Below are 72,089 nucleotides of genomic sequence, written 5' to 3'. Positions count from 1 at the left end.
ATGTGGGCCGTCTCGGCCCCCCTCAGCCATTTGTGTTTTTGCGCTTTTTTCCTTTATTTCGGCGCCGCTCATCGCTCTCATACCTGTTTTCTTTTTCTCTGCAGGTATTCTCTTCACTCATCCTCCGCAGCCCTGTGGGTACCACTCCCCAGGGTCGCAGGGGCTTGAGATTTCGGGCCCGCTCCCCCGTTCATCCCCGTGGTACCACTCCCGGGGTTGCGCGTGTGGGCAGGTTGTTGTGGGCACCCCTGATTCGCCCTGCGGTATCACCCCAAAGGGTGTACAGGGGCATACAGCAGGGATGGAACCTCTGCAGCGTTTGTATTCCGATGGGGCCCTTTCACGCTGCCTTCTCCTGCAGGGGGGCTGCTTCCCCCATCATGATGTCCACTTCCCTGCCTCAGCACGCTCTCCCCCGGAGTCCTCAGTCTTCCTGGACGAGAGCACTGTATACAGGCAGGGTCAGGGCGCCCTGCCTGCACCGCATCTGTCGCTGGGCCGGTGCCGCCGAGTACAGGTAGGACCGACCTCTCCTGCACCTTTCCCCGGCCCTCTCCAAAAATGTAGGCCCCCGTCTCGGCCTAGTCGCTCCTGCGTCCTAGCCACGCCCCCGCTGCAGCGCTATTGGCCGCCGGTCGTCTGCCCCAGTCTCCTCCCACCGCTTAGCCTCCTGGCTTGTGATGGGGGCTGTGGATCCTCCGTTTTTCGCGCCTGAACGCTGCTCCTCCCCCAGCTCCTCCAGCATCCCCATCGCCATTTTAGCCTGTGTCCGGTCCCCTGAGGCTGCAGCGCGCCGGCGTTCTCACTCTTCTGGCCAGCTCACTCCTGGACTCCCTCTTCTGGACTGGTGGGCAGCACACAGGACCTGGATAAGCCCTGCTCCTAAGGAGTAGCCCTCACTAGGTAGCGTTCTCTGAGTTTAGGGACGAGTTAACCCTCTCCTGTCTTCTTCCTAGCAGCCACCAGGGAGAGTACTTTTTTTCACCATGCCTAATGCTAAGTCCACCCGACCCAAGCAGGCCCCCTTTGCCTTATTTTTTGCATGCTCCTCCTGCAAGACTAAATTTACCCAAGGCCAGGACGCCCCACTATGCTCCGTCTGTTCTTCAGACTCGCAGCCTCCGCAGGACCCCTCGGCCGACGCTTCTGATACCGCAGACGCCACAGCGCCAGATGCTACAGGGCCCTGCGTCCCGCCCCCCCCGACTGGCTAGCATCCCTGTCCCAGTCCGTAGATTCCCTCTCTGAGGCTTCTCGGACCATCACGCAAGCACTGCGCCTGCTGCCGTCGCTCGCCCAGACTCCCGCAGACCTGACGCAATCGCCTCCGGAGCAGGTGATCCCCGTCGCAGGGACCTCCTCGGCTGCTCAGAAGCGGACCCGCCAGGTCTCGCCTTCAGCCTCTTCCCAGGTTTCACCTTCATCCCCAGGTCCAGACCATCATTCCTCCGGGGAGACTTCTGACCACTCCGATGATGATTCCGATGCAGCACCCCTGCTGGACTCAGAGCAGGAGGCTGATATTCGGCGTATGGTGAATAGCCTGATAGAAGCAGTAAACCAGACCCTAAAGGTACAGGTGGACCCCGTCTCCTCCCAGAGCACCCAGGTCTCGTTTAAGCGGATGAAGCGGGCCCAAAGCGCATTCAGCGGACATCCAGAATTCGCTGAGTTACTGCGCAGCCACAGGCAAAAGCCGGACAAGGTATTTACCAGCGGTAAGTTCATTGATTTGCATTACCCCTTTCCTGAGGGTCTTCGAAAAGGATTGGGCAGGCTCCCCTGTGGTCGACCCCCCAATCTCCCGCCTGTCTTCTCACACAGGCCTTCCACTCACTAACGGTACGTCTCTCAAGGACCCCACGGACCGTACGATTGACAGGTTGGCCCGTTCCGCCTTCGAGACAGCGGGCACATCCCTCTCACCGGCCTTTGCCTCGGTTTGGGTTGCCAAGGCACTGATGTCCTGGGCGGACACGCTACGCTGCGGACTCCGCGCCATTCCTGCCAATCCGGACCTGGTCCTCATCACCTCGCAGATTTCCCTCGCGGGTGAGTACCTGCTCAATGCAGCCCTGGCATCTGCTAATTGCGCGGCCCAGGCCGCCAGCAACAATGTGGCCATCCGTCGAGCCCTCCGGCTCCAGTCCTGGAACGCAGATGCGGCCTCTAAGAAGTCACTGACTTCCCTGCCCTTCCTAGGGGAACGTCTTTTCGGAGATAAGCTGGACCAGTTGATCTCCGATGCGATGGGAAGAAAGAGTACATCTCTCCCCCAATTGCGCCCCAAGCGCTTCCAGAATTGGCGCCCCACCGCTCGTTTCCGTCCCTTTCGCAGCTTCAACTCCCCTCCCCAGCCGCGAAAAAGCCGCTCTCCTCCGAGAGACAGGAGGACCCCATCATTCAAGACCAATCCCGCCTGGCGTTCACGTCCCCGCCAGTCCACGAAATCCTCTTCCGGTTACCGCCGACGCTCCTCCAAGTGACTCGCGGTCGGCACGCAACAGCGCCAGACTCGTGGGAGGGCGTCTGTCTCATTTCCAGCATGTGTGGATCCCCCTGACCGCCGATGCCTGGGTCAGAGATATCATCACCTCAGGCTACAAAATAGAATTCAAGTCAAAGCCACCGAGACATTTTTTCCTATCTCGCCCTCCCGAGTCTCCCGCGCGGGCTCGCGCGTTCTTTCACTCCATAGACTCCCTCCTCCAAGCCGGAGTCGTGGTACCAGTCCCTCCCGCAGAACGTTTCAAGGGGTTCTATTCCAACCTTTTCGTGGTCCCCAAGAAGGACGGCTCTGTCCGCCCCGTCCTCGACCTAAAGCTTCTAAACAGGTCGGTGAGGCCTCGGCCGTTTCGAATGGAGTCACTCCGGTCTGTGATCACGTCCATGGAGGTCGGCGAATTCCTGGCATCGCTGGATATTCAAGACGCCTATCTTCACGTCCCTATAGCCACCTCTCACCAACAGTTCCTCCGCTTTGCGATAGCGGAAGATCACTTCCAGTTCACGGCTCTTCCTTTCGGCCTCGCATCCGTCCCCAGAGTCTTTACGAAGATCATATATAACTGAATAGGATAACTGAAGTGAGCACTAATATATATATTATGAGTGCAAGCCAAAAATTACATACTATATACGAATAAGGCTGCACATCAAACTTAGATAATAGTATAATGCCTCAAGCATATGGACAAATATTGAAAAATACAATGAAAAATGCTACTTGCTAACTTGAACATGTGAATAATGAATTGCATACCTGCCATGAATATTAGGAAAAGGAGATATTTAGCAATCGCATTGATCAATGTAACTGAGCCCCAAAACCTCGTCAAGGTATATCTCTATATTGGGGTCCCTAGCTCTGTGACCCTAACTGTGTGTCATCTCATTGCAATTAAAAACTGCTGTGGGTGGAGAGGGGTAACTAAGGACTTTCTTATATAGGAGATGAAAAAAACATGGCCAAAAGGGGCGGAGCTGTGTTCACATTCAGAAAAAAAAACCCTATATATAACTGAATAGGATAACTGAAGTGAGCACTAATATATATATATTATGAGTGCAAGCCAAAAATTACATACTATATACGAATAAGGCTGCACATCAAACTTAGATAATAGTATAATGCCTCAAGCATATGGACAAATATTGAAAAATACAATGAAAAATGCTACTTGCTAACTTGAACATGTGAATAATGAATTGCATACCTGCCATGAATATTAGGAAAAGGAGATATTTAGCAATCGCATTGATCAATATAACTGAGCCCCAAAACCTCGTCAAGGTATATCTCTATATTGGGGTCCCTAGCTCTGTGACCCTAACTGTGTGTCATCTCATTGCAATTAAAAACTGCTGTGGGTGGAGAGGGGTAACTAAGGACTTTCTTATATAGGAGATGGAAAAAACATGGCCGAAAGGGGCGGAGCTGTGTTCACATTCAGAAAAAAAACTATATATAACTGAATAGGAAAACTGAAGTGAGCACTAATATATTTATTATGAGTGCAAGCCAAAAATTACATACTATATACGAATAAGGCTGCACATCAAACTTAGATAATAGTATAATGCCTCAAGCATATGGACAAATATTGAAAAATACAATGAAAAATGCTACTTGCTAACTTGAACATGTGAATAATGAATTGCATACCTGCCATGAATATTAGGAAAAGGAGATATTTAGCAATCGCATTGATCAATGTAACTGAGCCCCAAAACCTCGTCAAGGTATATCTCTATATTGGGGTCCCTAGCTCTTTACGAAGATATATCTTAGATATTTACGAAGATCATGGCGGCTGCCATGTCCGTCCTACATTCCAGGGGTGTTATGGTCATCCCGTACTTGGACGATATGTTGATCAAGGGTTCTTCTTTCGAAGACTGTCGTCTTGGGGTTCAGGTCACAATCGACACCCTTTCACGGTTAGGGTGGCTGATCAATCGGAAGAAGTCCTCTCTGACCCCGGCCCGACGGATCACCTTTTTAGGCATGGTATTCGATACCACCCAAGGGCGAGTTTTCCTCACACAGGAGATGTCCTCCCTGCAACGAGGCCTCCGTGCTCTCCGGCGTCAGCCCCAAGTTTCCATCAGGTTCGGCATGCGAGTCCTCGGTCGTATGGTGGCGGCGATGGAAGCGGTACCCTTTGCACAGTTCCACCTCCGGCCCCTCCAGCTGGCCTTGCTGAAGAAGTGGGACAGATCTCCCTTTTCTCTGGACCGCAGGTTTCATCTTTCGCCGGAGACCCGCCACTCCCTCCGTTGGTGGCTCAATCAACGCAACCTCGCGTCAGGAAGGTCATTCCTCCCGCTCCACTGGAAGATAGTGACCACCGACGCCAGTCTCCAGGGCTGGGGGGCAGTGTTTCGGCATCACACAGCGCAAGGCGATGGACACCGCGGGAGAGTTGTCTCCCGATCAACATTCTGGAGATAAGAGCCATCCGGCCAGCCTTGCAGCAGTTTCGGCACCTAGTACAGGGTTGCCCGGTCAGGATCCAGTCGGACAATGCGACGGCGGTGGCGTACATCAACCACCAAGGCGGCACAAGAAGTGTCGGGGTGATGCGAGAAGTCAGGAAGATTTTGCACTGATCTCAGCGGTACACATCCCAGGCGTGGACAATTGGGCGGCAGACTTCCTCAGCAGGGAAGGCCTCGCCTCCGGAGAATGGTCCCTCAACCGGGAAGTCTTCAACCAGATCTGCGACAGATGGGGAGTTCCGGATGTGGACCTAATGGCCTCCCGGTTCAACTGTCAGGTTCTGCAATTTGTAGCGCGGTGCCGCGACCGCTTGGCTTTAGGAGTCGACGCCCTCACCCTGTCATGGAGCCAGTTCAGTCTCCCGTACATCTTCCCTCCGCTCCCTCTGATCCTGAGGGTCCTCAAGAAGATCAAGGCAGAAGGAATACCAGTCATCCTAGTGGCTCTGGACTGGCCCAGGCGAGCATGGTTCGCGGAACTCACTCAGCTCCTCGCAGACGCTCCGTGGCGTCTTCCAGACCGTCCAGATCTCCTGCAGCAGGGACCTCTTTTCCATCAGAACTCAAAGGTCCTAAATTTGACGGCCTGGCCATTGAATCCTGGGTTCTAGCTCAAGCTGGTTTTTCTTCAAGAGTGATACAGACAATGATTAGGGCCAGGAAGCCATCTTCATCAAGAATATACTACCACACGTGGAAGGTCTTCTTCAGGTGGTGTGAAGAGCACAGTATTTCTTCTCCTCTCGCCTTCTCCCTTCCTTCCCTATTGGCATTCTTGCAGTCAGGCCTAGATGCGGGTCTCTCGCTCGCAACACTAAAGGGCCAGGTATCGGCGTTGTCAATCCTGTTTCAGAAGCCACTGGCCTCTCGTCCACAGGTTAAGACCTTCATCCAGGGAGTGGCCCACCTGGCCCCGCCGTATCGTCGGCCTCTAGAACCGTGGGACCTTAATCTAGTCCTAGGGTCGCTTCAGGGTCCCCCCTTCGAGCCCTTGCGGGATTCTTCCCTTTCTCACCAGTCTTGGAAGGTGGTGTTCCTCGTTGCCATCACTTCTATTCGCAGGACGTCAGAGCTGGCAGCTCTCTCTTGTCGTGCCCCCTTTTTGATTTTTCACCAGGACAAAGCGGTTCTCCGGCCAGATCCCTCCTTTCTCCCAAAGGTGGTCTCCCCGTTCCATCTAAACGAAGAAATTGTCCTTCCGTCCGTCTGTCCCGGCTCCTCTCACAGCTTGGGAAGGTCCTTGCACACCCTGGACCTGGTGCGCACCCTTAGAATTTATGTCTCCAGAACCGCGCCGTTCCGTAAGTCGAATGGTCTGTTTGTCCTTCCTTCTGGTCCCAAGAGGGGTGAATCGGCATCCAAAGCCACAATTGCCAGATGGATCCGTTCTGCCATATCTGAGGTCTATCGGATTCGGGACAAGTCTCCGCCGCGGGGGGTAAGGGCGCACTCTACCCGAGCAGTGGGAGCCTCTTGGGCGATTAGGCATCAGGCGTCGGCCGACCAGGTCTGCAAGGCCGCCACCTGGTCCAGCCTGCATACCTTTACTAGGTTCTACCATGTTCACACCCAAGCATCGGCAGATGCTAGTTTTGGGAGAAAGGTCTTGCAGGCAGCAGTTGCACACCTGTAATAGGGTGACAGCATTCAATTATAGTACAAGCCCGCCGAGGGAGGTCGTTGTTTTCTTCCTATCTGCGGTGCTTCTGTATTCCCGCCCAGGGACTGCTTTTGGACGTCCCATGGTCCTGTGTCCCCCAATGAAACGATAGAGAAAGTAGGATTTTTGTGTACTCACCGTAAAATCTCTTTCTCTGAGTCTTCATTGGGGGACACAGCTCCCACCCTGCTTGGTTTTTTGGTTGTTAAATTGCATTTGCCTGCCATTTTCAGCGGTCTTATGTTCATAGACCTCTTGTTCGCGCGGCTGCATTATTTTAGTTATAACTTTGTTTTATGTATGGTGATTCTGGTACTCCTCCTACTGCTTGTGCACCAAATTGATCTGAGTCCGCCTCCGGCTCGGAGTGTATACTGCTAGGGAGGAGCTAACTTTTTATGTTTACTTAGTGTCAGCCTCCTAGTGACAGCAGCATAACCCATGGTCCTATGTCCCCCAATGAAGACTCAGAGAAAGAGATTTTACGGTGAGTACACAAAAATCCTAGTATTAGGGATGTGTCTTCATTGTCCTGGCCTCCGTGCTGCAGCTCAGTTTCAGGGTACTGACAATCTTCTTATAGCCTAGGTCATGGGTCCCCAATTCCAGTCCTCAAGGGCCGCCAACAGTGCATGTTTTCAGGATTTCCTTAGTATTGCACATGTGATAATTTAATCACCTGCACAGTTGATGATTCCAACACCCATGCAATGCTAAGGAAATCCTGAAAACATGCACTGTTGGCGGCCCTCGAGGACTGGAGTTGGGGAACCCTGGCCTAGGTCATCATTATGTGGAGCAACAATTCTTCTTTTCAGATCCTCAGAGAATTATTTGCCATGAGGAGCCATGTTGAACTAGTGATCAGTATGAGAGAGAGTGTGTGTGTGTGTGTGTGTGTGTGTGTGTGTGTGTGTGTGTGTGAGCGATAACACCAAATTTACCACACCTGCTCCCCATTCACACCTGAGACCTTGTAACACTAATGAATCACATGACACCGAGGAGGGAAAATGGCTAATTGGGCACAATTTGCCCATTTTCAGTGAGGGGTGTACTCACTTTTGTTGCCAGTGGTTTAGACATGAATGGCTGTGTTGAGTTATTTAGAGGGCATGAAAATTACACTGTTATACAAGCTGTACACTGACTACTTTACATTGTATACAAGTGTCATATCTTCAGTTTTTTTCCATGAAAAGATATAATACATTTTTTATAAAACTGTCAGGGTGTACTCACTATGATGATATATTGTACACATGGACATGCATACACTTGTTCAATAGTCAGTGTCCTGATGAGAAGAAAAAACAAAACCTGTCACCTTCCTGAACTCATAACACTGCTACATTATACAAAATATAAATGTATGAATTACTGAAGAAATAAAAACCTGTAGAAACAAAAAACTGTCCTAATTTCGCTGCAGTATCCAGCTTGACCAGCAGATGGTGCATGTGTCCTACTGAATGACATTGTTATATAGTTTCAGCTCCTGTTGAGAATATGCTCACTTTTTAACACATAACAAATAGTTACTTTCCTCCTACAAAATATTTAAAAATAACAGTGCATGTTCGATGCATTTAAGGCTACTTTCACACATCCAGCTGTAGCAGTGCGGCACAATCCGGCGCTCTGCTGAAAAAACAAAACAGTTCTTTTTTGCCGCCGGTTTTGTTTTTTCCAGCATTGACTTGCATTAGCGCCGCATTGGCTTGCGTTCCGTCCATTTTTTGCCGCATGCGGCAGATTTAGCTGATGCGGCGGCCGGATGGAACGTTCCCTGGCACGTTTTTTGCTCCGGTAAGAAAACCACATCGCGCCGCTGCGGCACATTTTGCAATGCATGCCTATGGACGCCGGATGCGGCGTGATGCGGCAAAACCCGCATCCGGCCACCGCATGCGGTTTCTTCCACTGCGCATGCTCAGTAGCGTGCCGCAACCGGAAAGAAATGAATGGGCTGCATGTAAAATCTTATGCAAAGGATGCAGTGTTTTCGCCGCATCCGTTGCATAGGTGTCACAGCCGGATTGAGCCGCAGTGCTCAAACCGGATGTGTGAAAGTAGCCTAACAGAAAATGTTTTTAAAGATTTTGCTCGATATGTCCATGGACTCACAAGTAGAGATGAGTAAACCTGCAGATATTCAGGTTTGGCGGGTCCAGCGAGTTTGGCGGGTGCACCCTTCCCCCCACCAGCCACAGGTGACTTTATTCTTTATAGCAACTGCCTACTCGCCCATACACATGGCGGTTCCTAACCCAGAGAGAGGCTTCAGTTTAGTGCAGGTTCCCAGTAATATGAGATTGCCTTCACATGGCTACTGGGCAGATATAAAAGTGGCCATTTTTGCATGCTAAATATCTAATTTTTTTTGTTAGATTTCCTTAGCAGTAATGCATGTTTATATTCTCACATTCATTGTTTTGCATGCTTTAGTATTTCTGAGTGCAGTTGTATTTTTTTGTCATTATTTCTGATTGCTACAGCCCCTATTCGTGTGCTTATCTTGGCTGTGTTTCAAAATAAGAGGAACCCTATGCAGCTTTTTTTCAATTTAAAGAAAGTATTTGAGAAAACGGCGTATGGTTCCCCCCACTTTTCATACCTAGCCATGTTAAGGGAGACAGCTGGGGGCTAGTATTCTCAGGCTGGGGAGGCCAATGGTTATTGAGCCCCAGCCTAAAAATAGCAGCCTGCAGCCGCCCAGAATTGTCACATCCATTAGCTGCAACAATCCCAGCACTTTACCCGGCTCATCCCAATTGCCCTGGTGGTAGTCAGGGCAGTATAAGGGGGTTAATTACAGCTCACAGCTGCTACTAAGCCCTAAATTAGTAATGGAAGGGGTCTAGGCGACTCCTCCCCATTACTAATTCTGTAAGTGAAAAATAAATACCAAAAAAATGCTTTATTTGAAATAAAATGCAAAAAAACCCCACCATCTTTCTCCAATTTATTAACCCCAAACACCTAGGTCCAACGAAATCCATACGAGGTCCCACAACAATCCCAGCTCTGCTACATACTGACGTCGCAGCATACGAGTGCATTAGAAAACAAGACCAAACACTGGATTCAGGCAGAGACTTACTGAGCTGCAGCTGTGACGTCACTCAGTTTATCTGCAGTCACAGCTGGAGGTTCCCATGTTACCTCACTTGTGATCGCATTGAACTCAGTGCCCTCACCTCAGCTGAACTCATTCAGTTCAATGAGACCTGCATCTCCTGGCAGAAAATCACGTATTTTTTGGCAAGAGATGCAGGTATGGCGCTGAAATTTATACATCAAATTCGTGCACAGATACTGAATCTGTTGACAAAAAAAAAAAAATGCATCAAAACACGATGCAGTTTTTTATTTCGATATTTTGCCAGGGGATGCTGATTTGGTGCTGAAATTTATACACCAAATCTGTATCTTCTGGCACAAAAATGATGCAGTTTTGATGCAATATTGATGCATTTTTTGCCAGAAGATGCAGATTTGGTGTATAAATTTCAGTAGCAAATCTACATCTCTTGGTTTAAATAAAAAAAAAAAACGCACAAAACCAGTGTTGATGCGGTTTCACTGCGGTTTTCTGCCAGGAGATGCTAATTTGGTGCAGACATCTCATGGTGACTGACAGTGGGCGGGGGAAGCAGTGACTATGTATGAGAGGTAATGATCAGACGGAAGCAGTGTTACAGCCACGCAGAAGACTGGGTAAGTACAGTATAACTGTCCTGCTTTTTTCCCTTTTTCCTGTAAGTTTTATCCGGGTGGCCAGATCCAACCAGTTACACAGAGTTCCCTGAGAATTCTGTGTTCGCGGTCTGAGCACGGACACTAGATATCCAGTATGGACCCCGAACTTTACAGTTCAGGTTGGCCAATCACTACTCACAAGCAAAGACTCCTAGGATAAAGGATGCCAAAACCGTGGTGTTTTTGGCATCAGTTAGGCTAGAATAAATCAGTGTACATTTTATTTGGAAATTAAAACCGCAAAAGAGGTAACAGTTAATTGACCTCTCTGTTAAAGGGGTTGTTGACTTGCAACTATTTTAGCACATAGTTCCTTAGGCTGCTTTCACACATCCGATTTTTCCTGTGCGGCACAATCCGGCGCTTTGCAGAAAAAACGCAACAGGTTTTTTTTGCCGCCGGTTGCGTTTTTTTTGCATAGACTTACATTAGTGCCGTATTGTGCCACATGGGCTTGCGTTCCGTCCATTTTTTGCCGCATGCGGCAGATTCAGTCCATGCGGCGGCGGATGAAACGTTGCCTGGCACGGTTTTTTGTCTGGCAAAAAAAAAAAACCACATTGCGCTGCATCCGGCCAATGCGGCGCAATTTGCAATGCATGCTTATGGACGCCCCATACGGCGTCCTGCATCAAAAACCGCATCCGGCCGCCGCATGCGTTTTTTTCCACTGCCCACGCTCAGTAGCCTGCCGCAAGCGGCAAAAACCGGACGGGCCGCATATAAAAAAAACTTATGCAAAAGGATGCGGTATTGTCGCCGCATCCATTGCATAGGTTTTAGAGCCGGACTGGCCGGCTCTGCTAAAACCGGATGTGTGAAAGCAGCCTTATTGCATACATCACTGAGTCTGAATTTTCCTTACCTCTGAGTGCAGCACAGCTTCTTCACCGCTGCTCCAGTCTTTGTTGATTAGCTGCAGCAGTGATGGCAATTGAACAGTGTTGCAGCCAGTGGCTCAGCTGATGTAGATGGATAGTACAAACTAGGCGGCCATTATCAATTAAATATAATACACATAGCCTGGATTTTTTATTTACTTTTTATTACACTAAAAGTGTGCCATGATTCTCTTTGGCTCCAAGTGATACCACAGACAAGGGCCTAACTACAACAGCGTCAGGAGGATGTCTATATGATTATAAAGTCACTGCCTGGATCTGAAGCAAGAGAGTGACTTTTGTCAACCGTTATTGATTAAGCCAACAGGTAATGGCAAACAATGGGAAGTTTGGGCAGCAGCTTTTTGGATTCTTCAATAGAAATGTAAAAGTTTTTCATTATGCGCCATTGAATGGATTTGAGTATTTGTACCGGTTTTCCTCCAATAACTGCTATTGGTTAGTACATGCAGTACTATCAGCAGAGCTGTACATGGCATTAAAATTATCAAATCAACAGATATTTTGTTCATAAAGTTTTGTATTTCGGAACAAAAATAAGGAAAGTGACTTTTTTTTTTTTTTTTTTTAAAGCCTTGAGTTAGCTGCTATTAAAAGGGAATCTGTCAGCAGGTTTTTGCTACCTCATCTGACAGCAACATAATGTAGGCAAAAAGATCATGAAGCCAACACTGTATAACAGGGTACTGGCTGAAGCTGTTCTGAAATATCGAAGAATTTAGTTTCAAGGATACAGCAGGGCTGCCCTCACCCACACCAGGCTCTGTATAGAAATTGTGCATTAGCTGTGAGGTGTCAATCACAGCAGGGGGAGTGTCTGACTGCTTTCCATATGAGTTTCTAGTCCTGTAATTCTGTACACAGGGTAATAAAGTCTTTAGTTTACATAAAGCATAGGTCACATACAGCATGCTGTTCTCAGCTTACTTTGCAAAAATCTGCTGACAGATTCCCTTTAAGTCTGTTTATTAACCCCTTCACGACCTTTGACGGATCTAGCCGTCATGGTGCCCTGGTACTTAAAGACCCATGACAGCTAGATCCGTCATGGCGGAATCGCGGCACCAGAGCACCGGGCACCGCGATCGGTTTTAAAAAACTGTAGATTCGGGAAGGAGAGGACTTGTACCTGACCTCAGGAGGGGTGGTGTCTCCTTCCCGGACCTACGGAGGCTGTGATTGGCTGAACGGCGTTCGTCAGCCAATCACAGCCAGTGTTATGTTTCAGCCATTGAAAATGGCTGAAGCATTGAAATCCAGCTATGTCAGTGCAGCTGCAGCACTGGCCATTGGCTGGAGCTCAGTGAGCTTTACTGCACCCGCCCCCAGCTCTGATTGGAGAGATCGGCCTTGTGACCGATTTCTCCAAGCAGCACCGTGCCTCTGGAACCGGGTGAGCTCGCTGTAGGAGATCGCTCTCCTTAGCTTCTCCCTCCGTGGAATCTGAGGAGAGCGATCCCTGCAGGCGCCCATCTGTGAGTCACAGCCCCCGATCCACCGCTGCCCTGCTCCATGTGCTTCGCCCCTGCTCTCCCACTGCGCCCCTGCATGTGACGCCGCTACTCAGCAGTAAGAGCAAGCGACGTCAGATGCAGGGGGTGGCGCAGCGGGAGGAGAGCGTCACGGCGGCCGCTGCACTCTCCCCATCAGCCGCTCCACCGCCCCAGCATCTGCCGTCCCCTCTCCCCATCAGTCACTGCTGTCGCCCCATCTGCTGCTCACCGCCCAGCATCTGCCGTCCCCTCTCCCCATCAGTCACTGCTGTCGCCCCATCTGCTGCTCCATCGCCCAGCATCTGCCGCTCCCCTCTCCCCATCAGTCACTGCTGTCGCCCCATCTGCTGCTCACCGCCCAGCATCTGCCGTCCCCTCTCCCCATCAGTCACTGCTGTCGCCCCATCTGCTGCTCACCGCCCAGCATCTGCCGTCCCCTCTCCCCATCAGTCACTGCTGTCGCCCCATCTGCTGCTCACCGCCCAGCATCTGCCGTCCCCTCTCCCCATCAGTCACTGCTGTCGCCCCATCTGCTGCTCCACCGCCCAGCATCTGCCGCTCCCCTCTCCCCATCAGTCACTGCTGTCGCCCCATCTGCTGCTCCACCGCCCAGCATCTGCCGTCCCCTCTCCCCATCAGTCACTGCTGTCGCCCCATCTGCTGCTCACCGCCCAGCATCTGCCGTCCCCTCTCCCCATCAGTCACTGCTGTCGCCCCATCTGCTGCTCCACCGCCCAGCATCTGCCGTCCCCTCTCCCCATCAGTCACTGCTGTCGCCCCATCTGCTGCTCACCGCCCAGCATCTGCCGTCCCCTCTCCCCATCAGTCACTGCTGTCGCCCCATCTGCTGCTCACCGCCCAGCATCTGCTGTCCCCTCTCCCCATCAGTCACTGCTGTCGCCCCATCTGCTGCTCCACCGCCCCAGCATCTGCCGCTCCCCTCTCCCCATCAGTCACTGCTCTCGCCCCATCTGCTGCTCCACCGCCCAGCATCTGCCGCTCCCCTCTCCCCATCAGTCACTGCTCTCTCCCCATCTGCCGCTCCACCGCCCCAGCATCTGCCGCTCCCCTCTCCCCATCAGTCACTGCTCTCTCCCCATCTGCCGCTCCACCGCCCCAGCATCTGCCGCTCCACCGCCCCAGCATCTGCCGCTCCCCTCTACCCATCAGCCACTGCTCTCTCCCCATCTGCCGCTCCACCGCCCCTGCATCTGCCGCTCCACCGCCCCTGCATCTGCCGCTCCACCGCCCCTGCATCTGCCGCTCCACTCTCCCCTGCATCTGCCGCTCCACTCTCCCCTGCATCTGCCGCTCCACTCTCCCCTGCATCTGCCGCTGCACTCCCCAGCATCTGCCGCTGCACTCCCCAGCATCTGCCGCTGCACTCCCCAGCATCTGCCGCTGCGCACTCCCCAGCATCTGCCGCTCCACTCTCCCCAACATCTGCCGCTCCACTCTCCCCTGCATCTGCCGCTCCACTCTCCCCTGCATCTGCCGCTCCACTCTCCCCTGCATCTGCCGCTCCACTCTCCCCTGCATCTGCCGCTCCACTCTCCCCTGCATCTGCCGCTCCACTCCCCCCTGCATCTGCCGCTCCACTCTCCCCTGCATCTGCCGCTCCACTCTCCCCAACATCTGCCGCTCCACTCTCCCCATCAGCCGCTCCACCGCCCCTGCATCAGCCGCCACACTCTCCCCATCAGCCGCTCCACCGCCCCTGCATCTGCCGCCGCACTCTCCCAATCAGCCACAGTTCTCTCCCCATCTGCCGCTGCGCCCCTGCATCAGCCACCTCACTCCCCCATCAGCCTCTGCGCCCCTGCATCTGCCACCTCACTCCCCCATCAGCCTCTGCGCCCCTGCATCTGCCACCTCACTCCCCCATCAGCCTCTGCGCCCCTGCATCTGCCACCTCACTCCCCCATCAGCCTCTGCGCCCCTGCATCTGCCACCTCACTCCCCAATCAGCCTCTGCGCCCTTGCATCTGCCACCTCACTCCCCCATCAGCCTCTGCCCCCTCCCTTATCTGCTGCCTGCTCTCTCTCATCCCCTTAATCCTCTGCCCCCTCCCCCCCTCCCGGATCTGCTGCAATCCTGCTGCCTAGATGCATTCTGTAAGGTAGCTATCCCCAATCTCACCTCCCACTCCCCTTCCACCCTTCCCCTCGCCCCCCCTTCCTCCGCCGCTCCTGCATCCGTTGTGCCCTCACCCATCCTCAACCGCTCCTCCATCCGCCACGCCCTCCCATCCTCCGACGTGCCCCCTCACCAATCCTCCGCCGTGGCCCCTCACCCATCCTCCGCCGCTCCTGCATCCGTTGCGCCCTCTTCTATCCTCCATCCATCTTTTTTCCATCCCACCTAGTCCCCCCCCTTTTTGCAGTACATCTGTGCGTTCGTCCTAATTTTTTTTTCTGTAAACTAAGAAAGAAATACAAATAAACTTAGTTTAGGGCCAGTAAAATTATACTGTAGTAATCATCAACTACAGTATTTTTTACTGAATATTGTAAGGGTCAGCCCAGTGCCACACATGAGAGCGATGCTCGAGTCTCACACCGCATCATCCGGCACGGTTGCTCTCTTCCAGACAGGAGTGTGCGGCTGTGTCGGGTGATGCGATGCGAGATTTGTGCATTGCTCTTACGTGTGGCACTTGCCTTAGTGTCAGTTGCAGGTGCATATATTTTTTTTTTTTTTACTGACGTCTGTATTTTTTATTATGCCAAACTAATATTTCTTTGTATTGGGGGGGGGAGGTCTAGTTTCCAACATGGGGTCACATGTGGGGGAGCTCCACTGTTTGGGCACATCAGGGGGATCTCCAAACGCGACATGGTGCGGCTAACGATTCCAGCTAATTTTCCATTTAAAAAGTCAAATGATGCTCCTTCCCTCTGGAGCTCTGCCGTGCGCCCAAACAGTGTTTTTCTGCCACATATGAGGTATCAGCGTACTCAGAACAAATTGCCCAACAAATTTTGCGGTCCACTTTATCCTGTTACCCCTGTACAAATTAAAAAATGGAGCCTAAAATAACATTTTGTGGAAAAAAAAAGTACTTTTTTGTTTTTATGCCTCAATGTATGAAGCACGTGAGGGTTCAAAGTGCTCATTACCCATGTAGATTTATGCCATGGGGTTTAGTTTCCAAAATGAGGTCACTTGTGGGGGAGCTCCATTGTTTAGGCACCTCAGGGGGTCTCCAAACGCAACATGGCGTACGCTAATAATTCCAACCAATTTTGCTGTGAAATGGCGCTCCTTCTCTTCTGAGCCCCGCTGTGTGCCCAGACAATTACTTTCCACCACATATGAGGTATCTGTGTACTCAGGAGAAATTGCACAATACATTGTATGGTGCATTTTTTCCTGATACCCTTGTGGAAAAAAAAGCTACCTGGTTGAAATAACAATTTCATGGTAAAAAAAAAATATATATATTTTCACGGCTGAACGTTCTTAACTTTTGTGAAGCCTCCAGGGGTTCAAAGTGTTCAGTAAACATCTAGATAAATTCAATGAGGGGTCTAGTTTCCAAAATGGGGTCACTTGTGGGGGAGCTCCATTGTTTAGGCACCTCAGGGGGTCTCCAAACACAACATGGCATCCACTAACGATTCCAGACAATTTTGCGTTTGAAAAGTCAATTGTCGCACCTTGCCTTCCGAGCCCTGCTGTGCGCCCAAACATTTGATTTCCACCACATATGAGGTATCTGTGTACTCAGGAGAAAATGCACAATACATTTTATGTTGCAATTTTTCCTGATACCCTTGTGAAAAAAAAAGCTACCTGGTTGAAGTAACAATTTCGTGGTAATTTTTTTTTTTTTTTATTTTCATTGCTCAAAGTTATTAACTTTTGTGAAGCCCCCAGAGGTTCAAAGTGCTCAATAAACATCTAGATAAATTCCATGAGGGGTCTAGTTTCCAAAATGGGGTCACTTGTGGGGGAGCTCCATTGTTTAGGAACCTCAGGGGGTCTCCAAACGCAACATCACATCTGCTAATTATTCCAGACAATTTTGCTTTCAAAAATTCAAATGATGCTCCTTCTCTTCCGAGCCTTGCCGTGCGCCAAAACAATTGATTTCCCCCACATATGAGATATCGGTGTACTCAGGAGAAATTGCACAATTAATTTTATGGTGCATTTTTCCTGATACCCTTGTGAAAATGCTAAATTTTATGGCTAAAGTAACATTTTTGTGTAAAAAAGTAAAATTTTCATTTTTTCCTTCCACATTGCTTTGGTTGCTGTAAAGCTCCTAAAGGGTTAATAAACTTCTTAGATGTGGTTTTGAGCAGTGTGAGGAGTGCAGATTTTAGAATGGGGTCACTTTTGGGTATTTTCTGTCACCTCGGCCTCTCAAAGTCACTCCAAATGTGATGTGGTACCTAAAAAATGTTTTTTGTAAATTTTGTTGGAAAAATGAAAAATTGCTGATGAATTTTGACCCCTTCTAACTTCCTAACGGAAAAAAATTTTGTTTTGAAAATTGCGCTGGTGTAAAGTAGACAAGTGGGAAATGTTACATAGTAACTATTTTGTGTGACATATCTCACAGATTTATGGGCATAAAATTTCAAATTTTGAAAATTGCGAAATTTTCAAAATGTTTGCCAAATTTCCAAACTTTTCACACATAAACGCAAAAAATATCGGCCTAAATTTACCATTCACATGAAGTACAATATGTCACGAAAAAACAATCTCAGAATCGCCAGGATCCGTTGAAGCGTTCCAGAGTTATAAGCTGTCAAAGTGACACTGGTCAGAAATGTAAAAAATGGCCGGGTCTTTAAGGTGAAAACAGGCTGGGGGCTGAAGGGGTTAAAGGGAACCAATCAGCAGGATTTTCGTATATAAGCTAAAGCCAGTGCTATACTGGCACCATCAGGCTGATTCTATACATACCTGTAGTGGTCAGCTCGGATGTTTAGGTTTTGAAACCCAAGAAAGTAAAGTTTATAAAATTAGCTACTTGTTGAGTGACAACAGCTGAGGATCAGATAATATCTGGGGGGTGTTCAGAGTTATCCCTTCCCTCTGTTAGAGTTAGCATAAGTATTATACAAACAATTCAAATTGTCTCTTACAGGACCTGTGTAAGGTCATACCCTTTTGAGCAGAAGGGGCGAGGCCTCAGCCAATAAAGCTGGATACCAGGTCACATGGGTATGACCTCACACAGGTCTTGCAAGCGACAAAGTTAATTGTTTGTATAATGCTTGTGCTAATTCTAACGGGGAGGGGATAACTATGAATACTCCCCAGATATTATCTGATCCTCAGCTGCTGTCACTCAAAAAGCAGCTAAATTTTATAAACTTTACTTTCTTGGATTTCAAAACATAAACATCTGAGCTGACCACTACAGGTATGTATAGAATCAGCCTGATAGTGCCAGTATAGCACTGGCTTTAGCTTATATACAAAAATATTGGTGATTGGTTCCCTTTAAGTATTGGTTTATTACTAAAGGGGTCATCTACTACTGGACAACCCCAGCTTAATCAATTCAGGATCCTAATGAAATGTATTTATTCTCCCCTGCAGCAGCTCCATTGCACTGATCATTAGTCTTCAGGTCACTCTTTGCTTAGTAGAATATAAGGACACGACACTTCTGTGGGTATGGGTGCACTAGTAGGGTCCAACTCCGTAACAAGATAATGAGACTAGGCACACCAAGAGTAGATATAATTATTTGATTTATTCTTTACAGCCAACAGTTCACAACTAGATCAAAAAACGTTTCGGTCAAAACATCAACCTTCGTCAGTAGGAACCAGCTGTATACAGCTGCAATATCAGTCCCGGCACAAGAATGCTGTAGTTTTTCAAGAGGACCCCGTTAGCAACATACCCAATAAAATTGTTAATTCCAAGTGCATTTCCAGAAAAATATAAAGTCAAATACAGTATAGTAACCTTAACTTTCACACCACATCTGTTGCATCTTCACCATCTCCTCTTTAGAAGTGGAGTTTCGGTACAACAGATGCCCAGGCCTGGGTTACTGCAGATCCAAGATCTAATTTGTGCGCCATTTCCTCATTTGCGTGGAGAGGCCTTTTAGACTTATTACATTTGGAAAGGTCATGACATTCTACACATTGTTACAAAGCTGAGATGTTCATTCACAGCGACATTTCTCTATTATGGAAATGTGCATTAGTCTGTGACTGATGGAGGGGGGAGAAAATGAGGCTGTAGTCTAGCAAAGATGTAAAAATCCTTTTATAGAGTATGAAATCAAAGATACCAAAAATGTTCACAGCTATGAGATCAAAAAGTGACAACTTAGAATCATTTCCTTTTCCTTTGGTTTCTGCTTGGATAGAGAGGTCTCAAGAGAAGGAATCTTAGTGATCTTGCCCACACATTTATACTGCTCCGGTAGCATTAATGTGGGGTTCAGAAAGGTGAGCCCACTGGATGTATATCCCCACTCCACTTGACTAGCATGTCAATATACGAATTTACACGTATTTCATGAGTTAATGGAATATGTGCATCTGTTGCTTAAAAAAAAAAAAGAGAATTTTGTTTACTTACCGTAAATTCTTTTTCTTATAGTTCCGTATTGGGAGACCCAGACCTTGGGTGTTTAGCTTCTGCCTCCGGAGGACACACAAAGTACTACACTTAAAAGTGTAGCTCCTCCTTCTGAGCTTATACGTCCCCTGGTAGCCAGTCCTAGCCAGTTTAGTGCAAAAGCTGAAGGAGAATAGCCACCCACAAGTAGAACCGAGTAAGAACCGGAACAACCGGAGACTCTGTCCACGACAACAGCCGGTGATAACACACGGAACAAGAAAATTGCCAACAGGCAACAGGGAGGGTGCTGGGTCTCCCAATACGGAACTATAAGAAAAAGCATTTACGGTAAGTAACAAAATTCTCTTTTTCGTTCCTTTGGGAGACCCAGACCATGGGACGTTCCAAAGCTGTCCCTGGGTGGGAATAAACAGAAAAAACTAAGATGTAGGCGGAGCCTAACTTCACAAGTGGGCGACAGCCGCCTGAAAGATGCGTCTGCCCAAGCTCGCATCTGCCGAAGCATGAGCATGCACTTGGTAGTGCTTTGAAAAGGTATGCAGGCTAGTCCAAGTGGCAGCCTGACAGACTTGTTGAGCCGTAGCCTGGTGCCTAAAAGCCCAAGAGGCACCGACAGCTCTTTTTGAGTGTGCTTTGATCCCCGGCGGGGGAGGCACCTGAGTACTCTGGTAGGCATCCGAAATGGTCGATCTAATCCAGCGGGCCAAGGTCTGCTTAGAAGCAGAGAGACCCTTGCGCCACCCTGTGGTTAGCACAAAAAGAGAGGTGCACCGCCTAAGCGCAGCGGTGCGAGCCACATAAATCCGGAGAGCACGCACCAGATCTAGAGTATGCAGCACTTTCTCAAAGCGATGAACAGGGGCCGGACAGAAGGAAGGCAAGGAAATATCCTGGTTAAGGTGGAAGGGAGAGACCACCTTAGGAAGAAAGTCCGGGGTCGGACGGAGAACCACCTTGTCTTGATGAAAGACTAAAAAAGGTGATTACGAGGAGAGCGCAGCCAAATCAGAGACTCTCCTGAGAGAAGTTATGGCAACTAGAAAGGCCACCTTTTGAGAAAGACGATACAAAGAAACCTCCCTAAGAGGCTCAAAGGGGGGGTTTCTGCAATACCGTGAGGACCAAGTTAAGGTCTCAGGGATCCAAGGGCCGCCGATAAGGCGGAATGATGTGAGACGCACCTTGCATGAAGGTGCGAATTTGAGCCAGCCGGGCGATACGCCGCTGGAACAGCACTGATAGAGCTGAGACTTGTTCCTTGAGAGAGTTAAGGGACAGTCCTAGCTGCAGACCGGACTGTAAAAAAGACAGAAGGGTCGGCAACGAGAATGGCCAAGGAGAATGGCCGTAAGAGCGACACCAGGACAGGAAAATTTTCCAAGTCCTGTGATAGATCTTGACAGAGGAAGACTTACGGGCCCGGGTCATAGTGGAGATGACTTCAGGAGGGATACCAGAAGCCGTCAAAATCCAGGACTCAAGAGCCACGACGTCAATTTGAGTGCCGCAGAATTCGGGCGGAAAAACGGACCTTGCGAGAGCAGGTCTGGACGGTCCGGAAGATGCCACGGCATCTCCACGGACAGTTGGAGCAGGTCCGGATACCAAGCTCGCCTAAGCCAGTCCAGTGCAATGAGGATGACTCGACGGCCAACCATTCTGATCTTGTGCAGGACTCTGGGCAAGAGAGCTAGAGGGGGAAACACGTAGGACAGACGAAACTGGGACCAGTCTTGAACCAGAGCGTCCGCGGCGAAGGCCTGAGGATCGTGGGAGCGAGCCACGTAAACCGGAACCTTGTTGTGACGGGATGCGATTAGGTCCACGTCCGGAGTGCACCATTTGCGGCAGATTGACTGAAACACTGCCGGGTGCAGGGACCACTCGCCGCCGTCCACGGATTGACGGCTGAGATAATCTGCCTCCCAGTTTTCTACGCCAGGGATGTGGACTGCGGATATGGTGGACTTTGAGTCCTCTGCCCATTGAAGAATGCGCTGGACCTCTAACATTGCCAGGCGGCTGCGTGTCCTGCCTTAGTGATTGATGTAGGCAACCGCTGTCGCGTTGTCTGACTGGACTCAAATGTGCCTGCCCGCCAACAGGTGGTGAAAGGCTAGGTGAGCTAGAAGCACAGCTCTGGTTTCCAGCACATTGATTGAAAGGGCTGACTCGGACGGAGTCCAAGTGCCCTGCGCTCTGTGGTGGAGATGTACCGCTCCCCAGCCGGATAGGCTGGCATCCGTGGTGAGAATCACCCAGGACGGAGCCAGGAAGGAGCGCCCTTGGGACAGGGAGAGGGGTCGAAGCCACCACTGAAGAGAGCTCCTGGTCCGTGGCGACAGAGCCACTAACCTCTGTAAGGAGGAAGGCCGCTTGTCCCAACAGCGGAGGATGTCCAGCTGCAGAGGACGCAGATGGAACTGGGCAAAGGGAACCGCCTCCATGGAAGCCACCATTTGACCCAGCACCTGCATCAGGCGCCTGAGGGAATAACGGCGGGGCCTCAGGAGAGAGCGCACCACTAGCCGGAGAGACTGCTGTTTCATTAAGGGCAACTTCACAAGTGCCGGCAAAATCTCGAACTGCATCCCTAGGTACGTGAGACTCTGGGTCGGAGTCAGAGTGGATTTGGGAAGATTGACAATCCACCCGAATTGGGCTAGGGTGGCGAGAGTGAGCGAAACACTCCGCTGACAGTCTGCGCTGGATGGACCCTTGACCAGAAGGTCGTCCAGGTAAGGGAGCACTGCCAACCCCTGGAGGTGCAGGACCGCAATAACTGCCGCCACGACCTTGGTGAATACCCGAGGGGCCGTGGCTAACCCGAAGGGGAGAGCCACGAATTGGAAATGATCCTCTCCTATCGCAAAACGTAACCAACGCTGATGTGACACTGCGATTGGCAAATGTAGATAGGCATCTCTGATGTCGATGGACGCCAGGAACTCCCCTTGGGTCATAGAGGCAATGACTGATCGCAGAGACTCCATGCGAAAATGCCGCACCCGAACATGCTTGTTGAGAAGCTTGAGATCCAGGATGGGCCGGAAGGTACCGTCCTTTTTTGGAACTAGGAAGAGATTTGAGTAAAAACCTCTGAACCGTTCCTGAGCGGGAACTGGGACAATCACTCCATTTGCCTGCAAGGACGCCACGGCCTGCGAGAAGGCGGCGGACTTAGAGCAGGGGGGAGTTGAGAGAAAAAAATCTGTTTGGAGGGCTGGAAGAGAATTCTATCCTGTAGCCGTGAGATATGATGTCTCTCACCCACTGATCGGAGACTTGCTTTATCCAAGCGTCGCCAAAGTGGGAGAGCCTGCCACCGACTAAGGACGTGGCTGGAACGGGCCGAGAGTCATGAGGAAGCTGCCTTAGTGGCAGAACCTCCTGCGGTCTTCTGCGGACGCGCTTTTGGGCGCCAGTTGGATTTCTGATCCTTGGCTGAGTTAGCGGACGAGGCGGAAGGCTTAGAGGATGACCAGTTGGAGGAACGAAAGGAACGAAACCTCGATTGATTCCTACCCTGGGCGGGTTTCCTGGTCTTGGTTTGTGGCATGGAAGTACTCTTCCCGCCAGTAGCTTCTTTAATGATTTCATCCAGCTGTTCACCAAACAGCCGTGAACCAGCAAAAGGGAGCCCAGCAAGAAACTTCGAGAGTGGAAGGCAGATGCTTCTTCCAAGAAGCCACAAAATCCTGCGGATAACAAGAGAATTAGCTGAAGCCACCGCAGTGCGGTGAGCAGCCTCTAGCATGGCAGACATGGCATAGGATGAAAAAGCTGAAGCCTGAGCAGTTAAGGTAACCATCTCAGGCATAGATTCCTTGGTGAGGGAATGCATCTCCTCTAGAGAAGCAGAGATGGCTTTGAGATCCCACACTGATGCAAAAGTCGGGGAAAACGCGGCCCCCGTAGCTTCATACACAGATTTGGCCAGAAGGTCAATCTGACGGTCAGTGGAATCCTTAAGTGAGGTGCCGTCAGCCACCGACACAACGGTCCGGGCTGAGAGCCTAGAAACCTGGGGGGGGGGGGGGGGGGGGGTCTACCTTTGGGGAGTGGGACTACTCCTTGACCACCTCAGGTGGAAATGGAAACCAGTCATCAGAACCACGCTTTGGAAAGAGTTTGTCAGGGCAGGCCCTGGGTTTGGTCACAGCGGTCTGAAAACTGGAGTGGTTAAAGAACACACACTCTTCTCTCTCTTAGGCGAGGTAAACTGATGCTTTTCTGCCATAGAGGGTTGCTCCTCTGACACTGGCGGATTGAGATCCAGCACAGAATTAATAGAAGCAATTAAATCACTAAGATCTGAGTCACCCTCAGAGAAATCGATGGGATACATAGCCTCCGAGCCCCCAGTGAGGGCATCCTCCTCATCTTGAGAGTCAGCTCTTGAGACAGAGCCGTGGGGTGGGGAGGGGGAGGAAACCCTGCACCTTCTCTTAGAAGGACAGGGTCTGGGATCAGATGATGAATCCTCCGTGAGCTCTGATGGACGGAGGTCAGAGGATAGGAGTCCTCTGTCAAGAGTATTAGAGGCACCCTGTGAGGGGGGCTGATGCATATTCATCAAAGTCCTGGACTAAAGTCCCATGGACTCGGCAAATGACTTGGATATAGACCTAGAAAAGGACTCTACCCAGGCCGGGGGTTCAGTCACAGGTGCAGCAGCAGCCTGAGAGACCACTGGGGGTGAGACTCCAGGCTGTGGCACCGCCAAGTTAGAGCAACCATCACAGTGTGGATAAATGCTCGGCTCAGGCAGCAGGAGCTTACATGCAGTGCATGCAGCATAAAGCTTTGGAGCCTTGCTGCTTGTGTGAGACATGCTGCTGGAGTGGGGGCTTTGCAGAGAATGAACCCCAGGGAGAATATACAGAGGTCCACAACCGGAGACCGGCTGTGGCTTACCAGACCGCTGAGCGCGGTGTTGTGTGCCCTCCAGATCCCGAAGCCCGGTCCCCCAGTGCGCAGCACCTCAGCAGAGATGCAGAATGTCCCAGAGCAGAGTGAACTCTGCCTTAGAAATGGGGCGTTCCTATAAAAGAGCGGGAACTGGAGGGCTATAGAGACCTGCAGGGAATGAGGGACGCACCAGCAGTGGGGAGTGTCCCTTCCCTGTGTAGAACGGCCGCCGGGAGGAGCCGAACCTGTCCCTCTGCATGAGTGACATGCGAGGGCAGGAAAACGAAACTAGGCCTCCGGCGAAGCCGGGGCCTAAATTTAATCGGCGAGGCAGACAAGCGGGCACCATCGGCGCGGTTCTCTGGCAAAAGCTGGAGAACCCGCCGGAAAAGTTAAAAACAAATCACATACAGCATACTCTCCCCATACAATAAAGAACCGGGTCCCCCAACATAAACGTCTCAGGTACTTAGCTGCTGAGACGCAGGGCCATGTCCCTGGGGATGAGTGCTCCGGTCCAACAGAATCCTCAAGGGGCTGTGGATGGAGACCGGACTCCTGCCAGGCATGGAGACCGTGCTGGCTCCCACTTCAAGCCAGAGCCCAGAAGGGATGGTGAAGGAACGCAGCATGTAAGGCTTCAGCCTTGTAAATCAACCTTAACAACACCGCCGACACAGTGGGGTGAGAAGGCACATGCCGGGAGTCCAGACATGGACCCGCTTTTCTTGAAACTCTTTCCAAAAGTCAAACAAATCAGATGAGAATGCATGTGTGGATGTATGCCTCCTGACACAAAGCAATAAACTGGCTAGGACTGGCTACCAGGGGGTGTATAAGCTCAGAGGGAGGAGCTACACTTTTAAGTGTAGTACTTTGTGTGTCCTCCGGAGGCAGAACCTAAACACCCATGGTCTAGGTCTCCCAAAGGAACGATAAAGACTATCAGCACAGAATGACTGCTCAAACTAAGTACAGGCATTCAGTGGATCATGGCAGGGCCAAACCTTTCCTCCCTGCTGGTTTTCCCTCCACCTCCGCACTTCTGTGCCTCTATGAAGCCAGAGCAGTCAATGAAAGCGGGGTAGGGTGGAAATCAAGGCACCTGTACTTGCTTTGATCAGTTAGTGTGTTGACAAAGGTCCTTTTAATGGAACTCTGTGTCAATAAAACTTATTAACCTTTATATCTAGGGGTTAATCTGCAGGTTACTAGTGGCTCAGTGGTTAGCACTGCAGTCTTGCAGCGCTGGGGTCCTGGGTTTCAATCCCACCAAGGACATCTGCAAGGACCTTGTATGTTCTCCCCATGTTTGCGTGGGTTTCCTCCGGGGTCTCCGGTTTACTCCCACACTACAAAAACACAGTGATAGGGAATTTAGATTGGCAACACTGTGGGCTCACAATGTATATAAAGCACGGTGGAATTAATGGGGCTATATAAGTGAATGAATATTCTATTCTAAAGCCGTGCAGCCACCGCACTGAGGGCCCAGATGCCAAGAGAACATTATGTTCACTCAAGGCAGCCTCCACTGTTCAGTCATAGGTGCGGCTTTAGTCACTATGTGTGTATTTTATAATTATATATATATATATATATATATATATATATATATATATATATATATATATATATATATATATAAACACATACACACACAAGCAGCGGCTATAATAATGCCCCGCCACCGACGGACAGCCGGCTCAGAAGTGCATCAGTATGAAGCAAAGAGTGTCAGCGAATGTCAGGGCATTGGTATAGCTGCTGCTCACTATATACAAAGGGGACTGAGGTCACACCTTTGACTGAAAACAGGAGACATGAAGATCATTTCCTCTCGGCAGCTGGACTTCAATGCATCGGCTGCACAACTTTACAACCTTGTGGGTTTTTTTTTACATGACATGTTCCCGTTAATGATTGTCAGTGAATTTATAATTGCATAACTGCAGGCCCTGAGTTCCCTTAAAACCAAAGCACTTGATCATGGAGGATGGTGTGAAGAACCTCTGATGTTAGGATTTGGTATAAGCGGAACTTACTGGGAATCGGAGCAGCAGTCAGCAAAATCTAAACCCAATAACAACATTCATATTCTGTCCATCAACTTCCATCTTCTATTCTTAAGCACAATTGTTAGGCACCCGAAGAAAGCGGATATAAGGTTACACGTACACCAGCATACTTATTATCCAAAATTGGTGGAAAAAGGAATAAATGTTACCTTTACGGAGTCTTTTTTCCCGCATTACCACATCCATTGACAGCGCTATATTATGGGTTAACTACATTTTAAACAAAAAAGTATGTTTAAGTCCTTAACCAACCCTGTAAAGTTATTGAATCTGCCTCCTGAAACAGAAAACCAGTTCTTCCATGTGAGTGGTTTTAGAACTGGAGGAGGCTGGCTGCATGGACACATCCTCCTCCAACATCAGCCACGGATTGTAGAGACAGACTAAAAGATTCACATTAAAACAAAACATCACAGGAAAAAGAAGCAGCCATTACCAACACCAGCTGGATAAAGCAGGCCCCCATGATAAAGATGGGTGTAGCACAAATGCAAATTACTGAGGAAACAACCTCTCATAACCTATCAATTCATGGAGGAGGTGGCTGCTAAGTATTATACAAACGACTCATTTTGTCTTGCAGGACCTGTGGTGAGGTCATACCCATGTGACCTGGTATCCAGCTTTGGTGGCTGTGGCCCCGCCCCCCACAGGTCCTACAAGACAAAGTGAGTCGTTCGTATAATACTTAGAATTAGCCTAACAGGGGGAGGGGATAACTATGAATATATCTGCTCCAGTGCAACTGTCACTCAAGAAGCTGCTCATTTTACAAACTTTACTTTCCTGGATTTCAAAACCTAAACATCCGAGCTGACCAGTACAGGTATGTAGAGAATCAGCCTGATGGTGCCAGTACAGCACTGGCTTTAGGTTATATACAAAAATCCTGGTGATTGGTTCCCTTTAAAATAGACAACCTCTCTAAGTAAAGGCCCCGTCACACACAGAGATAAATCTTTGGCAGATCTGTGATTGCAGTGAAATTGTGGACAATCAGTGCCAGGTTTGTGGCTGTGTACAAATGGAACAATATGTCCATGATTTCACTGCAACCACAGATCTGCCAAAGATTTATCTTCGTGTGTGACGGGGCCTTAAGGCTACTTCCACACTCCCCCCCCCCCCCCCCCATCAGTCACAATCAGTTGCCTTGAGAAAATGCGGTATCCTACAAAATATTTTGCAGGATTTAGTTTTTTCCCGATAGACTTCTATTAACGACAGATTGCGACAGATGGCCTTGCGTTGCATCCGCCGAGTGACTGATCAGTCGTGGAATGACTGACACTAACGTTTTTTGGAGCATAAAAAAAAAAAACCAAAAAAAACGTACTGCACAGGATTCTGTCGCAATCAGTCAAAAAGATAATAGCTGTCTATGGTGCAGGATTCCGCCGTAATCAGTCACATGACTTAATCCAGTGCTGGATTCAGTCATGATCTACTGAGCATGCCCAGCATGTTTGGCACTCCCATTGGGCTTTGCCAAAAAGAAATGGATCACGACGGATCCGTCGTAAAAAGGACGCACAACGGATGTAATGGACGCGACGGATCAGTTTTTTCACAGGATTTCTGTGAATGGAATCTTGTGAAATCATCCGTTGCGTCCGTTGACAGCTAAAAAAAAAACGACGGACCTGGCGGATTTGAAACGACTGAAGTGTAAAAGTAGCCTAGGAGTATGAATGTAGTACCTCAGCCTCACCTTCTGAGCCAGAAGACATACTGTATATTCAATGTAATGCTGTACAGAGAAAAATATCCAAAAATATTACGTGACATTGAAATCCATAGCAATCATTACAGAACATAAATTCTGATTACTAAATCTGGGGTAATCTCCATAAACTGTAAGACGATCTATATGGTCAGCAAAAGAACCACTAGAAAATAACATGCAAACAAACGTGAAACGGTTTTATTAGCTTTTATTATACACCAAAATATTTCATAACGGAAAATAAAGCATTTTGAACACAACGATAAGTAACAATCAAATTTTACTGATCAGATTGTAACTTTGGAGATTGGGCATTATATCATTGGTAATCTAGGCACCATGCATGTCTAGGAATACTTTAATGCAATCTGGATACTGTGAGCGAATAATCAGCTGTTATCAGGACCGTATATAACGAGGGATCAGTGAGGTTTTCTTACTCATCGTAGTCCAAAAACTGGATAATCACAAGGATTTCAGTCTAGTAACAATGAGTCTGATTGGTGAATTATAAACTGGAGCATCAGATGAAATCTGGGTGAGAACAATGGGAACCTCCACACCTATGGTGATGAGCATGAGGCACGCCTCCACATGGTGCATTTCGCAATGTACGAAGGCATGGTCATACACTTGGGTGGTAAATTTCAAAAGGTCTCTCACCCTTTGCTGAGAACATAAGAGTCATCCTTAAGTAATGCATAGAGCTCTACCGGAGAGAGAAACACTGACCGTATAGACATTTACAGTGTTACAGTGGTCTCCTGTCACAGTGAAAACCCCAAGAAGGGCACGTCACCACTGGTAAGAGGTCTGGTTTACGAAACACTTCTATTGCCCTTGGAACCAACAATTCTGCATCATCTTTTCTCACGACGCTGCTGTTCTGTTCCTCTATTACTCCTCCTAGAAACTTATTAAATTTACCAGTTTGGGTGGTAGGCGGCCAATGTGTGCCGACTGTGTGGTTACGCAACCCTTGGACAAGTCAAGTCTGTAGGAGGAACAACAGAGGAACGGAACTTTCTTAAAATAAATGCTGTAGATTGTTCTCATGGGGAATATGAGTCAGGAGTGACCTCCATAAAAAAAAAAAACTGTACTAAGTCTTTAGATCCTATATTTCAGTCAATATTCTAAATTCATTAAAGGGAACCTGTCACCACTTTTTTGGTGTATTAGCTGCGGCCACCACTACCGGGCTCTTATATACAGCATTCTAACATGCTGTATATAAGAGGCCAGGCCGCTGTGATAACAAACACTTTATAATACTTACCTAACGGTCACACGGTTGGCCATATGGGAGTCTCCATTCTCTGGTGCTGCCTATTTTTGGCCATCTTTGTTCTCCTTCTCTAGCTGTGATATATGACGCGTCCGACGTCATCCACACTCGCCGGCATTCAGGTCCTGAGCAGGAGCACTTTGATCTGCTCCGAGCAGGGCAAATCAAAGTATTGTAGTGCGCCTGCGCAGGACCGGCGAGTGTGTATGACAGACGCGTCATGCACCCAGGCTTCAGAAAGAGGACAAAGATGGCCGAAAGAGGAGGCACCGGAGATGCCCATAAGGCCCACAGCGCAACCGTTAGTAGGTATTATAAAGTGTTTATGTTCTCACAGCGGGCTGGGCTCTTATATACAGCATGTTAGAATGCAGTATATAAGAGCCCGGTGGTGGTGGCCGCAGCTTATACGCCAAAAAAGTGGTGACAGGTTCCCTTTAAATTTCTCTTTACAGTATCGGCCATCAGTTTTCCACAGATTGGGCCAAACACACCCAGCATAGACATAGTTAAATGCTAGGATTCTGTCTGCAGCCACCACTAGGGGGAGCATAGACATTTATCACATACGGCTTTGCTTGTGGAGTTGAGTGTATAAACAATTTGCAGTAAGCGATGATGGCCGGCATATTCCACGTCTGCGATGGGCTGGGCGTTCTGGATTATGGAAATAAGTCATGACTGCTATAAAGAATAAAGAAATTAATTAGCATAGCTTCTAAACCTATTTAGAGGAGAAAAAATGTGGACATTTACTATTCTATACAAATCTAATAAGGCATCTGTATTAAACACGTATGGTGGCATTTAAAAGGATATGGACACTTTTGAGGCAATTACTTAAATGCTTATAGTTTGGGCTGAAAATTTCTTCAATTAGGTATTAAAAATGTGCAGTTTGGCTTTTAAAGAGTTTTTCCTTGCACATTGCTGGTTACAGGAGTTAACTGAGTCTATAAGTGAGCTTATTCGGATGTTTAGCGCTGTCAGCCAATTTATGATCGCATCAAAGCTTGGTACAACTCTGACGTGGGCAATGGTCAAAAATCAACAGGATAAGAGCTCACACCACCGGATTATCAATCCAGGTGCGATGCAACAAACATCAGATTGCACACAGACCAATGTTATGGCCACACACTAACATTTTTTTTCCTTGGACCAAGCCGATCTAAGAAAACAAAACAAAACAAAAATAAAAATAATAATTTGCAGCATGTCAGAGTTTCATCCAATATTTGAATCACAATCAGCCTTGCAAGTCAATAAGTGTGTGGAAATCACCGGACTGCATTCGGAGGACATCTGAGTGCAGACAGATTTCCAATTGAGATGTTTTCTTCTCCTTAGAAGAAAATGCTTAGATCATCATCTGAGAGAATCTGTTCATACGATACTTACACTTAGGGGTGCTTCACACACAGCGAGCTCGCTGCCGAGATCGCTGCTGAGTCACGCTTTTTGTGACGCAGCAGTGACCTCATTAGCGATCTCGCTGTGTGTGACACTGAGCAGCGATCTGGCCCCTGCTGTGAGATCGCTGCTCGTTACACACAGCCCTGGTTCGTTTTCTTCAAAGCCGCTCTCCTGCTGTGACACACAGATCGCTGTGTGTGACAGCAAGAGAGCGACAAATGAAGCGAGCAGGGAGCAGGAGCCGGCGTCTGACAGCTGAGGTAAGCTGTATCCAAGATAAACATCGGGTAACCAAGGTGGTTACCCGATATTTACCTTAGTTACCAGCCTCTGCAGCTCTCACGCTGCCTGTGCTGCCGGCTCCGGCTCTCTGCACATGTAGCTGCTGTACACATCGGGTTAATTAACCCGATGTGTACAGCAGCTAGGAGAGCAAGGAGCCAGCGCTAAGCAGTGTGCGCGGCTCCCTGCTCTCTGCACATGTAGCTGCATTACACATCGGGTTAATTAACCCGATGTGTACTGTAGCTAGGAGAGCAAGGAGCCAGCGCTCAGTGTGCGCGGCTCCCTGCTCACACTGGTAACTAATGTAAACATCGGGTAACCATACCCGATGTTTACCTTAGTTACCAGTCTCCGCAGCTTCCAGACGGCGGCTCCGTGCAAGCGCAGCGTCGCTTGCACGTCGCTGCTGGCTGGGGGCTGTTCACTGGTCGCTGGTGAGATCTGCCTGTTTGACAGCTCACCAGCGACCATGTAGCGATGCAGCAGCGATCCTGACCAGGTCAGATCGCTGGTCGGATCGCTGCTGCATCGCTAAGTGTGAAGGTACCCTTAGCTCAAACTCTTATCAGAGCTTGATCAGAGTGTCATCAGCATAAATCAACCTGAGTCTATCGGATGGGAGAATCTACGGTCATGTCAACCTGGTCTTACAGTAGCAAAGTTAAAGGGAACCTATCAGGTGGAATATGCACCCAGAATCACGAGCAGTTCTGGGTCCATATTAGTAATATCTGCCTAACCGTCCCTGTATACACTAGCATAGATAAACGAGATCTTTAGAAAAATTACTTCTAAAGATCTTTTACCGTATGCTAATGAGAGAGGGGGACTAGTCCCCTGGGCGTTAGTTCCCCTGGCTAGTTGGCTTTATTAGCATATTAGTACACCCCTGTGGGTGTGCTATCATGCTAACGTATATGCAGCGTCACAGGATCTCACTCACCTCTCCAATCGCATCCGATGGGGGATTTTGGTTCGGTGCGCATGACCCCGGAGTTCGGGTCATGCGCACTATGAAGCCGTGTGTACGCGTCCTGGCTTCAAACCGAAGTAGTGTGCATGACCGAACCTCCGGGGTCATGCACACGAAGCCGAAATCCAGTGTCAGGGGGTGATTGCGGCGGAGAGGTGAGTGAGATCATCCTCTGAGGCTGCACATTCATTAGCATGTTATCACGCCCACAGGGGTGTACCAATATGCTAATGGAGCCGACTAGCCAGGGGAACTAACGCCCAGGGGACTAGTCCCCTCGCTCATTAGCACATGATAAAAGATCTTTAGAAATACTTTTACTACAGATCTCTATCTATGCCTGTATACAGGGACAGTTCGGCAGGGATTAGCAATATGCACCCAGAACTGCTCGTGGTTCTGGGTGTATATTGGACCACCTGACAGGTTCCCTTTAAGCTCAGCATCAGATTGATCTTACTGATACATTCTCAGTTACCTCATTTTTAATCCAGCAATTTTCAGGAAAACAAAGCCCCTAAAAGCGATGTGGTGCATACTTTTTAATTAAATCGAAGTTTCATGAATTTGCAACCAAAAACACATACACAAGTACTGTACAATCTCCCTCTCAAGGTGTTCACACTTTTTTGGAGCAGTTGCACTGAAAGTAAAGAAACTGGAACAATGACGATTATTACAATTTTACCTAAACCACCGTTTTCAAATACAAAACACAATCTTCTGGTCCTTTGGCCAATACTGCTAACTAGGAAGCCACACAAGCAACTTCAGTGCATACAAACCTTATCTGCGCCCCGTACAACTTTCCGCCACCTATGTCCACAGCTCCTTTAGGGGGGTCTGTGTTATACCCAATAAAAACAAGAAAAAAAAAAAAAAACCAGCACTTTTTTTTTTGCCTGGAAGGCACTGGAGTTAAGCTCAGCTATGGAAGACCTGCTTAGAAATAAAAATCTGTATCCCAAATGCATAATTGAAGATGGATTTGTCTCATCTCACAAAGATGATAAGTAAAACCAAAAGGAAAACAAAAAAAAGAAGAGGCTTAAAAGTCCATCTCATAATCTTAGTCTTAAATATTCATTAAAACAAACACGTTAAAAACGTAAAAGAAGCTATATGTTAAAATGGTAGATGTGCGCTGTGCTCTATGCCGTACAACCCAAGGCTCGAGTGGATTCCACTGTAGATAAATACATTAGTGAGTGCAACTGAAGACCAAACATGCAGAAGACATTCTCCAAGGAACAGATCAAAGTCCTCCTTACTCCTATATGCTGCACCACAAGAAGCTGGACTTGATCCCTAGCGTGGGCTGCAGACGGCCAGAACCTTGAGATAAAGTGCTAGCGCAATCACTTCCAGATAGGCTGTCGTATGACAGCAGCTACAGGGTTAATGGCACTATAAGATCGGCTGAGTAGGGATCCCACGTACAGTACTGATTGAACGCCGATCGAGGGGAGATTTGTACGTCTGCTCGGTGACTGCGGGCTGACCAACACTAAACTGACGTGAAGTTACATGTACATTCTGTTTTTGGTCAGGACGAAGGAAAAAAAAAAAAAAAAAAAAAAAGTTAGTATTGTTAAGTGCTCCGGACACCGTGACAGGCATCCACGAGGAAGTTCTTGTCATTTACACATCAGGTAAAGTCCAAAGTCCCAAAAATTTTAAGGCATTTTTTGTACCACTTCCACCTAAACTATTTCTTTAATAAATTTATAAAAAAATAAACATCACTTCCAAAACCAGTTATATACAGTGATAGTGGCGTCTTAGTTTAATATTAAAGTGTCAAAGGAGATCGGGTAGCGTTAAAACTGGTGCTAGAGTGTTGGTGCTTGTAGAGAGGCCGCTCGCCTCCTATTAGAGGACAGGTTTCAAGACTGAGCGGAGCGAGCGGCCATCTTTTGTCAGTTCCCGGGTCACACACATACAAGGCAAAGGAACAGCCTCCTCTCTCTTCTCCACTGTATTGTAGCTGCATTTCTTCAGATGGTCAGCCATGCTCACAATATCCGCAAACTTCCACTCCTTTACTGTGCAGAACGCTGTGCTGAACCGCCAGACCTGAAAAACAGAGCAGCATTAGAGTCTGGGCAAGGCATTCAATTACAGGGTGCTTCAGTTTGCCGAGCTAGTGACCCAAGGAGGAGTGGATTGTTGGAGCTTACCCAACCGCAGGTCCCCATGTCATGGGCTTCAACACCCGTTCTCCAGCTACCACACTGGCTCCATTAGGTTTGTGTCTTGGGGTTTTCAGCCTAAACTATTAACAGGTAAAATATATCTTTGTACCATGTTAGCCAGTAGAGATAAAACATTGTTTAAAAGAACTGAAGGCCTCAGTGGTTGATACCTTTAATGGCTAACTGAAAAGATGGCAATAATAGCAAGCTTTCCAGACTACTCAGGTCTCTCCTTCAGGCTTAGAATAGCACAAAATCTGAAGAGTCACATATTTAGGCTATATGCGCACGTGTGTGCTCTGCACCGCACCTAAAAGGTGCGCTTCAGAGCGCAGCTGAAAAGCTCCGTTCTGAAGCGCATTGTGCCGGCAAAGAACGTGCGCTCTGCATGCAGCTCCTGCCATAGACAGAGCAGGAGCTGCCGGCAAAGCGCACGGAAGAAGTGACATGTCACTTCTTAGAACGCGCGCTTCAGGCAGCAGCCGAAGCGCTGCGGTCTAAGACGCCACGTGCGCACGGCTCCTGCACAATCTCCATAGATTATGCCGGGGACGCAGGACGCATGCAGTTACGCTGCGCTACAAAGCGCAGCGTAACTGCATCTAATTACGCAACGTGCGCACATAGCCTTATACATAACAGGACATAGAATAGTGCAGTAAATAAGACAAGTTATGTGAAGCAGAACTATCAGTATGGCAAGAGGACAAACTGTTGTGGCAGTAAATATTGCAGCAGTTCATAGATAAGCAGTGTGAAAGTTTTATTGTCCCCTGATTAGAGTCTGGTCTGGGCTGTGATGCCCCCGGATGGTCTGAGGAACACATTCCTTAATTGATGTAAAAAGGCATCAACCACTGAGGACTCGCAGTTCTTTTAAACAATTTTTTAAACTATTAACAACACTGTTATAGATTGCTCCCAACCAGCAGAATGGCATGTACCACTCTCAGCCATCCACTCTGCAACTCAGGCAGGCAATGATAACAGTCAATCAAGATCAGATCCTTTCGGGTATGTGCCCGCATTGCAGATTTTTCTGCACATAAAACTGCATCTTTTGGCAGGAAAAAGGCACTTTTTGGGCGTGTTTTTTCATGCAAGGAGATAGGGAAAACACATTAAAAAAAACACAAATAACAGACATGTCAATTGTTTGGTGCAGGTTTTTTTCTGCACCAAAATCTGCAAAGTTAAAAAAAATCTGCAACATGGGCCACCATTTCAGGATTCTCAGCTGGGATGCGTTTTTCCTTGCAGTATGGATTAAAATGTGCTAGAAAAAAACCCCCCAAAAAAAAAGTATGAAAAACCATGATAAAAACACAGGGTGGGCACAGTCTTAAAATCCTAATCATAATGCATTTGTGAGAAGTAATAGGCGTTGAGCACGGCCTATCCCCCTTATGATTAATACTTCGGTAAATGGAATTATGGTTTCAACACATTTATGACCTTGCCATTTTCAGCTTTGTTTTTTCCACCTCCCCCTTTTCCAAGAGCCATAACTTTTTTTTTATTTTTCTGTCAATATAGCCGTATGAGGGCATGTTTTTGTACTTTATAAAGCAGCTATTAAAGCTTACCATACTGTGCTGGGAGACTAAAAAAATTCCAAGTGCGGTAAAATTGCAAAGGAAAAAAAAAAAAAAAAAAAAAAAAAAAGCAATTCCACAATTTTTTTTTTTTTATGTACCATATTCACAATATGGTAAAACTGATCTGGCAATATGATTCTCCAGATAGTTACAAGTATGTAGATACCAAACTTGTATAGGTTGCTTTTAATTTAAAAAAGTGGGGAAAAAAAATAAAATAAAAAAATTCTGAAATTTGTACACAAATATATTATATGCATTTGTTTTGTGCCAATTTCCAATACCCGTAACATTTTCATTTTTTTTAGGATTTGGGGCTGTGTGAGGGCTTTTTTTTATAATAATTAAAAAATAATGCTTTATGATATGATTTTTGGGTAATGTGTTCTGGTCGAGTCTTTGTATTGTAATTTATTGGAATGTTGCGGGGGACAAAAAAAAAGCAAAAAAAAAAAACCCCGTAGTTCTGGCATGTTGAATTTTTAATTTTTTTTTCTTGTTACGTTGTTTACCAAATTAGATTAATTTATTTTATGTTATATTTTGACAAAGTGCGTGCGATCTGCTGTGTGTGCATACCGACCGGAAGCAGGGGAAGACCTCTGGTGGAGCATACCAGCTGGGAGCGCACCGCCGAGGATCCCAGGAGGACCTGGGAGCTACGCAGACATCCGTGGTCTGGCAAGTAGGGTCCTCCTGGGGGAGGCCCTGCCTTTTTTTTGGGAGGGGGGGGGAACTTACCCCCAACATACGTTTCCTTAAGGATAATCCCTATAAACACAATATGAGAGATATTTATATATTATATATATTTATTTCCCCCCCCACACACACACTTTTTATCATACTTACTAGTCCTCTTAGGTGACTTGAAGCTGCGATTATCTGGACATCCGTGCTCACACATCGCAGTGCATCAGCATTGCTTTGCACAGCACAAATGACGATCTTTCAGCCGAAGTTCATAGGAAGAGCGTCATGACAAACACAGGAGTCATCAGTTGAGCCACGGCTGTCATGACAAGCCATCAGCGCCCAGCTATCACATTACAGGAGCACTAATAGGGGGCATGGAATGACTTATTGCCCGCCGGCACGTGTTAAATCCCACTGTCCGAGTGACAGTGGGATTTAACTGGTAAAGTGCTGCGGACAGATCTCCGATCTACCTGCAGCTGTTAGGCTATGTGCCCACGCTGCGGATTTTGCCGCGGATCTTGCCGCGGATTTTCCGAAAATCTGCAGCAGCGGCACTTCCAAGCCATTTCAATGGCATTTTGGAAATGCTGTGTCCATGCTGCGGATATTTCCGCGGCAGATTTGCCGCGGATTTTGATCCGGAAAAATCTGCAGCATGTCAATTATTGTTGCGGATTTTGGTGCGGATTTTGGGTATAGAATGGGGGGGAAAAAAAAAAAATACGCATCAAAATCCGCGGCAAATTCGCGGTAAATCCATGGCAAATCCGCGGCACAAATAAGGTGCGGATTTGCCGCGAAAGTCGCGGATTTTCATGCAGAAAAATCCGCAGGTACATTCTACCGTGGACACATAGCCTTAGGCTATGTGCCCACGGGAGATTAAACCTGCGGATTTAGCTGTGGAAAATCCGCAGATTTTCTGGATTTTCCAGATAAAGCTGCAGGTTTCAGCATGCACAGACACTCCCCATGTTATCCTATGGGACATGGTGAGTGCTGTGTTCATGCTACGGATATGTGCGGCTGCGGAATATACTGCAGATGTCCCGTAGCCGCATATAACTGCATGTCAATTATTTCTGCGTCATTACCTGCGGAAATCCAGGCCCTTCACTATGGAGATAGAGGCCGGGACTTCCGCAGGTAAGCCACACGAATTCCGCAGGTTTACCGCAGCTATTTCGCTGTACTGCCGCAGCTAAAAATAGCTGCGGATTCTGGCGAGCAGCTGCGGGAAACCTGCAAATGTACCTGCGGATATATCCGCAGGTACAAACTCCCATGGGCACATAGCTTTAAAGGCAGTCAGCAGGTTTTTGCTAGCCCATCTGAGAGCAGCATAAAGTAGAGACAGTTTCCAGCGATGTGTTACTTACTGAGCTGTTCGCTGTCATTGTGATAAAATCTTTTTAAATCAATATTTTCTCTGCTGCAGATTGAGCAGTTATACAGAGCTCGTGAATATGCTGCACTACTTGGCAGCATGCAAAGTAGTACTCTAATGATAATCTACTGCAGATTAAACTACACTAAGCAACCCAGTAAGTGACACCGCTGGATTCAGTATCTCTGTCCCTACGTGATGCTGCTCTCAGATTAGGTGGCAAAAATCTGACAAAACCCCTTTAAGAGGCACATCTTGACTGATCAGATCAGGTAAAGACACAGATTCAGAGTGTAAGCCCGCATCAAAAGGCAGGGACATGACCTTTGACGTAAATATACGTCAAAAGGTAGCGAAGGGGTTAAATAAGCTTAGTTCAGGCAGCAGGGACTGCAGGGGAGCGAGTAGTGCCGCTTCACCCTGCTGCAAAAGGAGCAACTGGGAGTTTAGATTCAGGGCTCAATACAGACAGCTTTACCCCAAGTGGCTTTACTGAATGCAGGAGCGTTCCATAAAGCCTATTGGCGCCACTGATGAGATTGCATGGCGTCACTAGGTCTTAATGAAAGCCTGAAATGGCCCTCATCCTTGCAATGTAACAGAATCTAGACCCTGCCTAAAGCCGGATCAAACAGGTTATCCATCAGTGCAAGTCTGTTCTCATCTATGTGTAGCACAGGAAAAATGGCATTCACAAGCCCCTACCACAGAGCCACCGAGCTCAATGAGCCGAATTATATCCAGGGTGGGTATGTAATGTTGAACAGTTTGTCCTTTACATTTGTTTACAATGTAGCTGGACACAAGACGCAGTAACAAAATTAGTCCTGTATTGAATAAAATTCTCCCAGAATATCATTGCCATTACACATGTTCCATTACACACAAGGAAGTGAGACAAATAAAAAAAAAAAAAAGCAAATTGGTCAAAATCTCACTCAAAACCCCCAAAATGAGCTGGACAAAGTTATTAGCACACAACTCTGTTTCACGTTTGAGATGCGCTTTCAAATTTACGGCAAGTAAACAGTGTGGGCAATATGAAAATCACCCCTGAAACCAGATAAAGAGGGGAGAAGTTGACTCAAGTTTTGCTTTCTGTGTACCACACTAAGCTTGGAGAACAGAAAGGGAGGAAGAGAACTGAAAACACGGAACACCTGTGCAGAGATCTTAAACTTGCCGTTGGGACTGGGAGAAGGCACCCTTCAAATGTGAGCGATCGGGAGCAATTTGCCAAAAAAAAAAAAAAAAAAAAGAAGAAGTGGTGAAAAATTCCACTTAAGAGGTGCAAGACGCTTGTCGATTGTTATAGGAAGCGATTGATTAGTTATTCCAAAGGGTGAACAACCAAATATTAGGGATTTGCACTCCTTGGCATATGGTAGCGTTCACACAGGCTCAAGATATCTTTGTCCAAGCCAGCAGATTTAATGACAGTCATAAGTCCACCAAAGACAAATGATCACTCTTCTGGCATAACGCAGAAACAAAGCAGAGATGGTCCATACAGTAATTTGGCTCAGCCGTTCGGATCACATGGGATTTGTCAGGAGTGACCAGCATAGCAGGTCTTTCCACCTGTCCACACAGGTCCCTTCTGAGGCAGCTCAGCTGCCTTTTAATTTACTTGGAGAGAGGGGAGCCAGCACGATCTGAAATTGGCATGCATCATATAAAAAGTGAAAATTCACAGATTTATTCCAACTGTACTACAATAAAAAAAAATGAGATTTTTAGCAAATAATTGATCAATTTTTTGAGCCACCCCTGCCAACGTCACGGCAAATCTCAATAGGGGGGTCCTACTCTACATTCTGTATTTCATGTGCCATGCGGCCTCCTAGATAAAGTTAAAAGCAGAACCATAATAGAGCACACATACCTGTAACCTGTATATAACCGCTTCTATGTTGCAAAAAAGGCACTTGTGGATAGAGACCAGCCCAGGTCCCAGCATGTGGAGCAAGCTCTGCACCATACCAGGACTATATCAGAACTGATCCTCCCAGTGCCAACCAGCAACCATTGATAAAGGCGGACCAGATCCAAGATGGTGCTTAATTAGCATTGCCTGTGGAAAGGGGTGAGGTAACTGAATCTGAACAGCTACCAACAGGAGGAATACATAGCAAACCAAAATCAGGCGTGCATGGCATGGTGGTGACCGGCCACCAGAATTTGTAGCATAACTACGACCAAACAGAGAGAGAGGGGAGCCAGCACGATCTGAAATTGGCATGCATCATATAAAAAGTGAAAATTCACAGATTTATTCCAACTGTACTACAATAAAAAAAAAAATGAGATTTTTAGCAAATAATTGATCAATTTTTTGAGCCACCCCTGCCAACGTCACAGATCATGCTGGTTCCCTTTTTTTCTCTGTTTTGACCGTAGTTATGCTACAAATCTGGTGTCTGACCAACACCATACCATGCACGCCTGATTTTGGTTTGCAATATATTCCTCCTGTTGGTAGCTGTTCAGACTCAGTTACCTCACCCCTTTCCACAGGCAATGCTAATTAAGCACCATTCTTGGATCTGGTCCGCCTTTATCAATGGTTGCTGTTTGACACTGGGAGGATCAGTTCTGATATAGTCCTGGTATGTGTAGGGCTTGCTCCACATGCTGGGACCTGGGCTGGTCTCTATCCACAAGTGCCTTTTTTGCAACATGGAAGCGGCTACATACAGGTTGCAGGTATGTGTGCTCCATTATGGTTCTGCTTTTAACTTTATCTGGGAGGCCGCATGGCACATGAAATACAGAATGTAGAGTAGGACCCCCCTATTGAGATTTGCCGTGACGCTGGCAGGGGTGGCTCAAAAAATTGATCAATTATTTGCTAAAAATCTCATTTTTTTATTATAGTACAGTTGGAATAAATTTGTGAATTTTCACTTTTTATATGATGCATGCCAATTTCAGATCATGCTGGTTCCCTTTTTTTCTCTGTTTTGACCGTAGTTATGCTACAAATCTGGTGTCTGACCAACACCATACCATGCACGCCTGATTTTGGTTTGCAATATATTCCTCCTGTTGGTAGCTGTTCAGACTCAGTTACCTCACCCCTTTCCACAGGCAATGCTAATTAAGCACCATTCTTGGATCTGGTCCGCCTTTATCAATGGTTGCTGTTTGACACTGGGAGGATCAGTTCTGATATAGTCCTGGTATGTGTAGGGCTTGCTCCACATGCTGGGACCTGGGCTGGTCTCTATCCACAAGTGCCTTTTTTGCAACATGGAAGCGGCTATATACAGGTTGCAGGTATGTGTGCTCCATTATGGTTCTGCTTTTAACTTTATCTGGGAGGCCGCATGGCACATGAAATACAGAATGTAGAGTAGGACCCCCCTATTGAGATTTGCCGTGACGCTGGCAGGGGTGGCTCAAAAAATTGATCAATTATTTGCTAAAAATCTCATTTTTTTATTATAGTACAGTTGGAATAAATTTGTGAATTTTCACTTTTTATATGATGCATGCCAATTTCAGATCATGCTGGTTCCCTTTTTTTCTCTGTTTTGACCGTAGTTATGCTACAAATCTGGTGTCTGACCAACACCATACCATGCACGCCTGATTTTGGTTTGCAATATATTCCTCCTGTTGGTAGCTGTTCAGACTCAGTTACCTCACCCCTTTCCACAGGCAATGCTAATTAAGCACCATTCTTGGATCTGGTCCGCCTTTATCAATGGTTGCTGTTTGACACTGGGAGGATCAGTTCTGATATAGTCCTGGTATGTGTAGGGCTTGCTCCACATGCTGGGACCTGGGCTGGTCTCTATCCACAAGTGCCTTTTTTGCAACATGGAAGCGGCTATATACAGGTTGCAGGTATGTGTGCTCCATTATGGTTCTGCTTTTAACTTTATCTGGGAGGCCGCATGGCACATGAAATACAGAATGTAGAGTAGGACCCCCCTATTGAGATTTGCCGTGACGCTGGCAGGGGTGGCTCAAAAAATTGATCAATTATTTGCTAAAAATCTCATTTTTTTATTATAGTACAGTTGGAATAAATTTGTGAATTTTCACTTTTTATATGATGCATGCCAATTTCAGATCATGCTGGTTCCCTTTTTTTCTCTGTTTTGACCGTAGTTATGCTACAAATCTGGTGTCTGACCAACACCATACCATGCACGCCTGATTTTGGTTTGCAATATATTCCTCCTGTTGGTAGCTGTTCAGACTCAGTTACCTCACCCCTTTCCACAGGCAATGCTAATTAAGCACCATTCTTGGATCTGGTCCGCCTTTATCAATGGTTGCTGTTTGACACTGGGAGGATCAGTTCTGATATAGTCCTGGTATGTGTAGGGCTTGCTCCACATGCTGGGACCTGGGCTGGTCTCTATCCACAAGTGCCTTTTTTGCAACATGGAAGCGGCTATATACAGGTTGCAGGTATGTGTGCTCCATTATGGTTCTGCTTTTAACTTTATCTGGGAGGCCGCATGGCACATGAAATACAGAATGTAGAGTAGGACCCCCCTATTGAGATTTGCCGTGACGCTGGCAGGGGTGGCTCAAAAAATTGATCAATTATTTGCTAAAAATCTCATTTTTTTATTATAGTACAGTTGGAATAAATTTGTGAATTTTCACTTTTTATATGATGCATGCCAATTTCAGATCATGCTGGTTCCCTTTTTTTCTCTGTTTTGACCGTAGTTATGCTACAAATCTGGTGTCTGACCAACACCATACCATGCACGCCTGATTTTGGTTTGCAATATATTCCTCCTGTTGGTAGCTGTTCAGACTCAGTTACCTCACCCCTTTCCACAGGCAATGCTAATTAAGCACCATTCTTGGATCTGGTCCGCCTTTATCAATGGTTGCTGTTTGACACTGGGAGGATCAGTTCTGATATAGTCCTGGTATGTGTAGGGCTTGCTCCACATGCTGGGACCTGGGCTGGTCTCTATCCACAAGTGCCTTTTTTGCAACATGGAAGCGGCTATATACAGGTTGCAGGTATGTGTGCTCCATTATGGTTCTGCTTTTAACTTTATCTGGGAGGCCGCATGGCACATGAAATACAGAATGTAGAGTAGGACCCCCCTATTGAGATTTGCCGTGACGCTGGCAGGGGTGGCTCAAAAAATTGATCAATTATTTGCTAAAAATCTCATTTTTTTATTATAGTACAGTTGGAATAAATTTGTGAATTTTCACTTTTTATATGATGCATGCCAATTTCAGATCATGCTGGTTCCCTTTTTTTCTCTTTTAATTTACTTGTACAGAGCTGGTCCAACCCGTTCAATAAGCTCATCTTTGAGGGGCATCTGGAAGGCATCAGACTTTGAAACTGCATTCAGCTTCCTGTAATTGTTACAGAACCGCCATTCACCATTTCACTTTGGTACCAACACTAAAAGTACTGCATCAGCTACTCTTGGATTCTTTGAGGACTCCCAGCGTCAGCATCCGTTGCACCTCCTTCGAGATCACCTCACACCAGGCTTCTGGGATTCGATGAAGGCTTCAAGTTGACCCACACCTGGGGCTCTGTGAGCGCCTCATGCTCTATAAACTACGTGTCAGCGAATGATGCCTTTTGCGAGTGTGATACCAATGTGATATGACTGAAAGAATGTGTGATTAGATAGGGATCATAATCAAAAGATAGGAGTGATCCCAGATATTATTTGACCTATCAATAATTCAGTATCAAAGAGATGTCCTTTGGATAACCAATTTCACTATGACCAAAGAATAAGATAATGAGGAAGTCACATTTACAGTTCCACTTACCGGAAACTTGTGGTTGGCTTAAAGACAGGTTTAAGGAAGCTTGCATATGAAATTTACGGCTCATTACAATATTTCACTAACACTATGGTCAACTGTGGTCGGTCAGTTGTCAACTGGCAGGATGTACAAGTAAATGTGCAGGAAGCTGCTGGTGCCCACAGCAGTTTGTGGTCAAGTTACATGAACATGACTCAGCTGTCACATGCTGGTGACCATTTAAACACAACCTACAAAGTTTTCCTATAAAATTACACCGGACTCGCTTAATGTTAAAGGAAACCTTCCAGGACATTGAAGTGTACGCACTGCTCCTGTGATGCAAGATGCCATGTTATTTCCTTATCATTAACTCGAGTTCCCTCCGATGTGAAAGGATTGCTACAACAAACGGTAATGTTGATGCATATTTCTGTTATTGTATAAGATTCTATGACTATAGTTCTAAATGCCTATGTATCATTAACTATTCATGTGCTATTAAAATAAATAGTATCTTGCTATAAAGAATATTAGTATTCGTGCCTGATTAGGATATCAGTGAGCGCTTCGTAAGTACGGGCTTTCAGGCCCCTTTTTAGTAGAATTTAGCAAGACAGCGAGTTGACGTTCCACAGATGTGCATTTAGTCCCCTTCTTTTGGGTGTCAGCTCCTCTTTGTGAATCCCCAAGAAGATGATCTTACCCTGGGGCTTGATGACCCAGGGAATTCTCAAAGGTCCCTGTACCTCTCCACTAGGCCCACCAGGTTATCTGCATCTCCCTGGGTAACCCAGGATTGAACCGAACTCGGAAGAGTGGATAAACTGATCCATTAGCACACTCTCCATGGCTGCAGGAGACCAAACCTCAGACAGGGGAGGCTAATCCCTGTGATAACCCCTTTGATGCAATTTGTTGTGCCCTGACTGGCAGGGTTACGCACATCCAAGCCAAGATCTCTGCCTTGAGTTTGCCATATTCATTGGCGTCCTGAAGGATAGAGTCATAGTAAGCCTTCTGTGGTTCCCCAGACAAACATGGCACCAGAACCTCCGCTAACTGTTCTGGAGGCAGTCTCTCCCTGTCTGCCACTCTCTAGGACACTGTCAGGAACACCTAGACATCCCCTGTAGCCATCTACTGCAAAACCCCTCTTATGGTTTTCCTCACCTGGGTCTCATCGCTTTGGCATGGAGGGAGTGAGCCTACCTTGACTCGCATAGTTTCTGTCAGGAGAGTCATCTGCTGCTCCTTTTGCATCTGTTGCTCCTGCAGCCGGAACGGTTGCTTCAGGAGCTTATGTTGGCCTGGACCAGCTGAGTGATTAGCTCCTCCATGGCTTCAGACCAAGCATTAACAGCTGAGGCTGCCTTCAGCCAGGACTATGTCTTTATACAACAGTCACCTGTGCTCCTTGGGATTTCTGCTCACAGTTCAACACCAATTGTAAGGATTTGCTTTCATTGGCATACGGTAGAGTTCACACCGGTTCAAGGTATCTTTGTCCAAAACTTCCAACACAAACAAAATGTTCAGCCTTCTGGCATAAAAACAGAAATAGTCCTTACTGCAACTTGGCTTAGTTGTTCACATCACATTGGACTTAGTCCAACTCTGGTCAGGACTGACCAACACAACAGATCTTTCCACCTGCCCACACAGACCCCTTCTGAGGCAGCTCAACTGCCTTTTAAATGAGCTGCAAAGCCTGGATAGGAGGTATGGAATGACCAGTCCCACCCAGTTCTACTGGTCATTCCAAAAACCTGTACTCCAAATCCAGATCCATTAAAACATCTCATCATTTTGTGCTTGAGCCTGCTTCTCTGGGTGAGACATCACAGAGGACTATACATCTTAGCCCTTAGCCAGGACAGGAAGGGGATGGGGGGGGTGGAACGAGTCTTGGTCAGTGGGTGGGGAAAATACGACTTGACTTAATCCTCCTCCTCAGTTTCTGCTGGGTTTAAAAGACTAGCACTGGACGTATGCACTTTCTTGCCTTAACTGGAATCATGACAAGCATACTGGGCTAAGTAACCTCTGGGACCCCTGCATTAACCCTCACCCCTGACTAAACCATAGCCTTCCCCCACCTTAGCCTTACACACTTGTAGCTGCACTGCTATGAATTCTTTGATTTCATATCTAAGAATAGCTAGTTTAGGTGGGGTAGACGACTATGTGTTTTAGTTAATGTGGGTGGAAAATATTAGGCAATTGTGGGTTTTATTGTGTGCCATTATTGGTGTTTCGTAGAACTCAGTTTTTGGTGTGTATAATAAATACTCTATTATACGGTTTGGTCACAGTCGCCATTCAAATACATAGCAATAGGAACAGGAATACGTTATTAAAGTATTAATTAAATGCATTATTAGTCAAAAGCTGACAATATCGGAACCCTCCATTAACAAAGTACCAACAATTTTGTCAGGACCATTTTTTGGAGTTGTGTGAAGTGTTCAATTTGTCTTACGTGTTATTTCATTACACACAAAAAGGAAAAATTTCTGTTTGACAAAACACGTGTAATTGCAATAATTTTCTGGAACAATTTTAAGGGTGCCAATATGTAATATTAGATATCTATTTATCGGGGTGCTATTGACAATTTTCTCAACAGTTGTCGGTAACAACCCATCCAAACCACTCAGAAAAAAAAAATACATGGATGTCAATAAATTACCGTATTTTTCGGACTATAAGACGCACCGGACTATAAGACGCACCCTGGTTTTAGGGGAGGAAAATAGTAAAATAAAATTTTAAACAAAAAAATGTGGTCATGACACACAGTTATAATGAATGACAAAGGAATTCAGCTCACCCACTGCAAGTCTCCAGGCCCTCTCTCTGCAGCACGGACAAGCGGCCGGGCAGATGCAAGCATGTGAGATGAAATCCAGCGCAGGAAAGAAGGCAATCTTCAATATAAATTTCCATATGGTTTATTCCATGTGCACACATATAGAGGTAGGTACAGACAGCCCCTGGGCAGGGGAAGAATGACTAGCGACACGTTTCGACCGTATTACATGGTCTTAGTCATGTCAAGACCGTGTAATACGGTCGAAACGCGCTGGACTTCATCTCACATGACACACAGTTATGGGGCGAGGATCTGCTGCTGACACTGTTATGGGGGTAATGTCCCCAAATTCTCTACTAAGGTGCCGCATCCTGGTAATGATCCTCCTGCCTTGTATATACAGTATATGTCCCTCATCCTGCTATATACTGTCATCCTGCCATATGGCCGCATCCTGCTATATACTGGCATATGGCCGCATCCTGCTATATAACCCATCCTCCTCAGATGACCCCATCCTCCTCAGATGACCCCATCCTGCTCAGATGACCCCATCCTGCTCAGATGACCCCCATCCTGCTCAGATGACCCCCATCCTGCTCAGATGACCCCCATCCTGCTCAGATGACCCCCATCCTGCTCAGATGACCCCATCCTGCTCAGATGACCCCATCCTGCTCAGATGACCCCATCCTGCTCAGATGACCCCATCCTGCTCATATTATACCCCCATCCTGCTCAGATGACCCCATCCTGCTCATATTATACCCCCATCCTGGTGTATGGCCGCATCCTGTGGCACATAAAAAAAAAAAATAAAACGTTCATACTCAGCTCACCTCACTCCCTGCAGCATCGCTCGTCCTCCGGTCTGTGTCAGCGGCAGCGGCGCTGAGTGGAGCCGTCCCCGTTCTCCTGCAGCATCGCTTGTCCTCTCGTCTGTCAGCGGCAGCGCCGCTGAGAGGAGCCGTCCCCATTACCCTGCTGCATCGCGATCATCTCCAGTGTCTGTGCCGGGCGGGCGGCTGCGTGTGGACACGTGCGCACAGCGATGACGTCATCGCTGTGCGCGCAGCTAGTCTCCACCCAGCTGACGGCACAGACACAGGAGATGATCGTGATGCAGCAGGGTAACTGGGACGGCTCCTCTCAGCGGCGATGCCGCTGACAGATGGGAGAACGAGCGATGCTGCAGGGGAACGGTGAGTACTGTACACTGATTCACTGCTCCCCGCGCTGATGATGCACGGGGGGCAGTGAATACAGCCGCACATGATCACTCCAGGCCGTAGTTGCCAGGGGTGATCATGCGGGCCGGCTGTTTATCCCCCGCCCATCATCCCACCCTCCTGTCAATGCCGGCTTCAGGGCTGAGGGATGATGGGCGGGGGATGGGTGTGCATATTAAATGAGCGGGTCCACGTGGTCACGGCAGGCTGCTACAGCCTGCTCGTGCCCTTGATGACCCGCTCCACCGCAGCACCCTCATTCCCCGCAGCCACATTCAGATGCACCCCCCCACTTTCCCCCAACATTTGGGGGAAAAAAGTACGTCTTATGGTCCGAAAAATACGGTAAGTCATGAGTAACAATGACAAATGGAAAAAAAGTATTTAACATGCTTGCTGAAATTTAAAAGCCTTTGTTGGTGATGATAACTTCCTGATGCCACCTGTATGAAACTAGTCGTATGCTTTGCTCAAGTGTGATTCTGTCCCATTCTTACACACTCTTGAAGTCATAAAAAGGTCCCGTGGACTCGTTCCATGACCTGTGAGCTTCAGTTCCTTCCATAACTGTGCTATTGAATTTAGGTGATTTTCTCTTTTTCTGAAACCAAGCTGCTAGAATGGAGCAGCCAATTGAGAGTTTCCTTGGCTGTGTTTTTGGAACTATTGTCTTACCAAAATGACCACCTTGTGTCAACCTTATCCTGGTAGATGGCAGCACATTTTAAACAAGAATATTTCGGTACATTTGTCCATCCAGCCTTTCTTCAGTGATAGGGACTTTGCCAGAGCAGTTTGCTTTACAAAAAAAAAAACAAAAAAAAAACAAAAACAAAAAAACACCCACAAAGCACTACTGATGTTCCCACCTTCAAACTATGATGTTTTTTGCCTCCAAACATGGTGTGTATTTTGAAAAAGAAAAAAAAAAAGTAGTTACATTTTTGTCCTATTTGACCAGACTAGTGCCCCATTATTTCACAGGCTTGTCTAAATGTTGTTGGGCCAACTTTAAAAGCTTGAACATGCTTTTTGTTCAGCAATGGAGTCTTGTGTGGCGAGGGTACATACAAGCCATGGGAGGCTGAGTGCATGCACCACTTGTTTTCTTTGCAATAATTGTACCTGCCGATTCCATGTCTTTCTGTAGCTCTCCACAGGTTGTCCTTGGCCAACTCTTCAGATAATACTTTTCACTCCTTGCCTGAAATCTTGTTGGGAGCACCTGGTAGTGGCCGGTTCATTTTGAAATTATGTTCTGTCCACTTTGGGAATATGGCCCCAACAGTGCTCACCAGAACGTTCAGTAGTTTAGACATTCTTCTATAACCAATTCCATTGGTAGGTTTTGCAACAATAAGCTTGGGAAGGTCTTGAGACAGCTCACTGGTTTTACCCATCATGAGCGGTTTCTTGTGTGGCACCTTAATAATGAGACACCTTTTAATAGACCTAAATCAGTTGAACCAGCAGATATTTTTCACTTAGGGGCAGAATTGCTTTCTAGTTACTGAGATTTCAGCTGCTGTTGTAACTTTCCATGGATTTTTGTACCTCTCTTCAGGTATTCCATACTTTTTCTCTGTGTCATTTCGAACATCTGTGGTTTGATTTGCCTGTGTGGATTGGATGGATTGTTGCAGACATCTGGAGAGAAATTCACGTTAACAGCAACCTTACAAATAAGTTTACTTAAAAATAAATGATACGTTCAAGGTTTATTTCACCTGCTGTGTACATATTATATATTACATGCATACAGTTATGTCCAGAAATATTTGGACAGTGACCAAATCGTTATTTGGGCTCGGCCTACCATTATTTTTTACTTAAAATGAAACAAATGTAATTGAAGTGTTGACTTTCAGGTTTAATTAAAAGGGGTTGAACAAAAATATTCTGTGAAGTGTTTAGGAATTGCAACCATTTTTCTACAAAGCCTCCTCATTTCAGGGGCACAAAAGTGATAGGACAAATTTACCATAAAACTAAAAATGTTCATTTTTAAATAGGTTTGCAAAGAATTATTTGCTGGCAATGACTGCCTGAAGTCTAGAAGCCATGGATGTCACCAAATGCTAGGTTTCCTCCTTTGTGATGATTTGCTGACTTTTACTGCAGTGGACTTCAATGGTTGCTTGTTTCTGGGTCTGTCTTAAGTTTTGTTTTTTTTTTTTTTTTTTCCAGCATGTCTAATGCAGCCCAATGGTTTTAAGATCTTGTGATTGACCAGAATATTACACTTCTTGCCTTAAAAACTCCTGGTTAGCTTTAGCAATATATGTTTTGGGTAATTGTTCATCTGTACTGTGAAGCACCATCCAATCAATCTTGCATTTGGTTGAATCCAAGCAGAAAATATAGCCCTGTACACTTCAGAATTCATCCAGCTGCTTCTGTCTTCAGTCACATCAAACACTAGTGACCCAGCTCCGTTAGAAACCATGCATGCCCATATCACACTGCTTTTCCACCATGTTTTACAGAGGATGTGGTGTGCTTTGGATCATGAGTCGTTCCATGCCTTCTCCATACTTTCTTCTTCCCATCATTCTGGTACAGGTTGATCTTCGTTACATATGTTGAAAAAAAAAAAATGCTTTTCCAGAACTGGGATGTCTTCATGAGATTTTTTTTATTTTACATAGTCTAATCTGGTCTATTTTTAAAGTGGATTAATTGTTTGCACATTGTGGTGAATCCTCTATTTTCTTTCATGAAGTCTTCTCTTTATGGTAGACAGATACTAAAACAACTACCACCTTGAGAGTGTTCTTCCTTTCAGAGGCTGTTGTGAAGGGTTGTTCTTAATCATGGAAAGGATTCTGGGAACAACCACTACCGTTGTCTTTTGTGGATATATAGGCCCTTTTTGAGTTCCCATGCTCACCAATGTGCTGTTTAAATTGTTGATGTAGCCACTCCTAATATTTCTGCTTTCTAATTTCTTTTTTGCACCCTAATTATTCAATCTTCCATTGATAGGTTCTTTGACAGCGACATATTCCAAATGCATAAGCCACAAATGGAATCAGCTCTAGACCTTTTACCGGCTTAGTTGATGGATTATTGAGGGAATAGCCCATTGAAGAGGTTTTGAGATAATTGTCCAATTACTTTTGGTTCCTTGAAAAAGAGGCAGCTACATATTAAAAGAGGGTATCTACTACTTTTACATTCATGGCCTATTCTTCGTATAAGTCATCAATGTCTGATCGGCTGGGAGTCCGACTCCCACAACTCCCCCACCAATCAGCTGTTCTCTGTGCTGCCAGAAATGTTCAGTTCGGGAGCTGCCCTGCTTTCTGATAGCATCCGTGGCCGGATACTGCACATCCGCCTTCTATTTATTTGAATGGTAGGCACATGTGCATAACCCTGCCATGGCCATTATCAGTTGATGGGGTTGCTACGGAATTGAATATTTCAGGTTGCCTGCTCCAACCCATGGCACCAAGGACGGCTGAACGGTGTTGGACCTCAGCTGATCAGACATTGATGAACTATACTAAAGGACAGTAGTGGACACCCTCTTTAAAGAGCTATAAGTTCTACACCCTTAGGCTGGTTTCACACTACGTCTTTTTAACATCCGTTGAAAACGTTATTTTAGCGGAAGTACGGATCCAGTGCAAATGCGTTTTCATTTCAATGCATTTGCAATGGACTCGCGTTAACATCCGTTCACCTGCGTTTGCATGCGTTATAGTGCGGATCCGGTGACTTGCAGTTTTTTAACATGTTTCAAAAACGCTACTTGTAGCGTTTTTGAGCTGCGTCAAAATACTGCAAGTCACCGGATCCTGACTAAACAGCATGCAAACGCAGGTGAACGCTGGCATGCTGATAGACAGGATCCTGCTTTTGTACTGAGCATGCCCAGAAAGTACTGAGCATGCCCAGAACCAGTCATGCGTGATCTGTCTATCTCTCTACTCCCTCCCTCACCCTCTCTCTCTCTCTCTGTCTTTCCCCCTTCCTCTCTCTCCCACCTGAGAGCTGCGGACACTCGTAACCAAGGTAAATATCGCGTAACCACTTCTCTTAGTTACCCGATGTTTACGTTGGTTACGCGTGCAGGCAGCCCTGCTCCTAGCAGCTGCAGACACTCGTAACCAAGATAAATATCGGGTATCCAAGGCCGATGTTTACCTTGGTTACCAGCGTCTGCAGCTGTCAGAAGCCTCCTCCCAGTCTAGTTCCCCTCACTCCCGATCACATGACTCCAATGCCCGCCCCTAAACATCCAGTGCAGGATCCTGCAAAATAACAGATGCGTTTGCATACGTTATTTGCTGTAAAAGCAGGATCCGTACTTCCGCTAAAATAACGTTTTCAACGGATGTTAAAAAGACGTAGTGTGAAACCAGCCTTACTCCATGTGAATACTCGCAAAGTAAAGCAGAGTGTGTGTGAAGCCCATATTGATTATATAATTTGATCTTGAATGTGTTCTGATACATAGTTCAAATGAAAAATTTGTGTCACTTTCCAAATATTTATGGACTTGTCTGTATAGTGCAGAAAAAGAATGTTTGAGGTTTTGGTACATGGAAATTATTGGAGAAGGAAGAAGTGTTTTTAAATATAACAAAAAATTTGACATCGCCATATTGTACTGGCCTGAAGAATAAAGGCCCAGTCACACACAACGACTTACCAGCGATCCCGACAACGATACGACCTCATGAGGATCGCTGGTAAGTCGCTGGTGAGATGTCACACAGTCAGACCTTACCAACGACGCAGTAACGATCAGCGACCTGTATAACGATCTCGGCAGTGGTGGGACCCTAGTAGGACGTTGGTAGTCGTCAAAACACAGAGATGGGTCATCTCCTTTGAAGAAAATGGTCTGGACCATTCGGCAACGACTAGCGATCTCACAGCAGGGGCCTGATCGCTGGTAGGTGTCACACATAACGAGATCGCTGGCGGGATCATTACTGCGTCACAGAAACTGACTCAGCAACGATCTAGTCAGCAATCTCGTTGTGTGTGACGGGGCCTTAAGGTAACATGGTCTATACGGTATTGCAATAAAAAAAAAAAAAAAAAAAAAAAGGTGTCAAGAAATAATTGCAATTGTCTTTTTCCTCCCATCAGCCTCTATTGCATTCACAGCTCGTTACTTATATAGTGAGTGTTCACAAAAACTGAAAAGCCTAAAATACCGTATTTTTCGTATTATAAGGTGCCCTTTTCCTCCCAATAAATTTGTGAGGAAAATGAAGTGTGCATTTTAGAATGTGAATGTAGCTTACCAGGAGATGGAGAATGGGCACCGTGCTGGCTGCGGTAGGGGCTGTGCTGGCTGCATTGAGGGCTGTGTGGAGCGCAAGTCCTCTGTCAACGGTGTTTGCTTCAAATAATGGCACCCGGAGTCGGAGCATGCGCGGATGGAGCTCTCAGCTCAAGATCTCATCTGTGTACGCGCTGCCTCCGGCCCATTGCTTTCCCAGCAGCGAATTTAAGGAATATGGTGCCCAGAGGTGGCGCGTGCGCAGATAATATCTTGGCTTGTCATTGAGCAGAGAGCTCAATCTGCGCAAGCGCTGACTCCGGGCGCCATTTCTTTGAAGCCCGCACCACACTGCTCCACACAGCCAGCACAGCGCTGCAGCCAGCACAGCGCCCACCGAAGCATCGCCCCTGTTTCCTGTGACCCCTTCTCCACTACTGCCGGACCTCTTTTTAGCTCTAAATTTGGGGGAGCGTCTTATAATCTGGTGCGTCTTATAAAACGAAAAACTACAGTACCTTACTCAAAATGCTGCAAATTAGCCTGTCCTAGATTTCCAAAAAGTAAAATTTTCTTCCCCCACTAGCACACTTTTCAAAATGTACAAAATAACCAAACAGCCATCATTTTACGTGCACAGACTAAACACTACAGAGAGCAATGTACATCACTAAATCCATTATTTTTAGTGTGGGTTGTCAAAACTGCCTTCCTACTATAGGGCTCCCATCAGAGCACATGAAAGCCTGTCATCAGCCATTTCTGTCAGCAGCCACGACAGGCTCCGGACGTCCGCATAGCAACAGCTGCGTTCACTGCTAATTTTGGTTAGGTGGTAACATGCTGACTGGCAAAGGCCATCATTCCAAATCTGCTAGCCAAATCATCTAGCACACAGGGCCATGCTGAGGACAGCAGGCAAAGTCACAAAGCAGAAGGAGGCAGAAACCGAAGGAAAATAAGCTTCACTATAAGCCAGTTAGGTTCTCGGGGATGTTATAGAAGCTATTTGTAAAAGATTTTTTCTTCTAAGCCTTTCCTGCCTGACTTTAGAAAGCAACCAAATAGGATTATAATGAAATGTGCCTTATCATGCTGACTGAGAAGAGGCCACGTACAGGTCACAAGTATCAGCAAGAAAAAATATGGAGTCTATAACCTAGCTACTGCATAAACTAGGCCGTTATCTATAGAAAATGGAAACCGATGGCCACTTTCCCCAACGAGAGAGAACACTGCCCACAGCAATTACTTAAAGGGAACCTGTCACCACTTTTTTTTGGCTATAAGCTGCTGCCACCACCACCGGGCTCTTATATGCAGCATTCTAACATGCTGTATATAAGAGCCCAGGCCGCTGTGACTACATAAAAAACACTTTATAATAATCACCTAACGGTCGCGCTGCGGTGGAATTGGGTCACAGAGGCGTCTGTTGTCCGGCGCCGCCTCTTTCGGCCATCTTCATCCTCCTTCTGAAGCTGCGGTGCATGACGCATCCGACGTCATACACACTTGCTGCAATCAGGTCCTGAGCAGGGCAGATCAAAGTATTATAGTGCGCCTGCGCAGGACCGGCTAGTGTATGACGTAGACGCGTCATGCACACAGGCTTCAGAAGAAGGAGGACGAAGATGGCCGAAAGAGGAGGCACCGGACCACGGAGATGCCTCCGTGACCCAATTCCACCGCAGCGCGACCGTTAGGCAAGTATTATAAAGTGTTTTTTTATGTAGTCACAGCGGCCTGGGCTCTTATATACAGCATGTTAGAATGCTGTATACAAGAGCCCGGTGGTGGTGGCCGCAGCTTATAGCCAAAAAAAGTGATGATATGGATTCTTAAAGGGAACCTATTTTCATCGCCACACAAGGGGCCAGCGCGACACACAAGGGGCCAGCGCGACACACAAGGGGCCAGCGCAACACACAAGGGGCCAGCGCAACACACAAGGGGCCAGCGCAACACACAAGGGGCCAGCGCAGGCCGGACAAACTGAATAAATATGAGCCACAACAGAAAATTTGCACAAAATCATGTACATTTGCCACTGAGGATCAGGGATTTTAGGCTGAGAAGAAAAGTCTGCAGCCATTATTGCAGTTACACATGTTTTGTTATACACAATACATTTTTTTGGGGGTATTTCAATACACACAAGAAATAAAGTGCCTAAGGACTAACAGGCAGGCAGTTGCTACCTAACTGCCTGGTGTTACCGACACCAATCAATTGGCACAGAGGTCACAGACCGCTCCTGCCAGTGTTACAATGGCTTCTTTTCAGCTCTGCTCTGTATACTGGGTGGGACAGACGCCGTCATGCTGATTGACATCTGGTTCCCTGCTGTCAAACTGGGGAAACCAGCCGTCATTCAGCAGTCCTGCCCCATCTACAGAGCAGAGGGGAAAAGAAGGCACCGCTCTGTGACGTCAGCGGAAGTAGCTAAATCGCCAGCAGTCTGTGACCCCTCTGACCCGCAGAGCATCAGCATTGGGCACAACAGGTAGGTAGGTACCTGTTAGTGCTTAGGAACATGTAAAAAACGGGAAAAATAAAATAAAGTCCCGGACATACCCTTTAAGGCCTCATTCACACATCGGTATTTGTATACCCAAACCTAGAGCATCTCCAAAATACAAAACAGGTGTATCTTTCAATTATAGGTTTTCCCTAAGCTCCACACCTGGCGTTAGCATACAGACATGGATGCAAAAAAAAAAAAAAAAATACGGCGGTGTAAATGAGGCCTAAAAGCCATTGCTGTAAGTATTAGGTGACTTGAGAAAAAGCTGTTGTGCGTACATGAGGAATAACGTCATTCCAGGCCATTATAGCCTATATATTGTATTTTTGTAATTGGCTCTTACATCCCTCCTACTCTGTCCGTAAACTTAAGCTGGGTTCACACATAGCGACAGCGACGTCGCTGTTACGTCACCATTTTCTGTGACGTAGCAGCGACCTTGTAAGTTGCTGTTATGATCGCTGCTTAGCTGTCAAACACAGCAGCCGAAGCAGCGATCATAACGTCGCTACATGTGCAGAGAGCAGGGAGCCGCGCACACTGCTTAGCGCTGGCTCCCTGCACTCCTAGCTACAGTACACATCGGGTTAATTACCCGATGTGTACTGCAGCTACATGTGCAGAGAGCAGGGAGCCAGCACTGGCAGCGTGAGAGCGGCGAACGCTGGTAATGAAGGTAAATATCGGGTAACCAGGGAAAGGTCTTCCCTTGGTTACCCGATGTTTACAGTGGTTACAGCTTACCGCAGCTGCCAGCTCCTGCTCCCTTCATTTCGTCGCGCTCTCGCTGTCACATACAGCGATGTGTGCGTCACAGCGGGAGAGCGACGACCAAAAAAATGAAGCTGGACATTCAGCAACGAGCGGCGACCTCACAGCAGGGGCCAGGTCGTTGCTGGATGTCACACACAGCGACAGCGACGGGACGTCACTGCTACATCACAGAAAATGGTGACGTAGCAGCGACGTCGTTGTCGCTGTGTGTGATACCACCTTTAAGCCTGCAATAATCTGATTCCTCAGATAACAGTCAATCTTGTCCCAAGAAAAACTACTTAAAAAAAAAAAAAAAATCTTTTGTAAAGCGTGAATTCTTTCAGGGGGAGATGGCAGAAGGAGCAAAGTTTGCTAGCTTGCAATACTGATCAATGGCAGAGTTCATCCACTTTAGTATTGTGATACGCTGAAGAGTTCCCTCCCACAAATTTATATGGAAAATCTGTGTAAACAAATCCTTACGGTACTTCGTGCCCACGATCAGGATTCAGTGTATTGGATGCAGTGTGCTTCAGCTGTGTCCAAAACTCTGCATTGTACAGTACAAGCACAGTGGATGGGCTTTTACACTGCGCGTGTATGGCTCGCAGTGTAAACTGACCTGCGGTGCGGCGTTCTGAGCCACAAGCACATCAATTCTTTGCTGTGGAGTCACCTAAGGGAGAACACAGCAAGAGACCGCAGCGCCCCGAACCCTGATCGTGGGCAGGAGCAGCTGCAGTCTCCTGCCGAGGAGACAGCACACCACAGGTCAGGGCCCACCGCGTCCAGGACACAGCGGGTCCTCATCGTGGGCACGTACCCATTATACACAAGGAATTAACCAATCCATTTTTCCTAGACCTTTAGTATAGCAGATATAAGCCCCCCTTTTGCAACCCTTGAACACTTGGCAATAGTTGAGGGGCTATTGCTTATTTGCGCGCATCCTATGCCAAGTCTCTAGGGCAGAGGTGAGGAATCCCTGCCCCGTGGATGTTATTTCTTCCTGCAGCCAGCCCAGGTTTTGCCAGCCACAAAGCCATTCATTTCTCCCAGCACTCGCAACGAATTATTAAGTCCCGACGCTGGCCAGTGAAATCCAGCTAGGTACAGTAGTACCACCTAACATCACACGTCTCACCGAAGACAGATCCAGGCACCAGATTAGGTGGGGAGTTAAAGGTTTGACTAAATATAGCAAGACAATTCAAGTTTCTAATTTTGTATGGCCCCCAATGGTGAGGATTTAAATATCCAGCTGGCCCCTCACAGGAGAGAGATAGGAGAGAGTTGGAGAGGGGGAGAAAAAAAAAAAAAAAAGTTCCCCACCCCTGATTTCGAGGGGTACTCACCCATCTACCAGTTCTCATGTTGTGTGTGCACAGTTCATTGGATAGATTTAAAGGAGACTGAATTAGAAGCACTGGGAACCAAGCATTAAGGCTGCTTTCACACATCCAGTTTTTGCAGTGCGGCACAATACGGCGCTCTGCAGAAAAAAAACGCAACTTTTTTTACGCCGGTTGCGGTTTTTCCCGCATAGACTTGCATTAGCGCCGTATTGTGCCGCATGGCTTGCGTCCGTTTTTTGCCGGATGCGGCATATTTAGCCCATGCGGCGGCTGGATGGAACGTTGCCTGGCACGTTTTTTTGTGAGGCGAAAAAACCGCATCGCGCTGGATCCGGCGCGATTTACAATGCAAGCCTATGGACGCCGGATGCTGCGTCCTGCGGCAAAAACTGCATCCGGCCGCCGGATGCGGGTTTTTTGAACTGCGCATGCTCAGTATCAAGCCGAATCCGTCAAAAAACGGACGGGCCGCAAGGAATAACACTTATGCAACGGATCCGTTTTTTTCACCGCATCCGTTGCATAGGTTTTTGAGCCGGATTGTGCCGCTCAGCACAAACCGGATGTGTGAAAGCAGCCTTACCCACACCACAAAGTATGGGGACATTAACCTCTTCTACTATGCAAATCACCTGTCACCTATCAAAAGTTAACACTGACCTTACAAGACAGATCTTACAGATAGAGGTCAGCATTCTACAACTTTGACAAAAAGATTGCTTGTATCACTAGTCTGAAAAACAGAGCACTGTCATAATGAGGAATTAAAGGGAACCGGTCAGCAGGGTGTCACCGCCACCCCCACCACTATTTATTGGGCAAGTAGCTCGATCAAAGTCCTGCAAAATTTTTATATGGTCAGTCCATTGCCCTATTACTGAGAAATCAGTGTTTTAATTGATATACAAATATGTTTGAGTAATAACTAATGTGCAGATGTGAAGCCTGTCATTATTTCTATTCTCCACCCAGCGCCACCTCCTCCTGATGGACTGACAGCCTCTATATTGTGTGACTTCAGGCAAAGGAGCAGTCAGTCACGCTGGAGAAGGTAGCAAGGCAGGAAACAGAGCTGGAGTGACAGAGGTTTCAGATCAACTGTAGTCCTTGTCTATTCAAATGCTGATTTCTCGGAAACTGAGCCACATAAAGCTAATGCCTTTAAACAAGATACATGCAAATAAAATAGTTTTGGGTGTGAAATGCTGCTGACAGATTCCCTTTAATGCACCAGTCCATTATTTGATTTTTTCTCACCGCTGGAGTGATGCTTGAATTCTAAGTCTCCTGCCTCTTACACTGACCCTCCAGCAGTTTCATCTTTTTCGACAAGTCTCCGATCCAATGGAGTTATCTTGTGCCCGTAACTTCGCCGGAAGTCAGAAGTTACGTCACAAGGTCCCAATGCAAGTATATGACAACAGGAATGAGATCAGAAAGAGGCTGTCATAGACTTACATTGAGTTGTGACTTGCAACGTGCTCCCTGAAACACTGTAGCTGCCGTCAGGTCACAAATCAGTTGAGACAGAAAGGAGCGGTGGCGATAACAGAAGAAGACCGTGAAAAACGAGCTTAATGGGTGCTTTACACGCTGCAACATCGCTAGAGATCTAGTTAGTGATGTAACACGCCAGATCGCTCATACGATTTGCAGAGATCGCACGTGACCGGCGCTACAAAGAATGACCTATGTGCGATCTCGGCAAATCTTATCTGCGGTCTGGCGTGTCATAACACTAACGAGATCGCTAGCAATGTCGCACCGTGTAAAGCACCCTTAAGACTAGAGGCAGCGGACTTAGACTTCAAGCCCCACTCCAGTGGTAAAAATGCTTAAAAAAAATAAATAAAAAATGCTGGACTACTGCTTTAAATAAGAACTCTCTAGGTTTATAAAAAATAATGACCAATTCCTCTTTTGTTTGTGATGTTCAAAAGGTTTACAGAACTGTACAGCTATGACAGGATTGTTGAATTCTGGCATTGCTTCATTGATTTGAGGAGTTTGTGATATTTGTGGAGACATATACTAACCTTTTCTTTGATCTGCCAGGAACTTCCATGTGGATACTGTCTCTTTTCCCACAGCAGAACCACCATTCCACGGGCTTGTAGTAAACTGGCACATACGTCCCTCATCAGTCTAGATACTCTTGAAAGTTGGCACATAGAAAAACCATCAAGAAATCCTGCAATGTGCTGCAAAACCTCATAAGGCAAACTACTAAAATGATCAACTGGTGGTCCTGATGAGGAGTTCTTTGTAGATTCAAGGTCACTAGGTAAATGAGGTTGAACCCCAAATGATTTCAAGTGTCTATCGTGAATAATTTTTGATCCTTGGGTTGAAGGACAGAACCTACGTTGGGAATAAGTACATCCATAATACGCTAATGGACATCGCTGTTCCATCCAACCATTCAGACCTGCGTGAATATCACCATGAACATTCTTAAAGTGAGAAGAAAACTCGTCTCTTCTGAACAATTGGCCACATACAAATGTAAACATAGACCTCTGTTTTGTTTGGTAGCGCGCAACACATTCAAGAACTAGATCCAGACCAAGAGTCTGAAAAGGACTGGGATTGGAGAGCTGTGGATTAGCATGATCACAAGCAGAAGCTGATGCTATCTCCCCGACCATGGTATTTGTAGCCAATATAGCAGATGGAAATGAAAACGTTTGCGTGCCAAAGTCAACATGATAACCATCTACATTTCGACTATCTGAAATCCCTCTACCGCCAGGTGAGTCCCCCAAACAAAATAGCAAAGCCGCTGTAATTAAGTCGATACCATTGAGTCCCATTGGGTCTTCTTGAACTTCCAAGTCCGAAGTGTCTACTGCTTTATTCTCAGTTCTAGCTTTAAACCAATAAGTATCAACCAGGAAAGGACGTCTTCCGAAGACTGCAACATTTCGTAATCCTTGCTCATCCTTTTTATCTGTTATTTGCTCATCAGAACCATTTATATATGGAGGAGACGAGTTTGGTTCAAGAGAAGGCAAGGAACTAGATTGGCCGACGAGTTTGTCGACACCCTCTAAGGTGATGTCGGCACCATTTTCATTAGGTCCCATAGCAAACATATTTTCTTTTCCCTGAGAAGCAAGTGTACTGTCATGAAAACCATTGCACAAAACAGATGCTTGGCTCTCGTTCCCATTGTCACTTTCCACCACATAGCTACCATTGGTTCCTGGATAGAAATCACTAGAACCGTTCTTTAACTTTTGCTTCAAAGAACTGCAAGCCATTCCACCAGCAGCCCCAATGCTTTCTTCATCCTCAAATTCCTGATCTTTCAGAGTATCATGTAGATTATTGTGCTCTGTGAGCTGGAAATTTTTGTTCATCGCACAACTGGCGTCTCTTAGCCTTCCGTTAAGTATTGTAATGTCTCTGGTGGCATTATTTAAGATATCTAGAGCAGCAGCTAAACTTTTAGTGGTCTCAATGGTTGCTTGATAAAGTGCACTGTAGGAATCCTCATCACCAGATATACCATTCGTGATCACCTTGTCCTCCTCCTCCATTTGTTCAGGAGATTCAAGCTTTTCAGTGGTTTTGGACATCATGGTGGCCACTTTGAGAGACTCCAAAAGCATTCTTTGATCTTGCAATGCTAGAGCCATATCTAGCTGTTCTACTTCATCAACATCTCTGCTCAAATTTTCATAGGATTTTCTGTCCGCGTAGCTCACTGGCCACCTATTCCATTCCATAGTACAGCAAACTACACTGGCAGGGCAGATTTGCAAGTGATCAGCTAGTTTATTTCTGGTCATGAAAAAGGGACATCCAAATCCGCTGTTCAGGCAAGGTACTCTTTCTAGGGGGCACAACATTCGATGTTCATCAGCTTTGCATGAATGAAAGACTGCGCCGCAGACATGTGGACAGCCGATCAGATCACAGGAGATTCCAGTCTCTGGTCTTATCATGCATCGTCGACTGACACAACAAGCACAATGTGAATGCTGATGATGTTCTTCATCCATGATGAGGCCAGGTCTGAAAATAAAAGAAAGAAATTCAATTATTTTTTTTTTTATATGCAAAACACAAACTTATTTCCAATTACAAATTACTACTGCATAGAATTGTGTCAGAGTAGAGTTTAATAGACAAAGTCAGTCGAGAAAAGCCCCATAACCCTCAAAGAGAAGCAGCACGTGTGCTCAACCACCGCCTCATTCACACCCAGGACCTCTATTCCAGATATTGGTGGGGTCCGTGTGGTCGGACTTAGCATTCATACATTTATATTACCACATAGCTTATATTATACCTCCATTGAATCACAGGCTGAGTACATTCATTGGGTCCGAAAGGCACAGACACTGTGTGCCCAATCTAGCGGAATTTTTTTGTTTTAATGTGACTAATTTAAGTATTAGCATTACTATCCTTAAAGGGAACCTGTCAGGTGTAATATGCACCCAGTACCACGAGCAGTTCTGGGTGCATATTGCTAATCCCTGCCTAACTGTCAATGTATACACTGGCATGAATAAAAAGATCTTTAGAAAAAGTAACATACCATAAAAGATCTTAAGAATTAATGAGCGAGGGGACTAGTCCCCTGGGTGTTAGTTCCCCTTGCAAGTCTTCTCCATTAGCATGTTAGTACGCTCCTGTGGTTGAGCTAACATGCAAATGAATATACAGCATCACGGGATGATCTTACTGACCTCTCCGCCGCCATCGCGTCTGACGGGGGATTTCGGCTCAGTGCGCATGATCCTGGAGTTTCAGTAATGCGCACTATGAAGCCCTGTGTACACATCCTGGCTTCAAACTGAAGTAGTGCGCATGACAAACTCCGGATTCATACGCCCTGAGCCAAAATCCAATGTCTGATGCGATGGCGGAGGAGAGGTGAGATCATCCTCTGACACGGTGCATTCATTAGCATGATAGCACACCCACAGGGACGTACTAACATGCTGATGGTGGAGACTGGCAAGGGGAACTAACGCCCAGGGGACTAGTCCCCTCGTTCATTAGCATATGGTAAAAGATCTTTAGAAATAACTTTTCTAAAGATCCCTTTATCTATGCTAGTGTATACAGGGACGGTTAGGCAGGAATTAGCAATATGCACAGAACTGCTCGGTGCATATTGGACCTGACAGGTTCCCTTTAAGTGTATGCTGGACACCTCCCCATAGTTTCCATCAGTTAGAAGTCTGGTAAAAGAAAAGTATAGATTTAGTAGAAGGCCATGCTGAACTTTAGGTGAACATTGCAGATACACAAGTCACATGCACTTATTAGCCAGTCACTTGTTTGCTCCTTACTTTACACATTATAGACCTCTTTGTAACAGAGATGTTTCCTAAGAAAGATGATCCAGAACAGTATGGTTATAGCGAAAACTATAAATAACATTTCCACAGAGATGTCCACTGTTTCCACGAAAAGAATCACATTTTATGAAAGGGCAGCTGAGCAGACGGCTAAAGGGGATTTCCTGCTCTGAACGTTTCAGAGGACATGTGCCCGACAACCTCATGACGAGAAACCTGTGCCGCTGTTTATATCATGATGAGTGCACACAGGAGGCAGATGATAAGAGAAGGGCCAGAGATTGCCTCATATTGAGCTAGTGCTGCAATATTGTATTTACACATGTCACATGTGGACCTTACAGAACCTGTCATCATGATTTACCCTATTAAAGTACAGGTATGACCATAAGGCTATGTGCGCACGTTGCGTACAAGCCCTGCAGAAATTTCTGCAGCGATCTGAAGAGCACATGTGCGCTTTAGATCGCTGCAGAAATGTCCGTAGTGAGCGCCGATTCCATGCGCTCTGCCTGCAGCTCCTGCCATAGACAGAGCAGGAGCTGACGGCAAAGCGCAGGAAAGAAGTGACATGTCACTTCTTTTTGCGCAGCGCTTCGGCAGTAGCCGAAGCGCTGCGCTCTTAGACGCCACGTGCGCACGGCCCCTGCACAATCTCCATAGACTGTGCAGGGGCCGCAGGACGCATGCAGTTACGCTGCGCTACAAAGCGCAGCGTAACTGCATGTTTTTACGCAACGTGCGCACATAGCCTAAGGGCGCTGTTATGCTGATGTAATGGATACCTGTAGTGAAAGAATCCATAGCCTAGTCCTTGCTGCAGTCACCTTAAGTTAAAGGCTGCTTTCACACTTAGGCTTTGTGCGCACTAGAAATGTGAAGTTTCTCAAGAAAATTTCTTGAGAAACTTCTGGGAGTGAAAGATTTCCGGACCTCCGGAAAAAATCCGCACCAAATCCGCATGCGGATTTGCCGCGGATTAGCAGCGATTTTCCCGCGGGTGGTTCCCTGCGGATTTTGCAGGCTGTACTGCCAAAATCCGCAGGGTACCTGCGGAAAAGAATTGACATGCTCATTTTCTCAAGAAAGTTTCTCGAGAAATTCTTCTCAAGGAAATTTCTTGAGAAAAATCCGCACAGTGCGCACAGCTATTTTTTTTTTCCTCATAGAATTTGCTGGGAAATGTCTGCACAAAGATTGCAGACATTTCTCAAGAAATTTCCGCGGCAAATCCGCGGGTAAAACGCACTAGTGCGCACAGAGCCTTACGTTGGACTGCTTCTGTTGCTATCCGCCGTCTTGAGGAATTACGGTAATCGTTGCAGGAAACCGTTTTATTCCTCATAGACTTCTATTAGCTACGGATAGCAACGGATGGTCTTGCGTTGCATCCTCCCCGCATCAGTTGTTTTGTCGCTGACCGTCCGGCGCAGGGAACGCTGCATGTAGCGTTTTTCTGCGCTTGACGGAGTGTCAAAAAAAAAAAAAAAAAATCGCAACCTGCAGGAATCAGTTGGCGTCCGTTGTTTTTATAATGGACGCCTATGGTGGTGGATTCCGTTAACGCATCCATCTTTACACAACTGCGCATGCCCAGATGTGTACAGTCAAGGAAAAAAAAAAAACCTATAACTGATTGCGTTATTTTTTTGTACGATCTGTAGCATCCGTTGTGCCACTATATGCAACGCATCCGGTGCATCCATCACACAACGCAATGCTACGGATGCCGTTCAAAGCAAGTGTGAAACTAGCCTTAGACTATGTTCACACACTGCATCTCTTCTTAACCACAAAGATGCAGCATTTTTGGCCCCAACAACACGCCTGCGGCAAAAACGCATTAAAAAGATGCATGCATTTGACGCGTTTTAACCACTTTTTGCCCAATGCGTTTAAGTTAAAATCTATTGACTGGAGGGCTCAAAAATGCTGGCAAAAACGCAAAACGAATTGACATGCCGCATCGTCAAAAACGCAGTCAAAGATGCACTGTGCAGACAGCAAAATAGAAATCACATAGACTTTGCAGAGAAAGAATGCAGGCATTTAGGTGCATCTTTGGGACCTCAAAAATGCACCAAGAGTGTGAACATAGCCCTAGAGGTTTTGGTGCAATAGCTTTTGCGCATCAGGCTGGGACTGTGGTTAGGGTGTTCGGCTCTGCCGTTGCCCCTTTGCATTTGTATCACTAACAGTCATTATGTGACTGGTCATAATCATGGGTAGATAAGGCTGCTTTCACACATCCGTTTTTTGCTGAGCGGCACAATACGGCGCTTTGCAGAAAAAACGTAACAGTCTATTTTTGCCGCCAGTTGTTTTTTTCCTGCATTGACTTGCATTAGCGCCGTATTGTGCCCCATGGCCTTGCGTTGCGTCCGGTTTTTGCCGGATGCGGCATATTTAGCCCATGCAGCGGCCGGAACGTTGCCTGGCACGTTTTTTTGTGTGGCGAAAAAAAAAAAAAAAAAACAACATCGTGCCAGATCCGGCACGATTTACAATGCAAGCCTAAGGACGCCGGATGCGTTTTTTTGCACTGCGCATGCTCAGTATCAAGCCGCATCCGTCAAAAAACAGACGTGCCACATGGAAAAACGTATGCAACGGATCCGTTTTTTTCGCCGCATCCGTTGCATAGGTTTTTGAGCCGGATTGAACCGCTCTGCAAAAACCGGATGTGTGAAAGCAGCCTAAGCTGCAATGCCCTGCATATGAGGCAAGATACAGTTAAGAGAACTATACTACATTTCTAATTTGAGGTAATAATATTACACCTACTACATATTGGGATAGGATCTCTGAGATTACATAGTTACATAGATTAAAAAAGTCCTAGTTCCGCCTAGTTCAACCTTCCTCCAAATATAAAATTATTTAATGACAAATGTATAACAGAATGTTGTGTGTACCGAGGAAATCATCCAGGCCTTTTTTATAAGCTGCTCTAGTATCTGCCATTACTACCTCTTGTGGTAGGGCATTCCACAGTCTGACTGCTCTAACTGTAAAGAACCCTTTCCTATTTAGCTGTTGGAATTGCTTTTCTTCCACTCGCAGTGACTGCCCCCTGGTCTTTAGTATTGTCTTTGGAAGGAATAAGTCATGTGCCAGTCCTTTATATTGACCACACATGTATTTATACGTATAAATGAGATCTCCTCTGAGACGTCTTTTTTTTCTAAGCTAAACAGATCCACTTTTCCAACCTCTCATCATATGTGAGGCCTTCCATTCCTTACAATAATCTAGTTAACCACCTTGAAACTAACTTCTGAATGTCCTTTTGAAAATGTGGAGCCCAAAACTGGATCCCATATTCCAGATGTGGCCTTACAAGTGATTTATAGAGTGGTAACAATACGTTGGGATCACGGGATCTAATCTCTATTTATACACCCTAGAATCTTGTTTGCTTTAGCAGCTGCTGCCTGACATTGAGTGCTGCTGCTCAGCTTATTTGTAATGAGAATACCCAAGTCCTTCTCCTGTTCTGTAGTCCCGAGTTTACTTCCAGTTAATGTATATGCAGCTATAGGATTACTTCATTTTAGGTGCATTACTTTACATTTATCAACATTAAATCTTATTTTCCAAGTGTCTGCCCATTCTGACATCCAGATAGTTTTGAAATAACGATGGCAATAACTGTTTAAGTCCCTGTGGGTGTTTACCCTGGGGGCTGTATTGCTCCCTGTAGGAGTCGCTATCTGAGCTTGTTTAAAGTACAAGTGGGTGTTAACTCATTAGGTGGCAAATACTTTCTTTACCTCTCCGCAACGGAGAATCGAAATTAACAAAATTCACATTTTATCATACTCTGCAGTCACTAATGTGGAAAGTTAAACTTGAAAATTTGGTGACCGGTCCATATTACCAGGATTCAATAAAAACTCACATGGTTCTTAAAAAAGCAGCAATGGGGGGGGGCGGGCATAGGGCGGAAACTATAGTTTTTTTTTCCTATACTGCGCACTAAAAAAAAAAAAAAAAAAAGGACTACGTAGGTCTCTCTTAGTCTGGGTCTGTGGAGTAGCCGCTAGAAGAATGGTGACTCCATGCAAGAACTTTTCCCTAATGGATTATATAGAACAATTTTAATTGGACACATTAGGAACATGACGAGAGGGAGAACAGGCCCTTTTTGGACAGCAGCTAAGGGAACCCGTCAGGTCCAATATGCACCCAGAACCACGAGCAGTTCTGGGTTTATATTGCTAATCCCTGCCTAACTGTCCCTGTATACTCTAGCATAGATAAAGACATCTTTAGAAAAAGTATTTCTAAAGATCTTTTCCCCTGGGCGTTAGTCGCCCCTCATTAGCATGTTAGTACACCCCTGTCGGCCCCTGTGGGTGTGCGATCATGCTAATGAATACGCAGCGTCACAGAATTAGCCCACTCACCTCTCCACCGCTGGATTTCGGCTCAGTGCACATGACCCCGGAGTTTTGGTAGCGTACACCCGGCTTCATAGTGTACATGACCCAAACTCCGGGGTCATGTGCACGGAGCCAAAATCCAGCGTCGAGAGGCGATTGCGGTGGAGAAGTGTGTGAGCTCATCATTTGATGCTGCATATTCATTAGCATGATAGCACATTCACAGGGGCATACTAACATGCTAATGGGGGCAACTGGCCAGGGAACTAACACCCAGGGGACTAGTCCCCTCACTCATTAGCATAAGATTTTTTAGAAATACTTCTAAAAGATCTCTATCTATGCTGCTAGATACAGGGACGGTTAGGCAGGGATTAGCAATATGCATGATTGAAGAAAGGTTGGATCCAGCATCAAAATCCATGGTTTAAAAAGATTCCACTTTATTGAAAAATAAGTATAAAAATATACAAGAGACGTATAGATTAGCAGAGGGATGGGGCAAAGTGCATGAAACACCTTACACGCTTCGGACTGTGAATTTAAAAGTAGTCCTTAATCATAAATCATGATTAACTACAGCCTGGCCTCCTGAAGGATCACGAGCACGCCTAGCCCTGTTGCACAGAACTATATGGTAAGCTGGAGTGTCTTCTATATTAAACTATTAGCAATATGCACCCAGAACTGCTCGTGCTTTTTTTCCCTTTGTTCCCTTTAAGAAATACAACAGTGGTTAACTCCATTGTTAAGGATAAAACACTTTTTTCAAATCCGCAACAATGGATTTTTTTTTACATTACAATTCCTACTAATAGAGAAGGAACATAAAGAAGTTGTCCCATGAACAATTTAAGGATCTATTTCAATTAATAAATACATCTTGGAATAATAAGTTTGACAATATATATATATATATATATATATATATATATATATATATATATATATATATATATATATATATATATATATATATATATATATATATATATATATATATATATATATATATATATATATATATATATAATCTTATATATGTGCCCCTGCTATGTACGGTGTAATGGCCGTGTCTGACCGTACAGGTACACGTGGTCTCCTCATACCACAGGGAGAGAAAGGTTTTGGGACAAAAAAAAAAAACAAAAAACAAAAAAAAAAAAAACACACAACTGTTGTTATCCTGTGCAGTAATGTCTATATATTCTCGTGTCCTCCCCGGCCCAGGAGACAATCAGACCATGTCCCTTTACACAGCACATAGCAGCACATATATAACATTTTTTTTAAAATCACATCCATTTATGGAACTTATTATTATTCCAAGATCTATTGATTAAATTGAACTTAGTTCGTGGGAAAACCCCTTTAGGCCCTGTGCGCACTAGGCGTTTTTACCCGCAGTTTTGCTGCGGAAATTTCTTGAGAAATGCTTGTGATCTTTCTGCAGACATTTCCCAGCAAAACCTATGGGAAAAAAAAGCTGTGCGCACACTTCGTTTTTTTTCTCAAGAAAATTCTTTCTGAAGATTTTCTTGAGAAAAATGTGCATGTCACTTCTTTTCCGCAGGTACCTGCGGTATACCCCCGGTATTTCACTCCATTCACTGTAATGTAATCGTGAAATTCCAGGGGTATACCGCAGGTAGCAAATGATGTGCGGTATACCCCCGGTATAGCCGCGATTTACCTGCGGTAATGCTCATCGCTGCCTGCGGTTTTGCAGGAAGTGATGTCATTATGACAGAAGAGAAAGTGGAGAAGAGTAAACACACACGTCACACTCCCTGGACGCCGCACAGAAGCACTTCCGTGTGACCTCCAGGTGCCCGTGCAGTCTGTGTCCCGCTCCGGCCCCGCGGCTGCCTGCCCTGCAGTGTGTCAGTCTCTACCTGCAGTGTCAGCAGCTTGTCACACTGCAGCGCAGGCAGACACTGACACAGCAGTGCGTGCAGCCGCGCGGATGACGAGCGCTGCTGTCAGGAGATGAGATCATTACCTGCAGTGACGATTTCCTGCCTCCTGACGTCACCGCTGTCACTGCCGTCTATGCCCGCGGCCCGAGACTGTCACTAGCGGTGACGTCACGGGCTCTCGCGATAATGCTGAGAACGCGGCGGGCATAGAAGGCAGTGACAGCTCTGATGGCAGGACATCACAGCAGGTAATGATCTCATCTATCCTCCTGACAGCAGCGCTCGTCATCCCCTGCAGTGACCTGGGCTGACCCATTGATGTTAGCTCAAGTCACTGCATTGCTCTCCCAGCCAATGGGGAACATTCTGTTCTTCATTGACTGGGACAGTTACTATGGTATGGATCATCGTGGGACCCCCTTATTGGATTACGCCGGACCAGGATTTGATTGTTTTTGTCAATAAATTGGTGAAAGAGGGAATGTGGGGAGTGTTTTTTCAAATAAAACTTTTTGTTGTCTATTTTTTATTTCTTACTGACTGCGTTGGTGATGTCTGGTATCTGATAGACACCGTGACATCACTAACCCCAGGGCTTGATGCCAGGTGACATTACACATCTGGCATCAACCCCATATATTACCCCGTTTTCCACCGCACCAGGATGAGTTGGGGCGAAGTGCCAGGATTGGCACGTCTAATGGATGCGCCACTTCTGGGGCGGCTGCAGCCTGCTATTTTTAGGCTGGTGAGTGTCCAATAACAGTGGACCTCCCTAGTCTGAGAATATCAGACCCCAGCTGTCTGCTTTAACTTGGCTGGTGATCCAATTTGGGGGGGGGGGGCCCCCACGTTTTTTGTTTTAAATTAATATAAAATAACAGCGTGGAGTGCCCTCTGTTTTGGATTACCAGCCAAGGTGAAGCTGCCAGCTGTGGTCTGCAGCCGTCTGCTTTACCCTAGCTGGCTACAAAAGATGGGGAGACCTCACGTCTTTTTTTTTAATTATTTATTTTTTTGGGTAAAAATACAAGGCTAGGCACCCTTTAGTGCCATATGAAAGTCACTAAAGGGTGCCAGCTTAGAAAATGCAGGTGGGTGGGACATTATATACGTCTTTCTCATCGATCTATTCATCTATCCCTCTATCCATTATCTGTCTATATTTATTGCAGTTCAGCATAAAAAAAAACGCAGGGACCAACCTGCGGAAAAACCGTGGCAAAACGCATGCGTTTTTTCCCGTGGGTTTGGTGCGTTTTTTACCGCAGGTGCAGTAATCTTTAACTCCCAGAAGTTTCTCAAGAAAGTTTGAGAAAAATCACTTTTCTAGTGCGCACATAGCCTTAATGTCTTGGAAAGAATCTTTCCTTGCTACAAAGCCGATGTCAGCAGCGTTAAGCTATGTGCGCATGTTGCGTATTTGTATGCAGTTACGCTGCGATCTGCACGGCAGCGTAACTGCATGCGTCATGCGTCCCCAGCATAATCTATGAAGATTATGCAGGAGACGTGCGCACGTGGCGTATTAGAGCACAGCGCTTCGGCCGCTGCCCGAAGCGCGCGTTCTAAGAAGTGACATGTCACTTCTTTCTTGCACTCTGCATGCAGCCCCCGCTCTGTCTATGGGAGGGGCTGCACTCCGAGCGCATGAAATCGGCTTTTTTTTTTCCATTACGGACTCTTTCTGCAGCGATTTGAAGCGCACGTGTGCTGTTCAAATCGGTGCAGAAATGTCTGCAGGGACAAACGCTACGTGCGCACATAGCCTTAACCAGTCTCACAATTGCTAATGAGTGACTTCCCGGAGAAAAAAAAAAAAAAAAAGTCTGACCCGTAAGGAGTTTAAAGTGCAGGTTTGCACAGGGCTGCCATAGAGGCCTAATACTGTATTTTTGCCTGTCTCCAATTTCACATGGAGGTAGTGGTTGAGAGGCATGCTCCATCAGGCTGGGTAGATACAGAGGCAAAGCTTCAGGGGAGGAGAATATCACCTTACATACAGGGTCTGATAAAGACATTACCAATCAGATTCCATCCGCGCAGTGTGCACATGGACTGAATATCTCAGCCCTCAGAGCAGTGCACCCTCAGCACACAGCTGAGGAGGCTGTGCTACTCGAGAACACTTTTGGCTTCATGTATTGGGCTTCTTGAGAGTTGTCAGGACAAGACCTCAAGAGTGTATTTGAGGACACACAATCATTAATCTCAGATTTCATTTTGGATCTAGCGTGCAGCAACAATGAAGAGAGGCTAAATATGTAGCAAACCTGTATGCATTTAGCAAAATACAGATTATCTAAACAATGAGGGTTGGGCAACTATTTTTAGATGTTTACTGAATTATAACAATCATAAAATGTATTCTTTTTTCAAGTTCTACTTTTTATTCTCTAATTACATACTTGTAGAGGCAGCCTTATCCCATGCATTCCTGCAACAGCAGTGCCCGAGATTTGTTTTACAGTAGAGATCACCATAGGCCCCGGGCATGAGGGCCGCAGGCGCGCCCCCGGGCATGAGGGCCGCAGGCGCGCCCCCGGGCATGAGGGCCGCAGGCGCGCCCCGGGCCATGTGCAGTTGTCACTGAGCAGGGAGAAGGAGGAGATTAGCGGTCAATGGTATGATCCAGCTTTCCCTTCCTTAAGAATTCTACTCTGATATGATCAGAATAGATCATAAGAAGCTGAGTAACTTTTGTACATACATGAAAAATAATTGTATATTCTATATAAGAATAAAAACATTTATTCACTTCTATAGCGCCATTACTTCCACAGCGCTTTACATACATCAATAACACTGTCCCCATTGGGGCTCACAATCTAAATTCCCTATTAG

General features: G+C 46.5%; 1 protein-coding gene across 1 annotated transcript; it reads right to left on the bottom strand.

Annotated features, from left to right (window-relative positions):
* Nucleotides 1-31,931: 31,931 nt before the first annotated feature.
* Nucleotides 31,932-61,639, bottom strand: FBXO30 (F-box protein 30). The gene is made up of 2 exons (XM_075339441.1): nucleotides 59,660-61,639; nucleotides 31,932-34,139 (listed from the first exon to the last, which is right to left on the bottom strand). The coding sequence occupies exons 1-2, from the start codon at nucleotides 61,628-61,630 to the stop codon at nucleotides 33,936-33,938; spliced, it is 2,175 nt and encodes a 724-aa protein (XP_075195556.1). The 5' UTR covers nucleotides 61,631-61,639; the 3' UTR covers nucleotides 31,932-33,935.
* Between the last annotated feature and the right edge of the window lie 10,450 nt (nucleotides 61,640-72,089).

This window comes from Anomaloglossus baeobatrachus, chromosome 3 (assembly GCF_048569485.1).
Source record: "Anomaloglossus baeobatrachus isolate aAnoBae1 chromosome 3, aAnoBae1.hap1, whole genome shotgun sequence".
NCBI classification, from domain to species: Eukaryota; Metazoa; Chordata; class Amphibia; order Anura; family Aromobatidae; genus Anomaloglossus; species Anomaloglossus baeobatrachus.
Note: the sequence above shows the minus strand (reverse complement) of the source record. Positions and strands in the feature narration are given on the sequence as shown.

What these genes read in the sequence shown, in the direction of transcription:
- FBXO30 (XM_075339441.1), bottom strand. Translation starts at nt 61,630, where the DNA reads ATGGATGAAGAACATCATCAGCATTCACATTGTGCTTGTTGTGTCAGT. An exon ending in CCTGGCAGATCAAAGAAAAG is followed by an intron (nt 34,140 to 59,659) that starts GTTAGTATATGT and finishes TCTGTTTTTCAG; the next exon opens with GTCTGGCGGTTCAGCACAGC.